The sequence below is a fragment of the Oenanthe melanoleuca genome, chromosome 1 (assembly GCF_029582105.1).
Source record: "Oenanthe melanoleuca isolate GR-GAL-2019-014 chromosome 1, OMel1.0, whole genome shotgun sequence".
Lineage (NCBI taxonomy): Eukaryota > Metazoa > Chordata > Aves > Passeriformes > Muscicapidae > Oenanthe > Oenanthe melanoleuca.
In genome coordinates, this window is record NC_079333.1 from 40,897,252 (window position 1) to 40,969,340 (window position 72,089).

Consider the following 72,089-nt stretch of genomic DNA (forward strand, 5'->3'; position numbering starts at 1 on the left):
TGCTGCATGTGTGGGCCACCACGGCGCTGATGTGGGTGAATATACACACACACACAAAACGCTTTTCTGGAGGCTTGGGGCTCCTGGACCCCCCGCCACACAAGATGTGTCTGGTTCTTGCCTTCTGTGTTACGTCCTGGCGCCTTGGTCATGTAACCCGACTTTTCCAAAATTTGATACCTCTATTCTGCCCAACCTGATGTATTTATTACTCTGCATATTCCTTAACAGTCGCTTGCTCAGTCTTTCCAAATTATTTCACTGGACCGGTAGTTATTTGATTAATACAGTTTTAGTTGATCATAACTGATGAAGCTAGAAATCTCCCTGAAATGGTATTTTCCATTTTAAGCCAACTATTAATTTACCAGTTTGCTAACAGGTAGTGATAGTTTTCCTGCCATACTTGCCCACTGTGTACTGAAAATCTAGCTAGAAAGGAAAATGGTGAGTAGTGTAGTAAGACATTGCTGACATACATAATGCAAGGATATTTCTTAGTGAGACCCACACATGAACTTGGCTTCTCTTTACATTATTACCAGTATTCTAACAGTGCTCAGAAATAAGATTCAAGCGCACCGTAAATGTCTTGCAAGCTAGTTCAAACTATATTCAGGTGCAAGTAGGTGGACAAACGGTGGAGAGGTCATTAACAGTCTGAACCTCTGCTAGTCTGCAAAAATAATCATACCTCATTGAATATCCTTCTTTTGTTGTGAAGGAAAAGCCCACTAAATATTATTAGTGTCCATTAGAATAATTTTAACTAGGAATCGTATGATTTCCTAGCGCAGCCATGCACATAAACCTAAATAGCTCTACTTCCTCCCAGAATTGTTATTCTACTTTTATGGAGGCTGTTGATCACTGATGAAAAATTCTGGTGTATACCAGCTTCCTCCAACAAAAATCCTTGGACCTCCTTCATTTATACAAACTGTCTTGAATTTATGTGTAATTTATGTGTATTTTAATCATTAAATCCAGATTCTTTCTTCCTTGCTTTTGATGACAGTAAGAAAATCCCTACCATATGGTCTACTTCACATGCAAACTGTTCAAATCCATGGTGAATTACTGGATCTGTAGAACATACATATACAATTTCCTTCTGTTTGTGCACAGGGTTTCGCAACTTAAGCTCTCAGATTTGGTCTGTGAATCCCTTCATTGCTCAATATAAGCTTTTAATACTGTGAATGCTGTTGAAATGCTTTGTACATGCCTCCAAAAGGCTTTTGCTAACTGAAAGGCTTTTGGGACAAAGGCCTTGGAGTGTTGGAAGGTTAATTTGTATTGCTGTAACTCTAATTTATCTACAGAGGAGTCTCAGAGGTACAAAATCTTAAGTTTTGGAAGAATACAAGACAACACCAGGGTCCGTAACTTTGTAATGACGCCAATTCTGCAAGCCTTGGCATGCAAATATCAGACTAAATAGCTTTTATCTCCTTTTATTTAAAGCCACTTTACTGGTATGGAAGGTCCATTTCAGTAAAAATAAACACCAAATCATTTGCAATCCTTAAACTGTTAAAAAAACGCTGTATTATCAATCTGATCTAATTTTTTAAAATGATAACATTTTCAATGACTACCTTACAATGGTAAACTTTAGAACTTTTCAGCAGACAATTAAAATTAGCATGGGAACAGTAATTCAATATGCAAAGGATATACAAGCATAATTATAAACTCCCCTCACAGCAGTTTCATTCATGCTAAGTGAATTCTTGGTTATAGCGTTCAAAATGTTCTCCAGTTGAAAACAAAAACAAACCCCCAAAGAGATTACCTGCATTAGAAACACTGTACATTCTCTGCAGTTTGAAACTCACTGGAAAAAGGAAAAAAAAATACTCAAGAAGGATTCAGTTGCTCAGTGCTTTATTTCACAAAAGAATTAACATCTCAGCAAACGTGTAGTATTGTACTTTCCACATATCAGCAGAGCCCAGGCAGCAGCAAAATGTTACTGTTCTCTATGCTTTACTGGGTGTTAGAAGGAAAAAAGTAAATTGAGCATAATGTTCAGCTATAAATATTGTCAAATACATCCCTGTTTTCAGCCTGTTTTAATTAAAATAGATCTTATGCTGCCTCCTGTTGGTCACCTACAAACAGAAACATCTAAAATTAACCTCCACATTAGGAACTGCAGTTAGCACATTCTATAGCCTATACCTTAACTACTACCCTATATTAACCAGAGGAGGTAAACTTTTCTTCACAGAGTAATACCCTTAAATACATGGGACCCAGAAAATCTATTCCATTTTGTAAATATAACAAATTTTTAACAGCAGTAAACTGACTTGCTACAAATGTATTAAGAATATAGAAAACAAATTAATTAGTCCTTAAATGATAATCATCAGGTCTGTGCAAACAAAATCAATAAAACACCTGAATAAGTGATCTTTATTATAACAACTAAACCAGTATGATAACATTACCAAAGTGCCATAATGTTTTGATAGCATTCTTTAAAGATTAAGATTAGCCAATATAATCATCACTGGATATTAAAATCCCACATACAATATATATTATCTTCATGTATATTATACTGGTCATGCTTATAATGTATTCTGTGACATAAAATAGAATACTATTAGAAATATTTTGGTTACATCATTTAAGTGCAAATAGTAGATTATAATTTTACATGCATTTTGTGTGTTTAAACATCACTGTTTCAGTGAGAACATACATAATCATTAATCTAGTTACTGACTATTTTTAGAGGAAGGTACTTTTTGATAAAGCTTTGATTCAAAGATCTTTGAAAAGTCATAAGATACTAAAAAAACTCACTTTACATTAATTTTGTGACTTTTTAGTTCCATAAATGCTGGGTAGACTGAAAAATGTTTGATCCAGACTACAAGTTATTCATGCAAGTAATTCATATTCTTTCATGTAGTTCACTGAGATTTCTTACATCTTTAGCAGTTAATCACAGGGATTTAAACATAGGTCCTTACTTCTATCATAAAACCTTGTTTTTAACCATGACTTCCTAACGTTTCTGCTTCTTCTGTTTTCAGTTCTGCTAACAGATTTAATACTTTGTATGTGGAAATGTGGCAAATGATCCTTTTTCCTTCTGTGAGAGCTGTAGTACAGGTTTACCAGCTTAACTGCAGAAATGTGGCAAATGATCCTTTTTCCTTCTGTGAGAGCTGTAGTACAGGTTTACCAGCTTAACTGCAGAAAATCAGTACCATTTCACAGTAACTCTTCTGTAAGCAATGCTAGAAAGTAACTGACATTACTACATTATTTCCTGATCACTGAGTAAGAGCTCAACTCCCTGTGAAACCCATGAGTGATTTGTCAAACTGGGAACTGACATTAGTTCCTGCACAAGTGTAGTGTAAAATATTAAAGCAGCATGTCTATTTTCCCAATTCAGCTTCAGTCAGTTTTCACTGTCTATACTGAGGAATTTTTCACATACGTCATTCTCTGTCTGATGTCAGATACCAGTCTTACAGCAAGTAGCTGGGTGGAAGAGAGCCAAAAAGATCTGCTGTAGGGAAAAGCTTAGGGGAAAGAGCATCACCTGAATGACTCACTCGCTTGCTGTTTATGTGATCCAGCGACTTGGTCATGACATTGGCAGTTAAAACACTCTTGCAATTCTCTATCTCTTCCATTTTGCATAGCTATTTATGTCCATGTACTATGGGCATAATATGTTACTTTTCTCAATGCATAAATTGCATACTTGTATTACTCAGGATTGAATACAACACAAATGCACAAGCAAAGGTGAATTGGGCCTTGTATTCCAATGATGTGACAAGTTGCAATAAGTAATGATTAATAAAATCTCTATGCTGCCCTGAGTAGCTTCATTAAAACTAAAACTACCATTTTCCTATGTGTTTGGTCTTATTGTTTCAGTAAGTAGGAATAGTATTCTTCCTCTCTCTACTCAATACATTTGCTTTGCACTAACAAAAAGTAGTTGTGTCCCAATATAAAAATACTTGCATTTCAGTAAGGTGATTGTAAAGGTTACCAAGCTATGTTAAAATATGATTCGGAGACCTATTATGAAAAAAACCCAAAATAAATGTGGAAGTTGCCTGAAATATTGTAGCTAGCTACTTACTTCTACAGAACTGACACACATATTAATATACAGAAATTACTGAGTGGAAGGGTCCTGCTCTATTAACGTGTTCTCCAAATGTACATGATTTTATTTTACATACTTAAGAAAATAGTTATGATGAATGTTACCTAAATTTGTAAAGGTATCTGATAACAAATTACAGAGTCAATCACAGAATAAGAACCTTCCATTGTTTACTGTTCAAAACAGAAGCATGTTCTAGGCAATATTAAGCTTTAAGCATTAATATTCAGCTTGGGTTTTGCAAAAAGTACATGCAGTAGTGATGTGATAATGAACTTACCACAGTTGTCTCAAGACATGAAAGATGTCTCTGATGCCTCACTAAATTTTATCATGATTTAAACTGCTTGAAAAGATGTGATTAAATGTTTCGAACCATTATTCTGTCTGGCAGAAGACAACCTTACTGCTTTCACAATACTTACACGGAACATAACAGCTCTCATTGTCTTATCTGGATACCTGGTAAGAAGGGTGTGGAAGATTACAAACTAATTTATGAAACAGCTAATTTCAATGTTCTCCTGTAAGAAAGAGGACTGACTTTGTAAGCATGAGATCAAATTTACTTCACAACATATGGCTAGACTAATATTAGCACTAAAAGTCCATTACAATTTTAACATTATCATAGCTGACTACTTAAAGCTTATCAAGCAATATATTGTGTAGTGTTTACTGTGTAATACTTTAATATCTAAAATTACCATGAAGTTCAAGATAAAGTGTTTTAATTAATTTAAACCATAAGAGATGATTTCTCACCTCAGAAATACTATTTACTATTGACTTTTAAGATGGGGGTGCAGTTTCATAATTTTGTATTTGCTGTATGACAAGATACAAACTTTTCCCATAGTTAACCGAAGGAACAGCTACGATTCTTTTTACAGCTTGCTGCTATAAGCAGCCTAGTGACTGCTTAGTAGGTAGCACTGAAGACTTCAGAGGTGGAAGACTTCTGTTAGAAAATATCCTGAAGTGTTTTTTCTTTAGTTAGCAACATGACAGAGGCAAAGATACCGCGTGAACCGTCTATCATGTAGAAATCTTACCTATCCTGCAGTATGTTATGGAAGTTTAGTTTGCCAGAGTTAATGGGATGGGAACAGAAAGTAAAGCTACTACTAAGGCACAAGGATGGAGAAAAACTGGTAAAACTGAAGAGCCTGAAGTAAGATGACAGGAATTATCAGCCTCTTCAAGTTAGATACCTGGTTTTAATACTGTGAAGGTCACTTTGGCTCTTGTCCTTGCTAAGGTCATTGAGATAAGATAAAGCTGACAAGGAATTCCTCTTGCAGGTTTATGAACATAGAAAATCTAACACTAATGAAAATGTCTTTTAAACTTCAGTTACATAGGGAAAACAGTATCACAGTCAGTTTCCTCATTTAGCAATTTGTCTATTGGGACAACTGTGAATATTACAGAAATAATGGCACATATTACACAACTAATTCCTCATGAATATTCTTTTTGGAAAATTGATATAATTTTGAAAAATAATCTGATAATTACAGAGAAGAGTTGTATATAAAAATTAAGTAATACTGTCTGCATAACAACTAGCATGAATGACATTTTAATGGACTCTTCCAAAAGCAATCCTACAGCATTTAATTTAAACTGAAAATTTAAACAAACAAGTACATACTTCTTCATCTGTAAACTAATACTTAGAAACTGTTCTACAGCTTGTGCATTTAAATAGACTCTTTTGACTTGGGAGTTTCAAAATTCTCCAGAGCAAATCGTCAGTATGGGTGACCAGGGGTCCCTGTATTTATTAAACTGAATGACCTGACAGTAAAACTCAGTTAAGGCTCTTGGCATTGGTGAAACTTCTTCCCACTCAGATCTACTACTGTGGTAGACTTGAACTTCATCTGTGATTTCTTCTGGAGCATAATCACCACCTAGTATATAAATTTTGTCTTCCGTCCCAACTGCCCCTGCATTAAAGCCAGCACATTCAAAAGATCCTTCCCCTTTCCAAACACAGGTTTCTGGGCAAAAACTGTAGACCTTGTAGGTGGAGAGATCACATATGTACAATGTACAGTTCACTGGAACAGCTTTGATTAGAGTTGCGTGGAAAAACTGCCCAAATTCTGCTACAAGCTCAGACCACTGATCAGTCATAGCATTGTACTTAAAGAAACAGTCAAGAGATGGATTAAAGGCATCAGTAATCTCTACTTCTGAGCCAAGGACATAAATTATATTCTGGCATGCACTTGCTTCTGGATAGTAAATACCTCTTGGTAACTGGCTTACAGATTTCCAGTCTTTGGAAAGAGGGTTATAAGATTCTACATCCAAAAGACTCCGAGTTTCTTGTGCTCCTCTGGTCTTTCCACCTATTACAAAGAGCTGATTTAAGGTTACAACAGATGTGTGCATTGTCCTCGGTTTTTTCATAGCTGACACTATGGAGAATTCATTGCTGACTGGACAGTAGCACCAGGTTTGGTCAGTGGCATCATGAAACGGTTCAGCAATATGGAGCCTGACAGTCCTATAACAATTCCCCTTGCATCCTCCAGTTATAAATATTTTTTCTCCATAGCTAGACAAACTTGATCCTGGTAGATCAATCATATGCGTATGTGGTAGCTCTTTCCATTTATCTGTTTTGATGTTGTAGCAGAATGTGTGTCTGTTTTCTCCATCTTCATCAGTTTTATGAACAAATATATATTTTTCTGTTGTTGAAGGACGTGCATCTGGAAACAATCCACTGAAGTTCTGCACACTTTTAACTGCATCATTGATTATTACTGAGCAATTAGCACTCTTAAGTAAGTGTTCTTCAGAATGCAAAAAGTCCTGCAAAGTCTTTTCAGGTAACTGGTGCAATCTCACTTTTTTAATCAAATTAGGCAGATATTTCTGCCGTGTTTCTAAGTTGTGTTTGGTCCATTGGAGGACAGCTTTCAACACTGATTCTTCCTCAGGGACATTTAGTTCATCAGCCTCAAGACATTTTTGTAATATCTCAAAATTCATCTCCAAGAAATCACTCGATCTGAGTAGCAACGAAAAGTGGTGTTGTACAAAATCTAGAGCATGATCAAACAAGCGGACAGACCCATAACTTTCTGATAGAGAAAGCAACTGTAAGCAATTCACAAGATCAATACTTTTTATTAGGAAGTCACTGCAAGCTTTGGAAAGGAGTGAAACTTGAAGAAATGATGATAGTTGGAAGAGCATTTCCACATTATCATTGGTTATCTCCGTTTTTCCTGTGTAAGCATAATCAAGAAAAGCTTTCACTGCTTTGGGTGATAGGTTACTAATAGTAACATTGCCATCATCTCGTTCTTTCATATTAACTTCAAACATGGCTCTGTGAATAGAATACAGAAGATATACACACACATTAAAGATTTTGCAAACAGACAAGAACACTGATGTGAAAGGAGACAATCAGGGGCATGTAATAATGTGGGCTGGTCTAAAATAGGTCTAAAATATGGAAGTTCTTATGTGAACAGTGAATTTACTTGGTGTGTTTGAAGAAAAAAATGATTGGTGATAAGAACATATTCAAAGTGATGGCTTAACAAAATCATAGCAGCACCTGTGTTTTGTATGGATTTTCACAAACAGTGATGAAGTCTGCAGCTCTCAATGTGAGAGAAAATGTGAAAGCGTCAGGACAGCCTCGGTTTCAACTTTGGGAAAGGAAGGCTGATTTAAAAAACACACAGTAAAAAAAGCTCCATGAGTTAAGTCATGCAATGTGGATGAGTACATAAAATTATGTGGAAAAAAAAAAATTGCAGGCTGAGCAAATAGCCAGACAGGTGATGGGTGTAGTCCCCAGAAATAAAAGTAGGTGAGGGTAAATGAGGAGAAAAACCACAAGGAAACTTAATTCTTGATTTAGAGTTGACAGAGAGATGTATGCGTACAGGCCAGTGTCAGAGAAAAAAGGGAGGTTTTGACATATGATTGCCTGACACAATGAAGCTGTGCAGAAAGTAGATTGTGACTGAATACAAAGATGACTGTGGAATAACTATTGATCAGGAGATTTGTGGAAATTTTATTACAACTTTAACTGCTTTATTCTAAGTTTGTAATAACATTTAACTCTTTCGAACAATCTAACATGGCAACATAAAATAATTAAAGTTTTACAAGCAGGTGAGTGCTGGCAAGAAAACAGTGTTGCAAAATCCCTTGCCCTGCCCTCTCAGAGCCTAAACCTCAGCAATGGCTTCTGAATACAATACAAGATAATAGTGAAGGAAGAGTCATATAAATCATCAAATACAAAGTAGTGAGTTTGGATATTAATATATCATAGTCAATTCATATTTAGAAAAAGTGTTTGTTTATATCACAGTTCCGTTATACACTAAGTATCTCTGTTGTATGGGATTTTTTTAGAATCCCATCCTTTTCTGAAGCCAAAGAGAAAAAAAAAATCACTGTGTATAGCACATACTCTTTAGGACATGAACATCGTGTAAAGCAGAAACTTGCCTGACTTCCTGAACAAGAACATAATATTTCAATAAAACACCTGTGTCTCAAAGACCTCATTGCATGCTAAGTGGTGACCCTTATAATCCTTTCTGCATTAACCCATGAGCTATGAAATCTCTAATTAGGGAGTAAAATAGCAACTGAACAATACCAGTAGAAGAAGAGCAATGTAGGAAAAGGCTTTGACTCTGAAAGCTAACAAGGAAGGATCAAAATGTCATGGTTTACACAATGAAGCCAAAACTAAGAGAAGTCCAAAGGCCAAGGAAGACAAAAGATGTTCCATTTTAAAATGTATGTAGTGAACTTAGGTACATTTTATTCCTTGGAAGTGAAAAAATGGGCCTTGCATTCCAAGAAAACTTATGAACTTATGAGCTGGGAGAGATCTTTCCTTGCAGATTTTAACTCAGTCTATAGCTAATGAAAAGGACACATGGCTTTCCATGTGCTTAACTTCCGTTCTAAAAGTTACCACTGGAAGCTATTTCATCCTAGTATTTCTTTCTACCAGATCATCTCGGTGCTGTCAAGCAGTTAAAGACAAATTAAAGTAGTCCTGTGTGTCAGAGAAGAAACCAAATCTGCTCCTAAAGTGGATAAAGTGCTCATTTCATCCACATCTCTTCTTTTTTTCAGTAATTCTTAGAACACATCTAGCTATTTTCTGTCATATATGGCAGACTCACTTAGACCATGGGATGTTCCAGGACCTTTGAAACTAACACTCACCTATGTATGGGCAACTGAATCAAGGCTATTAACTCATTCCCAGGAGTCCATTTCTTCATTGTTAGTTTTAGCTTTGTTTTTAGTAAACTGTATTCAGAAACACTTTTTGTGTGGAACTGCAATTTTGAATCTTTCTAACAAAAAGGTTAACAAGGCTTCTTTATAAATAATATACTGTGTGTGTGTGAAGGCTGTCCCTTAAGAATACATAGCTTTAAGCACAAGAAGGAAGATGCATTCCATGCTCAAAGGCTGAAATCTCTAGGTTAAGAAAAGTATGCATATCTGTTTAAGTACCTCTGAAGACAATCTCTACTATACTGATCACTCTTCTTGGACAAACAAAAATCAGTTCCATTCCAAAGTTATGTAAAATTTATCCACAATTGCTCAGTACAAGATGTATTTGCAATCAATCTGTTATACTTCACAATATAAATATGTCAAAGTACATAAACTATCATGCAAAAAAGTCAAACAATATCCTTGCAGACTTTCAAGTACTGGTATGGGCAACAGGTAACTCTTAAACATACATAACTTTTGTCAGTTCAACCTAAAAGCAGAACCACACATTTGTGATTTGAAATTTGTATTTCAGAGTTTTGACTGCTATCATAATCTGATTCAAAGAGTCCTCATGGCTTTTTGAAAATACAAAGAGCTGTATCTGGAATACCCTTAAAATGATGTTTGAATGCTTTGCTCAAAACTCTGCAGATATATGTAAATTGTGATAAACTTTTAACTTTTTTTTTTAATTCTATTCCTTCCCTCCCTCCCAGAGAACTTAGAATATATTTCCTGCAAACTCATGCCAAAATTAGGTTTACCTGAAAAAATCACTGCATGCTGCCAGTACACAACGATGACAGGGAATTATTTCATCTTTCACAAGAATTTTAAAATCAAAAAATGTATTTTGTTCTCTGAACTTTTGTAGTACTTTTAGAATTTGTTGTCCATGACCTTCAGCCACTAAGGAATTGATTTTATTTTCAGGAACAGAAATTCCATTGCAAATAGGTCTGCTAATGTAATCCCGTTGATTTGCCATGTTTTCTTCAATCTATTCCTGAAATAGAAAAATAAATAAATGATTCTACAGTCTTATTATTTAAAAAAATCAAATAAAATCAATACGCCATAAAACAAACAAAGAAGTTCCCAGCATTGAATTTAATTTGTAAATCATATGCACAGTCAGAAATTTGTTACAAGTGACTTTTATATTGAATTTGATAATACTATTACTTTGTAAAATATATTCACACTGTGAATTTTGAAAAGTAAATTATCTGCCATACATCAGAGAACAATTCTACAGAAAATACTCACCTGTAGGTAATTTTTCAGTAAAGTCCACAGGAAGCACATCAAGGAGTGTCATTTAAGAGAAAGACTAGTCCTAGGTTTACCCTCAAAAAACCTCAAATTCTTACAATTTTATGGAAAATTAAGATGGAAAAAGCAAACTTTGTTACATATTTTACATTCCAAAAGGCTGATGACTCTACACCTTGTAGTGGGAGACACAGGCTATTATACTGCATCCTAAGTGGATTCCCCTGAGGCGCTCTGGACTGCAATAATGGAATACGAACAACACCAACAGCCTGGCTGAATAACAAGATTGCTGGGGCTTACCAAATAGGGTCACTTAGAAACAGTTTGGTGACAGTACACCTTTGAGTGTTTAGTTAATTTAAACTGATTTAGTCATGTCCCTCTAGTCTTGTTAGGAACCTTTATGCTTGTCCACTCTGAGTTTCACTTACAGTGGTGTAAATTAACTGGCTTTAGAACACATTTAAATTTAAGACCACCTCCCTTTCAGCAGCAAAGTTTGGTTTTTTTCCGGTGAAAATCCCTACACTGAAGTGTGTTTTTGTCTATGGTAAATTGGTTTTAACTGTTTTTTACAATGAAAGTATTTTATTCCACTTTGTCAACATAAAGAAATTTTAAACATGAGTATATTTTATTTCCACATACTTAAAGAGCTATTTATATATTGCAGATGCATAAACTGCCCTTACTCCAAATCTGAGTCAACATTGCCTATTTCAAACCTTAAAGAAACATTCCAATTTTTTTTTCCCAGAATTTTGTTTCCACAATTCCAATTAAAATCTGCAACAGGTAATGGCCCAGCTGAATTGACAGGGGACAAAAAAATCCAACCAAAACCCAGAAACAAGAAAATGCTGATTTTGGTTTTTCATTTTGTGAAAAGGCTCATCGACAGATTCAGAGCAAACTAAACCATCAAGCAGTCTTCTTCATGTGAGGTACTTTCAGAGCAGACTGATCTATACTTTATCTAGTCAGGTAGCTCCAACCACAAATAGACCTCCATGTCTCCTGGAAGAGAAGAGATCCAGTGATCTTGCTGCCAGCACTGGCACCCTTGGAGCAGGCATCTTCTCCTTCCCATGGCCAGACAATCTCAACGCATTCACTCTTTCCATTCTAAGCCTGAGGAACTAGGAAAATACAGAAGAACAAGACCACCATTTATTCTGATAATGTATGGCCTCATAAACCCCAGCTTCCATAAATCATAAAACTTTTTCATATGTCAGAATTCTCTAGAATACCCTTTTCTTATTAATTTAAAAGCCTGGTCCTCAAAAGGCTGAATCTTCAAAAGCAGTGTTGCTTCAGTAACATTAGTTTGCCACATTTGAAAAAAACTTTTTTAAAAAAGTATGTGAATTTTAAAGTTTATTTGTCATCACATAAAATAACACATTTTCTAAAAGAAATGTAAACCTTTCTGCAAAATTCTGGAACTGACAATAGATACTGGACATTTTTCTCCGCTTACATGTAATTTTTATATCAAGCTCCAACCTACAACGCGCTTTCTGTAGATAAAATTACCAATTTCAGTAATGTTCACATTTATATTGTGAACATGGAAACATCTACTGTAATCAAGTCCAACTATGCTGTTTTAGACAAGACATCATATGATCACTTTCATACAAGCAATGTTTCAGAAAGTTTTCTTTTACCACACTATTAGCACAAAAATTCTATTCCATTGGTGTACATTGGTGTAGAGACTGTAAACCTCTTACTTACACAATCAATTTATTAATGCTTAGATATATTTGTTCTTCTGTTAAAATTGTTATTTGACTTTATTTTCCTTTATATATTTATTCACTCTTACAATTATCAACACTGTTGATACCCTCTCTCTACTTTTATTAGAATGAATAATTGTCAAAATTTCCAAGGTCATTATAAGGCTGAGTTTCTGGTTTTCCATATTATTTATTGCAGTTTTCTCTTTACTCCAGTTTGATCCTGAATTTCTTTCACTGATACAAGATTTCTTGTACATTATGGTTCAGATCTCAACACTGTCTCACTAGTCCAATTTGCATCTAGTGCATCCTAATTTTAATCTCTAATAGCAGTATGTCATTATTTTCTTAAAAGCAAAATTCAGCAGTGTATCTTTACTGTTTTTGTCCATGAGTAAGGAATGTAGTAATGAATACTGTGCAATGACAGCCTAATTCACCCTTCTCTCCATTAAAAAAAATGCATATTAAAAAAATTCAATTTCCAGGTGTCTTGTAGCCAATTCCTGACTCATTTTATAATTTTGAATCTGTTGATGATTTTAGAACCCTCCAAACTCTCTTAACAGCTCAGCTAAAACTAGGTATGTTGAATAAGGCATTTATAATTATTTCATGCATTCTTCCACAAAGCCATATTAATTAATCAGTATGGTTTTTATAAATATTTGATCATCTCTGGCAAAAGAGTAAGAAACATAGGGTTGCAGTTATATGCTGAAGAGGTCTGCAGCTCAGGAATGCTGGGGAACACCTCTCCTTTTATTACCTCCATGAACTCCCACAGGATTCCAATTACAAAGCCTATCATCATGAGGATTACCAAGAACCAAGCTCCAGTAAATGGGCCATTAGAGTTGGGATCTCTTACTCTTGCTTTTTAAGACATGTCTGTGCTGTTCAGCAACCGGCCTTGCAGCCTCTCCAGGAACATGACACAAGTACTGCTGTATGTGATCCAACCTCTCATCACTTGACAAAGCTTTCCTGCTCAAACACTGGACCTTTACAATTTTACACTGACAAATGCCCCATTAGCTATTAGCCTGCTTTTCTGAAAAAAAAACCCAAGAAATTACAAAGTGACAGTTGATAAAGACAGATGAAAACTATTCCAAAACTAAACTCCCCTAAAGTTAAAAATTAAACAATTGCCCTGGCTTATTTTAACTGTAAGACACCTCAAACACAAAGCCAGTTGGCTGATACAGTGAAAACTGATACAAACTTCACAGTTACTAAGGTCAACCTCATATAACTGAGTGGGGGACACGTATGTACCTCTCAAAACTATCTGTACAGGTCTCCAGTTGAGGAGCCAGGCGTTCTGCATGCCTGTCAGTCAAGTGGCAAGCAGTGGCCAGCCTGTGAAGGGCCACAGAGCAGCCAGCAGTTGAACAGAAGGCTGGGGATAGTAAGCTACCTTTGGTCATTATAGTGGATGAAATAAGGGAGCGCCTGGGAGCTCTGAGAGTAAGAGCACTCTTATGATCTGTCACAAAATCTGGGTAATAAGCACCCAGACCTCATTAGTTGTGCTGTTTATGAGACCCCTCTGTTGTAGGAGCATACTGGTTTGGGTTGGAAAGGCTGTAAGGGATCACCTAGTTACAACTCTTTGCCAGTTTTAGCACTGTCCTTTTTTCAAGAGACAGAGCAGTCTAGAAAATAATGAGCTCACTGACCCAGATGCCAGGAAACCACACTGAGAACTCTAATAAGACCAGAATCAAAATATTAGATATACACACATTCCTCTTAGTATCTAAGCATTGTTTAGAAGCTACAAGAAAGTGTTTAAATGACCTTAATTCCATGCAAACAGCTGCCAAAACCTCACTGAATTTCTAGTGGAACATTTCACTTCACCAGTACTAATGCTCCCTTCTCTAAGATGAATGGAGAATGTAACATATTTATGACTGTGGTTTAGTTAACAATCCTTCTTAAGTGTTCTTATAATTCAATTCCTGGAAAACACTGAAATATGTAATTTATTTTCTTATACTTTTCCTTTGGAAAGTACAAATGACCTTTAGACAAGTAATTTAATAACCTGGATATATGCTGAATCCTAGATATTATACTTGGAGACCATAAACACAGCATATTATTAAACTCATAAAGGAGACCAAAAACATCCAGGACAGACATTTCCAGAACATACAGGCATACACTAAATTCATAACCACTGCAGTACACCTCCTAGAAATGATTTTCACTTCCATTCCACCAGATCTGAAAGAGCAAAGCAAACAGAACTGTGAAGTGACCTTTGAGCAGAGATGAACTTTTGTTTGTGAAGAATCTGTTGTAGTTCCTGCCAAAGCACTGATCAGAACATACTCACATAATGTACGTAGATTAATAAACACTTCTGTTGAAAAGATTTTGCTAAAACAACAGTCCAAATACCCTTAGCTGCTACAACTGATAAATAAAATGGTTACAGAAGTTGAAATATGGTAATGAAGTTGAGAATGGTGGAAGATGTGCAATTATTTCTTACCGAATAACCAAGGAAACTATATCAAACTAGGGAGAGGACATGTAATAACAGTGAAGGCATGAACACCCAGATGAGGGTCCAGAAAAAAAGTGGCAAAGACTGACACCAAACTGCTTTATCCCTTTATAATAGTGAGATAAAAATATACATACAAACATATGTGACTTTGAGATAGCCTAGGGAAATCTGTTTTGTGGAAGTACTAAACACACATAAGTATCACAAATAGCTCAGCTTGTGCTGTGCCTGCCTGACAATAAACAGGACCAAACCCTTGGAATGGGGACTGAGGCTCGAGACTGTTCCCAGCACAAGGGAATGGCCATTCAGAAATTACAAATAACATTGTGCAGGAAGACGTTCTCTCCTCTTCCAACACAGCTGGCAAAACCAGTCCAAACTCAGCCCTGATTTGGCACTTTATTATTTACAAACAATTGAAAAACCAGCTATTCTGCTTTTACCAGAAAGCACAATACAGCTGTGCTAAAGCACTCATCAATTAAAAAAAATAAATCTTTGTACTTCATAGCAGGTATCTTATGAGAAATAAATTGTTCTTCAATGGAACATTACGTTTATTACGTGGCGTTATCCCAGCTTGGATAGTATTTCTTGCTAGGGAGCAGGATTTTAAAAAAGGGAAATCTAAGAGCTGGTATTTAACAGAACACTTAGTGTACCTAGGATGAAAGAATTAAGCACAGTGAAGATGAAGAAATTGTATCGATTTTCCTAAGAACTTTCAGGGGTTTTTTTCATAAAAATTTAACTGTGCATTAATACACGTTTTGAAAAGGTCAAGATCAGCGTTCTAAGATCTAATATTAGAAGTATTATATTATTGAGTCTACTGTATATCCATCAAGATGATTTGCTATTTTCATTCTTTGTCCATTCAAAAGGACAGAAATTAATGACTTGTTAGTAAGTTTTAAAAACACCACTCTACATATCTAATTAATGTTCACTAAGATGAGTACGAGGAACATGTAGGATTTGGTGACACTTCTAATTGCTGACTGAAAAGACAAGAGTGGTTTAAAATGTAATTGGACTATAAATACTGAGTACAAGTTCTGTGCTTTTATGTTCCATTAATGTGTTGATTGTCACTGATTGCCTAAGACTGAAAATACTAAGAGAATTACAAGTTCCTGCCTCGAAATTTCAATGCAACTGAGTCTCATAGGTTTTTGATAAATAACTGAACTTCAAAGAAAAATAATATTCAGTCAATCATTTTAGGACAAGCAAAAAAAGCACCGGACATTTTGAGACATTTAATCCACAAAAAATGACATTTATCAATAATAAATGTTGAGATAGTATTCTCAGATTGAAAGGTGACACAGAGACTTCAAAGCTTTGTGTTCTTTAGAAGCAATAAAAAAAGATGATAAAAACATGATAAAAAAACCCAGTTGGAAGTAAGGAAATTGCACTAATTCCTGGAAGCATTCCAAAAGTAGAAGATTCCCACTCTGCAAGCCAGGATCATTAAATGCATGTTCCCTGACAAACACATGAACCCATTAAGATTAAGCAGTAATCACTTAAAAGAAGTAAAACTGGCGGGATTTTTTACTAAAATTAAATTTCACCAATTCATCAAGTTACTTCGCAAATTATTTTCTTAGCCAAAAAAAAATGAAGAACTGCAATTTTAATTTTCAGAAAAAAATGGAACTAAAATGACATACTGTACTTCCAATTCTGGTGAAAATAACTGCAAATTTAGTAAAAGAAAATGACAACTTTTAATGGCTTCTGTAGTCTGTCACTTTTGCATGTGATTAAAATGTGGGTTTTTTTCAAAACATGCATGCAATATTTAGCATCTTCAGAGAATAACTTAGCATACCTTATTATAATAAGATGTTTAAAAGAAAGATATGGGTTTATATTGCATACATCCATAATTATATTACATATTATTCAATGCATCTTGAGCTTCAGTTTGCATTTCTCCAGGAAGCTCATTTAAAAAAAAAAATCCACTAGTGAAAAAAGTGCTACATGTTTAAATCTCTTAAGTAGAGAGCATGGACAACCAAAACCTATCAAAGGCCAAACAAGCCAAATCAGAAGGGGTTTTTTGGAACTAGGTAAGATCCACAATTCATTAGTATTTAGTACCTATCAGTAGTACCTATCAGTAACTAAATATACAAAAGGCCACAAGTTCTTCTTCAAAGTACACATAATACAAAGTTTGAAATGTAAGCCTCAGCTACAGTTTGATATTGGTGAAGAGAATTTTCTGGGATTTTTTCTTGACTCTGTTAAATCCTCCTCTGCTGTCAGTTAACTTTGTCTATGGGTTTGGACAATGCATAAGATTATGCCATTCCTTGCTTTGCTAAATCATGAACAAAAATAGGAATAATATTTTGAAATTAGTCAAATGCTTAACCGATTCTTTGATTAAACTTTTTTTTAAACTTCCGTGTTTAAAATATTTTGTCAAGACCAATCTATACTCAGCTATAACTGAGACTTATTCTAGACAGAAGGGCCTTCTGCCCGTGTAGAAACAGCAGTTTTCCATATTAACAGTGACCTGGCAAGGCTGAACAACAGCAAAATAGAAGGATTGTAACAAATACCTGCAAGAAGATGGATGTAGTGTAAGTATTTCTAAAGGCAAGCAACAGAAAGATGGGTTATAAATTTTTAAATAATTTTTCAGCTATGGCTCAGCTCCAGAGCCAAAGGGCAAGCAAATTTATTACCTTCTGAGGATTTACAGATGGCCTATAATTGAGGGCATATGGGAATCCGGTTTTGACAACCATAGGAATTCTTAAAGAACAATGAGCACGGGATACAAGAGGCTTTTGTTCGGCCACGTCCCTAGGAGCCAGAACGCCGCTAGGGTTATGCTGCTCTCGGGACAACCAGCTCCCCTGTATAGTCAACAGAAGGCGGACGGAGCCCAGCCCGCAGCGACAGCTGTGCCAGGGCCCGGGCGGCTCTGCAGCAGGATGGACGCGCTGACGGCCACACCTCAGCGGGACGCGCCAATGGCACAGAGGGGCCGCGCATCCCCTGTCCTCAACGGGGCGCGCTGCCACCAAGAACCACCTCGAGGGCACAACCACCTCCCTGTGCCGCACAGGGCCGCGGGAGGCAGAATTTAGCAGACAACCTTTGTACCATGACCGGGCTTTCGGCCGCCCCAGCCTCACCAGCCCCGCAGCAGCAGCGGCCGCCATCGCCCCCGCCCCGCCCGCCGGGGGAGGGCAGCGCCGCCAGCGCCCCGACTGCGCATGCTCAGCCCGCCCGCGCATGCGCCCCGCGGCGGCCCCGTTCATTCTAAGGGAGGATAATTCTGACAGGACGGGCGGGATGGGGCAAAGGGATCCCCTTCCCTCGCAGCGCGGCTTGGCCGCGGCATGCGGCGCTCTTCGCCACTGCCGCCTCTCCGCAGGCGGCCAAGCGCCAGTCCCCCCTGAGCGCTCCCTCCGAGCAGCGCGCACCCACCTGCAGCCAACACCCGCAGCTCACCGACCGGTCTGGCCCTCCCTCCGCAGCAGCCACGCCAGCAGATTGGCTCCTTCCGGCGTCATTCTCCTGCTCCTTGCGCTCGGAATGGCTCCGCCGGCCGCCACTCCAGGTCAGAGCCCGCCCATGGCCCTGTGAGGGTTCCTCTCTGACGACACCGCGGGTGCAGCTCCGCCGCAGGCACCGCCCTTTCTGATAGGTCGCTACCTGGCGCATTCCGCTGTCACTCACAGGGCGCTCTGACATCGGATTGGTTATCGCCCTCGGGGGCGGGGCCTTCCGTGCTTCCCGCACGGCGATAGGCTCCCGCCGGCCCCAGGGGGCGGGCCCGCGGAGGGTGCGGAGCGCGGGCGGGCCGCGCCATGGGCAGCGTGCGCTGGGCCTTCCCGTGCGGCGCATGGCGGCCCCGCCGCCGCGAGTGGCTGCTGGCCGCGCAGCTGGTGCAGCCCGAGGAGAAGGAGCGCATCGGCCAGTTTGTCTTTGCCCGCGATGCCAAAGCCGCCTTGGTACATGGGGAGCGGGGACGCGGTTGTCTCTCTGCGCTGTCAGCGAATTCCTGATTTGTCGTAGAAAACATGCCCTGCGAGGGCGGTTCAGGGATGTGAAGCTAAAGGATAAGGCCCTGTGTAAAAGTATGAAGCTGAGGAGCAAAAAGGGATGGCAGGCTGCTGTCAGTAGTTACTCTGAAAGACCTCACAAGTTCTAAGTCGTGACACAAAGTCAGGAGACAATCTTCGTACCCTGGGAGACTCTGCATAGCACATCGGTGTAACGAGTAGGGGAATAAAGCTGGTTTACGTGATCTTGCCTAATGGCACAGTAATACACACCTGCTCTTTAGTCTGGAAGGAGTTACTCATCACTTTTAGCTCTTGAGTATTTCATTTAGCACCTAATAGTGAATGGATGTACTGAAAGGAAGGCTGTTGAGATAATTTTACTGTTCCGAGTGGTGTAAAAAGCATTTATATGTGTCAAAAAGCATCATAAATAAAGAACTACTGTGATTTGTCTAGACTGGGACTACTTTTCATCTTGTGTTGACTGTGCTAATAGTGACAATGTATTTGATACTCACATGAATTCTTGCTTAAACTTACTTGACTCAGCTTTTATAGAAGGGAGATATTTAATTTATTTGGCTGAAATACACGACTTGATATCAACAGTAATAAACCAACATTTTTTAGGTGGGTGGTTTTCTAGCAGCCACATAGCACAATACTGTGTGTGAATTACTTCTATTTTATTTCATAGGCTGGTCGCCTGCTGATGCGGAAATTAATTGCAGAAGAGCTGTGCATACCTTGGAATGAAGTACACTTGCAAAGGACACCAAAAGGAAAACCTTTCCTGGCCAATAACTTACTTGGTATCCATTCAAATTACAGCTTCAATGTCTCTCATCAGGGAGACTATGCAGTCCTTGCAGCTGAGCCTGAGCTTCAAGTTGGCATTGATATTATGAAGACTGATTTACCAGGTAATGCATTATGGTGACTAAAGCAGATGCTGCAGTGTTTGAGTACTGAATGTCTTCTCATTTCAAAAAGAACCAATCTGTGTCCTAGAAATGTAATTAGAAGAGAATGTTTTCATGCATTGTGGATTTGGGATTTCTAGATGTTAAATGCACTCCTCATTGTTTATTTTTGGGTGAGTTGTAGGACAGATACAGATATATTTCTCATTTAGAGAAGCAGAACCCTGGAAAAATAAGGTCATGGATCTTTCTATCATATGGGCAGTACCAGCATCTGCAGATACTTTAATTATGGATTTGATGTCTGTGAGGCAGAAGCAGGAACATCTTTCCAAATAGAGACAATGGGATCCATCCCCACGAGAGCTTCATAGACTGTGTTACTCAATTGTCCCACAAGTATGGACATTTTATGTGTCAACCAACTAGCAATGCAGATTCTATGTGAATGTGCAGTAATCCTCAGTGAGAGGGGGGAACATGAGGAGGGAACATGTGAGGTGCTCTTGGGAAAAGACTAAACTTAAAAAAAATATTTTATTGGGGTATTTATTTGTATGACTGTATATTTTAGTGAACTTCAGGATCAAAATTAGGATTTTAGGAAAGAATATTTTTAAATACAGTTTTATGGAGATCATTTAATTTGCAAATGTTCATTGTTGCCTGACTAGGTTAAAGGAGAAGCATACGGGGATTCATGATTCACTGGAATTCTATGTTTTTTAGAATCTTCCTTGAACATTTAGCCAGATATGACAGTAGTAGTTGTGTTCTTAGAGAATCTTTCTTAACAGGTTTTGGAGTTGTCTGGCATTTTATACTGCAAAATACTTTGTGTTGTAAGGTAGAGATTCAAGTAAACCCTGACTAGATACCTTTCTGATCACTTTGCACCTTTTTCATGATATCTTCAAGTGTACAGTTTTGGATTGTCACGTTTAGCTGGGGTGCACAGAAACTTTGCTGCAGTCTGTAGTTCTTTCCTGTGATTCACACCTGCCGTAGACCCTCACTCTGAACATGGTGGCCAGGGTGTGAGGCCACAGGGCAGCCTTTGGAGGATCCTCCACCAGAGCTGTTTTGTGTCTCCTGACAGGAATTGTGTCCAGTGGGTAAGGCTGCTTTGGTACAGGGGCACACCTGACAGGACTGCAGTGGCACAGGGCCCAAATAGCCAGGTTAAGCTTGAAGCTGGTGCTTTTATCATAGCCCTCTTGGGCAAGCAAGGTGATGTCCCAGCTATATCTCCTCACAGCATCTTGCACTCCCTCAGCCTGTTTGCTGGGGGAGCAGAGTTGCAGAGAAGGCTTTGATGCTGTGCAAACACTGCTGGAACTGGTGTGGTATCAACAGTGAATTAGGCATAGACCTAAAACACAGCACTCTGCAGGCTGCCATGGAAAAGGTACCACCTGGCCCCTGCACCCTTGGAAACACTCTGGTGGAGCTGCCACTGGCCTTACCACAGGACTCACTAGTTTTAATTCCTAGTTCCAAAAGTTTCTAGTTTCAGTGGGCAAATACCAAAAATCAAAACGTTCGAACATTTGTATTTGAAGTTTTCTTGGGAAGTGCAAAATTCAAATTTATACAGAAAAATCAAAACATTTATATAGGGAAGTAGGAATTTCTTACATCCTCTTCTGGTATTTTATGCAGCTGTAAATGCAGCTGGCATTTTAAAGGCATGTTGTCAGTGTCCATCTGACAATTTTTATGGAGCATGTTAAACTTTATTTCTGAGGTCTGAGTAATGCTTTGAGATCTGATACAGACAGGCTTCAGTGTTTTTACCCAGGGAGGGAAAAGTGGTGGTTCTTTTGGAGATGCTGGTGATTCTGAAAACTAAACAGCAAAAGATGACTCATATGTCTTCCTTTTTGTAATTATAATTTATATTTTTGAAAAAGAAATAAGATACTAATGGAAATGTAATAATTGTATGTGGGAAAGAGAGCTAGTAAATAAGTAATATTATGGCTAGAACTTCATATTACAAAGACTATAATTTAAAGCTGGCCATCTTTTCACCTAAAATTTTTCTGAGGAAGATTTTTGTCTTAGTAGAATCACCTGCAACTTTTTTTTGTTGCTGGGCTATGGATAGGTGTCACTGACTTTACCAATATCATTTTCTCTGATAGCTCCACTGAGTGGTGCTCTTGTTCTGCACTTGCTGAGTACATCATATTTCTGAAGGTGGCTCCACTATGAATCTCTTTCTTTGGAAAAGCTACAAGAACAAAGAGTTCCCCATGAACAAAGTATATTTCAGTAGGTTTGTTTGTTTTCCTCAAACACTTGTTTAAATACGAAGTACCTCATCTTGTAATGTTATCCAACATTGAGGTCGCTAGTATTGTAGCACTTCTATTCCTTTATTGTTCAACCAGCAAGCATGCAAAATCTGCAGTGCAGATATACAAGAGTATCATGGAGCTGAAAGTTTTGAGAAGTCTGCTGTTTGTGTGCTACTATGTAACAAGGAGTCCTGCGGCACCTAAACATTTTGTCACTTCTTAATCCATACTACCTATTTTTGTTTTACTTATTGTTTCTTAGAATCTGCTTCTCTCCGTATTACTTATGCTTCATTATTAAAATCTGAGAAATGAAACTATGACAAGACATAGCCTTCTTCAAAGGTGAAGGCAGGCCACACTAGAAGCTATTCTTACCACTGCAAACAGTATTTCTAAAAATGTTTCACAGGTGTGCAGCAGTTCATCACCTTTTTTTCTCTGTTCAGATATTGAAATAAATACAGTAGGGATGGTAGAAAAGGAAAATATCCACTTTAGGTATTGTTACCTCCAGATACATAATCTATATATATATATATATCTATATATACATATATATATATGGAGAGAGATATTGTATATCCTCTTCAGTGTTGTTATCTTTTGGTTGTCTGGCAGGTTATTGTAGATTTAAATTAGTCTTTCTGTTTGTTTGAAGAATTACTGAGATCAATGATTATTTTTCTTCTCATTGTATCAGTTTAAGACAGAGTCTTGAGTCATTTGGAAAAATGCTGTTCTGTAAATTTGTTAGTAGAAGTATCTGTGGACGTTATTTGACCAGAGAGGTAATGCATGTGAATTTATTTTAAGCCTTTCAGTAAAGAAATGAGAATGATTCTCCCAGTACTGTTAACTTGTGTGGAAAAAACTGAACTTCTGTTTGATTTTTTGTCTTATGGAAAAGAAATTCTGCGACAAGTGTCGACTTGGTTTAAGTGATGTGTGAGATGTTGATTGACCAGTCACTTAAACTCTGTAAAGTAGAACATTTTCAGAGACTTAGGAAATAATTACAGTTTAATAAAGATTGCCTTGAGCAATTGAAAAAAGTTTAGATCTTAGGCTCAAGAGCTTTCCTGCTGTGCAAGTGAATTTCTTTTCACTAATGCAATTTTTTAGCTTTGATGAATTTGCAAAGATAAATAAATTAATAGTTCATTTCATATCTTTGAAAATCAGCCTGCAGTCTTTCTTACCTATCCCACTACATTTACTTTGATCCAGATGTCTCCAATCTCAATTTTATTTTAGAATTAAATATTTGACTTGCAGTAGAATTAGCTTTTCTTATTAGTATTTTGGTTTTATGCTAGGCTTTCTTGTTAAAAGACAGAAAAGGGTAAATTTTCTGCATGTGAATTTCGCAGAAAAATTAATTTGATCTAAAAATACTCCAGTAAATGCTTTTTTAAGAAAGTAGGCTATTATGTACAAACACTGTTTTTCTCTGAGGCAAGGAAATATAAAAAGAACTTGACTCATTTTCTCTTTTTATTCTCATTATTACATTACTGAGGTGAGGTAATGCAAGAGATGATAGAGACAGGTCAAATCAGAGACAGGTCACACATGTATATAAGTCCCAGATGAAGAAGCTGAATACTGTACTTCAGTCTAGCTAGTGGAGGAAAGCTCTCTCTCCAGACAGTTTTAGACTTAGTGCTGTTAATTTTGGTGTGTTCATAAGCCTAATTGAGTTAGGCACATCTACATCATAGTAAAGATATTTGGCATGTGTATTAGCTAGCAGCCACGTTCAATTTTTTGAGCTTGCAATGCTTATTTAATTGCTGCATTTCAGCTTTTCAATAAGAGTTTTGTGATCTAGAAACAAATTCCAAATCAGGTTGTTCTTTAGAGTGCTTTTGTCCTTAAGGTGATTTACCTTTACTTGAACAAAGTTTGAACTGTTTCTGGTTTTATTGTTGTATTTCAGTAAATCTCATAGCAGCAATCAGCATCTGATCTTTTACTGCTAGAGACAATCACCAAATTGTTAGCTAATGCTGCAGCTTTAGGTGCAGATTGCACTGCTTGGAATGAAGAATTAACCAATGGTTTGGTTTAAATGTTGCTTCTTACAGATCAAAGAAATCATCAATTACAAATATGTCTGTAAGCACATCATTTTTAGGTGTGAAGGATGTTAAAACAGGTGATATCCTTGTTGAGCTAAAGAATCACAGTGATGCTATGCACCTACACTGAGTAAACAGGCAGGCATTTCTTTGTTCTTGTTCTATTTGCAACTGGGAAGAAATAGCCATCTTAAATGTACTCTTAAAGAATACATAATATATAGCAATTTAATTGGTGTGCTTTATTCATGTTTCTAACACAGTTTTAACCTGGAACTACACAATTCTGTAATTGATAAGCACCAGTGCTTTATAAACTGTGAAAGAAAGTTGGTACTGTGATTAAATCTCCTCTTTAAAGGAAAATTTCTTTATTTTCCAGAGAAACCTTTGTGACTATTTCTTTAATAGAAAAATGTTAAACCGTTTGGATTAAAATATAAACTGATAGCAAAATGGAGAACTATAAAATTAGGATGTGGAGAGTATATGTTTAAAATGAGGGTTAAAATAGCAATAAAGAAAAGAAAAATCTTAAACTAGGAGCTTTTATTAAAAATAAGAGGTGGAATGAAGAGTAGCTATAAGACTGCTTGTCAGATTGTTTTGGTGTTGTGACTGCTTTTTTTTTGTCCATTCTGCACACTGAATTTACAATAATCACGATTTATTACTTAATTGGTGTTTTGGGAAATTAGGTCATACAGTCACAATGAGCAGCTAAATAGAACTGATTTATTTTTTCCTTAACAAAAATAAAAGTGCTTTTCAACCTGCAGAAATGACCATTACCTTTGGCTTTCCAAATTAAGAAAATGTAGCAAAAAAATCTGATCCAAGGACTAAGGTTATGTAATTACTATGCAGGTGTTAAAAAAATTGCCTTTTGAGTAGTTTCTTGCTAACATTGCCCATTTCCAGTAGCTTCAGCTCTACAGATATATTTGTTGCAAGAGCTGGAACATAGAAGGTAACTTTATTTTGCATTGTCAGAAGCTTATTTGGATAATGACTGTGCAGGTATTACAGTTTGGAGCCCTTACTGGTTTCAAGGTTGTGAGACAGTCTTTGAGAAACAGGCTTGCAGATTTTTTTTATATTGGCTTATGAAATGGTGGGAACTTACCTTGAATATTTCACAACTCTCTTCAATAAATGCAAAAAAAAATAGCCTCTGCTGTATTTCCCTTAAGTGTTTCCTTTCTTCAACATGGCAAATATTTTTATATTTCCTCAGTAAAGATGACAGGTTGCTTATGTTATGTCAGAATTTCAGTAATGTTTAGGATTGGAAGACATTTGCTACTTCCATAGATAGCTGTTTCCTTGCCATTTATTGGGTTGGTGCTTGGAATTCTAAGCATTCATAGCTATTATGTACTGTGTTGTATTTTGATAGGAAATTTTGTGGTATATTGAAAAGTTATTACTTGCTCTGCATAGTTTCCTGTTTATTCATCAGACTTGCTGGGTTCTGTATCAAGCATGTATATCTTCCTTTTTCTTTCCTAGTAAAAACAATTTCAATAAGAGCAAAGCAACACTTGGAGATGATATCTACAAGAGTAGATACAGCTGATATAGGTGAATAGACCATTGAAATTCATCAGTGTTTCATCTGTAGGCCTCTGCTTTTTCATCTGCTGTTGGCATATTGCAGCATTTATCTTCCACTTGCATCTTTCCTTGTATATTTTGGCTGGATAAAAGACACCTCCTGCAGTGGCAAGATTTGATTTGTGTGATGTTAAGGGGAAGGATATGGGGGGAACAACATGCCAATAACTAGCTGACTGCTGTCTCTTCTCTGTGGGAAGACCAAACAAAGCAAAACATGCTGGATTTTAGCTGTCAAATGGGACAAACAGTCTTTCAGCTGCTAGCAAGCCAAACAAATGGCTTTATAAGGTTTTATTTTTTTTTCTATTTTTGTTCTTTTGTTTTTAAAGAATGTCCTTATTTAGGAGAGATTGATTTGCAAATTTAAAACACCAATACTACTGTCATCATGTGGGGTTTTGTGGACTTCATTATGAAGAGGGGACAGAGGGAAGCATGGTGTACAGACAGAGGTGGGAAAGTTTTAAGTATGAAAATAAGGGATATTTTTACTGCATTTGGCTGTACAATTCATGTTCTGGGACAGGCTTCTGTGCAGTGTCCTGACTTCTGCCATTAAAAAGCAACTCTCTCTGTTGTTTATTGGTTTCATTACTGCATAGGATATCATGAGGTTGAAGGACAGAGTCCCAGAGTGTGTGTCTCAGTATTCCATTTCCACACCAAGTTTAGAGGAGACATCTCTCATCAGACTCAGGGAAACCAGCTCACTTTGAATCAGCTTATGCTTTTTAAGGTCACAGAGCTTCACAGAGCTTCCCATGACAAAATTGCATTAGTCAGATCAAGGAGGTGTTAGAAAGTGTGAATCATGTAGTGAAATTCATGTGGAAGATGATGATGACTTAGGTACTGAGAACTGGCTACCCATCAAACCCTTTTATCCAATATAGTATTTTGTATGCCAAGTACCAACAGGATTCCAATGCAACCCCAGTGGTTGTTAGCTTCTTAAAGATGGGCCTATATTCCCTGTAATTACACTATCAATAAATGCCCAACCTTTCCTGCTTCATAAACTATGAAAGATCTGCTATTGTGATTAAATCTCCTTGTTTTTTTTTTTTGCTTGTCTGTTTTCTTGGACTAGTAAGTGTGGGATTTTGCTTCTTTGTTTTCTTGGAGAAGTAAATGATACTAAGTTATAGGTTTTCTTTAAAATGTTAATTTTAAAGCAAATGATTATTTGCCAAATATTTTAGTCAATATCTCTGAATGTGTAGAAAGATCTTCTAGTATATTACTTCATAAAATGTAATAAAACTTCATAGATCTGGTAGCTTGGTAGTACTATGTAGTGTATGACTATGAACGGTCAGACACCATCTGGACTGTTTTTTTTACATCTGTACTTGTGTTCTCATGACTTGCTTTATAAAGTGTATTTTTATGTTTATTTTGATTTGGAGGGGTGTGTTTTAGTGTGATGTAGCATAACTTCCTAGTGTTGAAAAGAAGTAGAGTTCCTGCTGTCCTGGCAATGCAATGGTTGCTGCAACTGAGATTTGTTCTGTCATGAAAAACTGATTAAAATGTCCTTTTTGTGGGGCTATTTTTGTTTTTGCTGAAATATTATGGCTACCTAGAGCTCTGCTACCTGTGGCCATATGACTTTTTGGAAAGAGCTTAAGCAAGTGAAAGGTATGAGTTGACAAACACAAGTTAAGAAACTTCTTATTTTATTACTGCTCGTTTTCTTATTTGCTATCACTATTTCATTGCAAGTACATTTTTCTCAAAGACTTTGAGGTCCCTGGGTCATATTAGTGATTAAGACCTTTTCTATTTTAAATGCTTTTATTTTCTCCCCTCAGAAGCAAGCTAAAACCATGAGCTTGCACCCAGATGTGTTTGACTGCAAGCTCTTCAATAGCAACTATATGTTCCAACAGAATGTTTGACATGGAATGAACATGTAGAAATATTCTGGAGTCTGAACGAAATTTAAGAGGATCTAGAATATTTTTTAAATTTCCAGAATGCATGACAAAAAGCATGAACCTGCTGCAGATAGATTGTCTTTAAATAGATCAGATATGAGATATTTTGTTAACAGCATTTCATTTTATTTCATTTTTTAAAATCAGCTCATAGCTGTGTCAAAGCTGCTGTTTTTCCAGTCAAGTTTTAGAGGCAGAGATATCTAAGCCATTATGATTCTTTGCTTCCTTTTGTTTTACATTGACTATCAAGGCAGCTGGCTTAAATGTTCATCACTGCTGTTAGACCCAACCACACTAATGCAATTGAAACTTAGCAGTTTCTCTAATATTGCAGAGACTTAATGGTGCTATCTGCAGAGAAAATATCAAACATTATCAAATTATTTCAGTCTTGTTATGACTTTTCCATTTTTACAATCTGGAAAATGTTGAGTAATTTGTAGACTGCAGTGTCAAATTTTCAGGCATTTTAGAGTTAGTGCTTCTCTGGGGTGCACCAAGATAGAACACATCAATGTTAACATGAGAATGGATGTTTCACATACATATAATTGGGAGAATTGCGGGATACTGGCAGGAAGTGTGGAGGTCAGAGAATGTAAATCCAATTTCCAATTCACATGAAAGCTGTGTGAGCTAGTAGACTGAAAAACATGCATTGTTAATGTTCTGTCTGGTTCTTGTAAGTTAGTCATTTGTCTCACTAATTATTTGCCTTGTGTTGTTTCTAAACATCTGTACAAGGGTTAGTTGGTATTAATAAACAATTAGGGCTTGGGCATCTGTTGCAGAAGAAATGTTTTGTCTGTGTCAGGTTACTTTGGTTTCCTTTAGAGACAGTAAAATGTGATCAAATATGGTTCTGCAACAAAAGGATTGTTAGACAATCCAGTCCAGGATTTGAAACATTCATCAAATAGTTTATAAGCTTCACAGCTATCTTGTGTTTCACATTATTAGGTAGATTGAGCTGTTGATGCTTCAGTTGTTCATGTTGCTGTGTCTGATGTGTCACATTGCCACTTTGCCTGTTTTCCATCTGAAAGTGAACTGATTGTATTGATTAGGTATTAGTTCTTGATCACTGGCCTGTTTATTTTATGCAGTTGGCAAGGAGGCGGTTTGCATTCTGGGGTTTGTTTTGTATTTTTGTTTTGAGGGTTTGGTTTGTTGTGGTTTTTTTCTAATTAGTTGATCAATGAGCTGGCAGTAGTAGCTTTATAAGCTAGTTTGTTTGTATCTGACCAAACCAAGTAGAAAAGTGTAAACTCATAAAACCTGAAGATGGTCAGTCATCTACTCTTCTCACTGATTTTGAGAATGCATGGCATGGTTTTAATATCTTTTGGTGCAAGTTTTTACCCTGCCTTTGTGAAGTATGTGCTGTGTTACCAAAGCTGACTTTTGATTAACCCGATATTTGTAAAAGTGTAAAAAATATGAAGATTTCTGGATTAGCCTTATGGGTTGCTATTTTCATTGTTAATAGCATCATAGTTTACATGGGTCTTAATTCTGATTGCCTTTATCTTCCTGTGAATGCAGCCTGTTTGGATTCTTCAGCAGGTAGAAAAATGGGGGGAAATTACTTGAATTTATGTACTATTTCTACAGTGCATTTGCAAACAGGACTAGAGAATATAGTCTGTTTTCTTATTCTTCTCTCCTACCTCTTTGTAAAATCAATCTTTTATATCTGGTCTGTGGCATTACTGTTCTTCAGGGAAAATGCAAAGCAGATTTTTTGCCTAGTCTTTAAAAAAATATAACAAATACCCCATTGTCATTGCAGTGGAAAACATGGCATTATGTATTAATGTAAATAAGTCGTGCAAAAAAATCCAAAATGCAGACACATATGCACACATACACACTTACCTGCATATAGCATGTTTGCTTTCCAGGCTTGATATTGGCATCTTTTTTCCAGTATCTCTCACTATTTCCTCTCCTCACTCTCCCTGAAATTTCCAGGGTGCTGTGTGCTTTTAATTTAATGAAGAAACTTAACTGTGGGTTTAGATTTTATTTTTAATTACTAGAATGTAATTTTTGAAATACTACTCAGTTTATATTCTTCAGGAGCTAATGTACTTTAAAGTTTATTAACAAGAAATACATTTTAAAATCAGAGACAGCAATATAATTAATGCTCAGCATTTAAGGGAGTTAGTTTCTTATTTTGAAGAGCTCTATTTCCTGACATAGGCTAATAAGAAGCACTTACTTAAGAAGTAAGTTTATTTCTGAAATAAGTTGATGAGGGGGAGCTACTTTAGAAATGCAAATCCAAAACTAGATAATTAATTGATGTATGGACTTGTTCCTGTTCTTTCAAATGAAGTTTTTTATAAATTGTGGTAAGTACACTTGAGGCTTTATTTAAAAAAAACAAACTAAAATCAAAAAACATAGAATTTAGACAGAAGCATTCTGCTGCTTGTAGTTTTGTCCCCTTCATATCTCCTATGTCATGAGAGACATGGGAAAATTGAAGGGGATTTAGCAAAGGGCCAGCAAGGTGATTAGAGGGTTGGGGAGCTTGACTTACAAATGCTGATGGAGATGGATTTGTGTAACCTGAAGATGTGAAAGTTCTGAAAAGGGGAATCTAATCACAGCCTCCCAGAAATGCAGCTGCAGAGAGGATGTACGTAGTTGTCTTCATGAGGGTGCACAGGAACAGGGCAAAAGGCAGCAGGCTCAGGTTGCTTCAGGGGGAGTTCTGTCTCTATAGAACAAGGCTTCACCATGAGAACAGCAGAATACTGGACTAGGTTCCCCAGAGAAAGGATGAAGTACTCTGCTTGACAGGGCCCTGGGTAACCCAACATAAGGCTCTGTTTCTCAACAGAAGGTTAGGCCAGGTGGTCTCCTAGGGTCCTTTTCAGCCTACATTTTCCCCATGGTTCTGTGAATCTGTCTGATTCTGAAATAAATCTCTGATACTGAAATAAATGTGGGGAAATGGACTAGGCAGGCTGTGATACTGCAAGTAGCTGGTGAAGAATTGTAGTCCTAAGTCCTCTGATCTGTTCCCCAGGGCAAAGCAGCTCTACTTTATTAAGGAAACAGGGAGTGAGTGCACTTAAGGACAGAGTGGTGCCTGAATTTTTCAGAAGAGGAATGTGACAGACAGTGGGAGTGGAGGGGAAAGTACTGTGTGAATTTGAACATGAGTGTTGAGAAGGGTAGCTGAACAGTGGAAGAAACCTCTAGGACAAGAAAAGGGGTGAGCAGTGAGGAAGAAAGCAGTAGCATTTGATATGCACTTGGTGTACTAAATGATTTAACCATCGGGTGTATTCACCACATGTGATAAAGTTGAGATGGCAGGGCTGACAGTGCAGGAGTCTTTATATGCCTCTGCATGCTGAAGGTACCATAGTGTGATTAGTCATGGGTGGTTTTCTCTGGTAGTCCAGGATTTTGAAAGGAGAACTCCCTGAAAGTAATATAGGAGGAAGGATACACCAGGACATTCTGGAATGTTTTGTAGTTTGAATTACAGGAACAAGCTGGAGCCTCACCACTGTTGTCTTAAATATTTGAGAAAAGAGAGAAAGAGGAAAAAAAAGTGGATTGTTTTGAGCAGGTGCTAATGTAGTTACTTGATTGTAAAATGGGCCATACAAACAGAGATGAAAGAAAATAGCTCTGCAAGTTCAACAATGTTTTTTCTTATTTCGGGGAAGGTGGATTCTGTAAGTAGATGGGTATGGAATTTAATGTTGTGGTTGCTTTCTTCTTCTACTGTTATTTTCTCCAGAGGAAAGTTAATCCTGTCCTTAGATTGTTCTGGATCGTTCCATTAGCTTAGTGCTGTAACTGTCAACAAAATTGTCTTAAGATGTTAGCTTTAAAATGCAGTTGAGAGCATCTCTGAAATGTCACTGCCATGTCTTTTGGGATGTGTATGTCAGATAAAACTTTGTAGAATGGTTTGGAAATTGTGAGAAAACCTGAATGTGTGCTTTAGTGTAACATTAGTTTGTTCAGATCAGTTACTGCTGTTACAAATACCTGCTTTTATTTAGTACTTAGATATCTGTAGAAGACAACCAGTTTATAGAGAAGGCTATATGCCTAGTTTAGGATGGGGAACATGAGCATAGGAAACTCAAAGAATCACTGGCACAGCTACAGTTAGAATCTACATCTTAAGCAGTTATTTAGTGAATGGGTTCTTTGAAGTTGCATGGGATTGAAAAGAGGAAAATGTTTGAGAAACCTATCAAAGAAATTGTCTCTATGTGGAATTGTCTCTCTCCAGATTTTTATTATCCCTGCTAGAGAAAATAGGTTATCTTCTGCTATTGTCTCTTTATCCACCTGTAAGCCCATTTGGACTGGGATGCTTGCATGGGACACTGATTAACATAGGCTGTAGGTAGCCAAACTTGTAACAAGGTGCATAGATTTCAATGTACTATAGAAATGCCATTGATCAATATAACCACACACTGTAGTATCTTCTACAAGGTAAATTTAGACTAGTGGGGAAAAGTGGTGTAGCCCCCAAGGAACTGCTGTGCAGTGCTATACAGCTGTGATTATTTTTAGAGGAAGCTTATATTTAATCTAAGTGTTTGAAGGTTTGGTAGTTTGAGGGTTTTTTGGAGGATTTTTTTTTCCATTGGTATATTTCTTAGCGTTATAATGGGCACCTCTCTATTTCCATTTTTCTTCCAGAGTAAATGCAATCAAATTAGCTTAATATGTGTATATGCTATGTTTGAAATTGAGTATATTTTTTTCATGTTTCTATAAAACCAGCATTGGTTAAATACTTGCCTTTTAGAGAATGCTGGAAATACTGCATCCTGAACAGTCATCAGCTCACTGCTTTGAGACAGTATAAATTCAAATGGTGGAGCACAGTTGGTTCATAAATTTCTTTTCTTAAGAGTTTTTTTCTAGAGCAATAATGTGAGGTAATTCATTTGCTTATTCTTACTACTGTAAATTTCTGTAAATATCTCTGTCTGATTTATAGGTAGTAGCTCAATTCCAAATTTCTTTCACATAATGAAGCGACAGTTTACTGAAACGGAGTGGGATGTAATCAAGTCAATGAGTAATGAATGGAGGCAGCTGGATATGTTTTATCGGCACTGGGTAATACTTCTTTTCCTGTTTAAAGTCTGCAAATGTTCACATTCTTTCCTGTTACAATTTATTATTTTCAGTATAGTAAAAATACAATTTTTTGTAGTTGCACAGAATCATAGAATGGTTAAGGTTGGAAAAGACATCTAAGATCATCAAATCCACCACTAAACTGTGTCCATAAGCACCACCTCTACCCATATTTTAAAGAATTTCAGGATGACTCAACCACTTCCTTGGGCAGCTTGTTCCAGAGCTTGAAAAGCCATTTGATGAAGTTTCTCCTCTTACCCAATCTAAACTCCCCTGGTGCTGATACCATTTCACATGAAGATATTCTTGGACTTTATATTTCAGTGGTTATTTGAATATCAGAATAACTTTGAGAACCATGATACAGCAGACATTTCCAATAGGATTTATTAGTGGTTTTAAACACATAGCCAGAACAAGGTAAAGCGTTCATATCTGTATGTGCCATGGAGTTATTTCAGTTGCATGTTTATTTTAATGCAGCAGGTTAGGCTGGGTATAAACTATGCTGATAACTTTTTTCTCTTGGTAATGTCATCAGTCTACCCTCATATTTATAGTAGTATGTCTTAAATTTGTCAGCAATGTGTGCTCAGAAGTAATGTTTATAGAACAGTAAATAGGAGTTTAAAAAACAGTTTATAGCCAATATAAATAAAATGCATTTTTTGTGTCTCTTAGGCCTTAAAAGAAAGCTTCTTAAAAGCCATTGGAGTTGGAATTGGCTTTAACTTGCAAAGAATTGAATTTAATGTGTCTCCATTGCAACTGGAAATAGGGAAGGTGTATAAGGAGACAAAAATGCTTCTGGATGGAGAAAAAGAAGAGGAGTGGACATTTGAGGTAAAGAACATGTTTTCACTAGTGATAAGCAGTCTCAACTACTTATGGTTGCATTCCATGTTTGATTTTTTTTTTTTTTAATTGCAACTTCATGTCTTTATTCTGTATAACCCCATTGAGCTTATATTAATCAAAATTTAGGATACAAATCTGCAGCATTTTAAATGGTTTTTTTTTATGATTGCAAGGACTCCCCGTAGGTGGATTTGTTATTATGTCTTTTTATTTTTCCTGTGCCTGGAATATATTTCCTGCACTCTGGGAAGGTCATCCTAAGGTATGCAGGAAATTCACAGAAATATATTCAGACCTGATTTCTTGAAAAGGTCTAAGATTTTAAAATTCTTCTTCAGTTGGTCTAGAACTGTGCGTATCAATAGTCTAACTGAGTCTTGGGGTTTGGGGTTTTGTTTTCCTTCTTTAAGGTTACTGGGGATTATCACTCAAACATCTATTCTTTCAGATTTGGTAATAAATTACCAGTATCATCTCATGTAGCTTAAAAGATACGTAGGGGAAGAATTGATAGGGTCATAGTTTACTGGTGGACCTGGCAGTGCCAGGTTAGCAGTTGGACTTTAACACAGTTAAAGGTGTTTTTCAGCCTAAATGATTCTGATTCATAATGATCTCAAGTTATTTAATTGCCAGAAAAAACAAGCTTTAAAAAAAAATCACAATCCCATTTCTCTACACAGAGGCATGTTTACTCAACCACTTTAAACAAAGCAAAAAATGGAACAAGCTTTCAAGTGCACTTTTCAGTAAGGTTATTCAGTTTTGAATACATATTTGCATTTTGAAAATGCCTATATTGTAGGAAACAGCTGTTCCAACAGAGGTGTCTAAACGACAAATTTCTGCTGTATGCTTATTTTCTTTAGTATACAAACATGTACACTGTGCATGTAGTGTGAAAGAATGAATGTTCCAGTAATGTTTGAGTTCAGAGTATAAGCTTCTTTCTTCATAGTTCATTCCTTCATTCAGCCTTCCTATCCACTTTTGGTTTTGTGTCACAAGTTTATGCATATTAAATCAGTCCTCTAACTCAATTCCTATATAGTATAGCAATATCAGTATGTCATGAAATTCACTAGTTGTAATTACACTGGCAAAGGAAGTTATTGGGAAGGCCTGTGACACACCTTGTACCAGAATGCTTTCTGTATTGCTGCAGTGTACCATGGCCAAGGGAACATCTGCCTGTCCTCATTGAATTCTGGAACTCCTCATTTTGGTCTTTGATGTGCCTGTGGTTGATTGACAGAAATAGCCTGAAGATGATGATGTAGATAGCACCCTGTAATACTTAAATGCTTTTAATTGTTTGGATTTTCCTTATTACTTAGTAATTACTGCTAGAACATTTGTGCAGCTTTTGTCTGAGGAATGTCTCCACTTCCACACTTTCCCTCCTGCTTCCCAAGACTGCAGCATTATAATGAGGCAGGTTCTTCTATTTCAAAGGAAGGGCTTAATGCCAAGTTTCCTTTAAATACAAGCTCAACTGGGATTTCATTTAAATATCAGCATTCATTAAAATTAAATAATAAAATGTTTTTCAGTTACCAATATCCAAAGAGCCTAAAATTAAGCATTGCTTTACTTTTTTGTCTCTTATCAAGTTTCTTTTAATTTTGTGTCCATTTTCTTACTTAGAAAAGTCTTTTTTTGTCTCATCATATTTTTAAATAACTTTTTAATTGAAAACACTAATTTTGAGAAATCTGAGTCACCCAAGAGCAGACATTAAATCACCTTATGTAAGACTGCATATTACTGATATAGTCTTTTCCTTAGGGTCCCTGTTGTTCCAAGTTTACTTGAGGGAGCTTTTTCTATCAAATAAAAAAATATAATGACCTCACTTCTATATTTCAGAACTGCCTGTATCTTAGTGAAAGGCAATGATCAAAAAGAGCAAGACTGTTTAAAATTCAATTATCACATATTTTTGATTAATTAATTTCAGTTTTAAATAGAACCTAATTTACTAAAAATGGAAGGGAGAAATAAAGGGGATTTTATCTATTAAATTTACACAAAATATTCTGAAATCACCTTCAGAAAGTACCATGTAATATGAAAAAGATAACTTTAAATTCATAAAGACCAGTAAAAGATCCACCACTTTATACTTGTCATGACTAAAAGGTCAAGAGAAATACTAATGAATCAGAACAAATCAAAGTTGACACTATTTAGACACCCTGTAACTGTTCAGAGTCAGAGCAAAGTCAATTCAAATTGCAGAAAGAATTTTTTTCTGTGAACAGTGCAAAAATGTTTCTCTTATTTCATTATAAATACCAAATTAGCTACTTTGTTATGTAGTTGACAGTGGTTCTCTTACCAAGGGTTTAGTTTTGCTTGAAGTATTTTTGCCCTCATTCACTCCCCACACTTTTTGGCTTAGCTGGAGGCAGTTCATAGAAACAGTCTCTTGTTTGATCTTGATGGAAGGATTTAGCTTTAGGGTCTTGTTTTTGTATATTACTCTAGGGTTTGCTATGCCGATTCCCTTCAGCTGTTTTGGAAGGAGTTGGAGGGAAAACAGCTCAGTTTAAAAGCATCAATTTAATTTTAAGATATGCCTGCTATATGTGTTGAATATGCTTCATTCATACAGACAGTACACGCTTTCCTCATTTTAAAAAGGTGGCTTTTTTAGTAATAACTAAAAGACAGCTAGCTCAGTGAAGAGTGATAGCAGTATTTTGTCAGGGTGTTGATTTAGAATGGAGTCATTATGGTGATGGTGGTGATGATTATTATTATGGGTAATTCTACATGCTCCATTTACTTCCTTTGAAGAAAATAAACTTGGACAATTGTCCTAGTTTCATCTCTGGTACAGTTAATTTTCTTCTTAATAGCTGGCATAGTGTTATGTTTTGAATTCAGGATGAGAATAGCACTGATAACACACTGAAACAAAGTCAGGGACTCCAGCTTCTCATAGTGCCCTGCCAGTGAGGAGGCTGTGTAGTATGAGCTGCCTACTATATGACAAGAATGAAGTAGTAGTTCGTTCTAGTAAAAATGAAAGAAGTTGAGAACAGTTGTGACAAGTTCTATCATTTAAGGAGATCAATGTAAGTTTATAAGATAGATTTGTAGCAGATCTTATACATGGAAAAATGTATTGGTACTGGAACTATGTTGTCAAAGGAACAGGTTTCCCAGAGAACTTGTGGATGTCCTATCCCTGGAAGTGTGTAAAGCTTGATTGAATGGGGTCCTGAGCAACCTGGTCTAGTGGAAGGTGTCCCTGTCCAAGGCAGGGGGGTTGGAATAAGATGATCTTTGAGGTCCCTTCCATTGTAAGCCATTCTAGGAAATAGTGAAATATAAATTCATAGTTAGTCATTTGCAAAATGTTAAATGTATTTGTGACCCTTTCCTTATTGGTCCCAGTTGTATACAGTTGATCAGGAAGAATGCCTGGACAGCACGTACTGGAATTGATATTAAAGAAGAATCTTAATGAGACATAAGACATTTCTGTTTTTCTATCTACCTCAACTTTGGATACAGTTACTTTATATAGGAAGCACACGATTTATCCTGAACTTCACTCTGGGATTAAGAATCACCTGGAATAACTGCTGTTGCACAAATAACTTTTTGCATTTTTTCCACAACAAGTATTTGCTTGATTTGTTTATACACAAATAGATTACTTCCAGAACCTGAATTTCATTGAGAGATTACCTGGATCAATTTAAAACATATTTAGTAATTGATGGTGTGCAACTGTAGTTGGCATCTTTCACCCTCAGTAGGAGAAGTTAATCCTGTTGCCATGTCAGGAATGAGTAAGACTAGAAACTTTTATTTCTAAGACTAGCTAATCTAACTGGATTCACTCATCAATCAGTTCTGCTGGCTGGGAAGATACGGATTCATCATAAGATGTCTGTTGTTGAGTGAATTCATAATGATTTGAATTCCAGACACATCATTCTGCCGAGTCTTTGAAGTGAGATCATTGTAAATCTCTGTGTGCTCTAGTAACACTTTTGTTCTGTGCAGACAAAAACAGATTTTGGTCCATTATATGTTTTCTGCTTCATAGAGAGGAATCTTAACAAAACAACCTCTCTACCCTGAAGGAATTCTATATGATTGTCCTCTTTTTGTTTAATCATTTATTTCCATTTAAGATACTAATTTTATAAGCTGGTGTAGCATATCTCCAGGGAAGCAATCTGATCCACTGTTTTTTCTATTTTCAGTATGTTTCATTAATTCCATTACTTAAGGTTTTTGCTGACCACTAGTAAAGGTCAGAGAAGATATTCCTTTCTGTATTTAATTTAGATTTACATTTCTCTGAAACAGCAAAGATAGATGAAGGGCGTAGTTTGTTTTATTGTAAGATGCTGAAAGCTCTCTTTTGACCACAGAGCATACATGAAATAAATTAGATGGAACCTTTTTCATTCACTGTTCATTGGGCAGGGTCTCTGCAGGGAAGGTCTGTCTAAACAGTCACTGCCTGTTAAATGCAGTTTTGAACTGAAAAAAATATTATTTTATATATAGCAATATGTAAAATACTATCTATAATATGTTTTTAGTTGAACAAACAAGAAGTAATATAAGTTGACTTCACAAAAAGAAAATTCTGTGCTTAGAACTGTTTGCACACTTCTGTTTACAGGTGTAAGCCAGAACTGATTGTTCTGTACTGTGCCCTCTGTTCTGATGTGTCTTTGGTCTCTTGGACATGCAAAAAAAATGAAAGAAGGGTGGAAAATGAAGCGATTAAAAAGGGGATATAGTAATTTTTCCATTTGGAAAAGTACAGAACTATAGAAATGGTTTAGCAACACCTGATCAAGCATCTAATACTCGTAGTCTTTCTTGTTTTTGAGGAAGTTACAGAAATGTGCACACTGAGTACAAGTGGTTGCCTCTGAGATAGCATTCTTTATGCTTGACTTACTTTCAGTTTTATATCCTAGTAAAGGAGTGGAAAACCCAGAAAAATACTCCATAGGAAGTACATTTATAGCTCTTGCAGTCATGTAAACTACTGCTTATGCTGTAGGTTTATTAGTGTTTCTTATATTAAATATTTTTCTTAAGCTAGACAGAATTGAAATGTTCATTTTCTTACTAGCACTTTGCAGAAAGGTATGACAACATGAGCTTGATGGGGTTTATTTTAAGTAGTTGAGGGTTCTAAAGTTCACTGCTAAAGCTGGCAAATGGGCACAGTTTTGGAGCTGAAGAGATCAAAGTAAAAGCACAGCTCTATTTCCACACTAGCACCTCTCAGCCAAGCACCCAGGTTTGCCAGAAGCATCTCCCAGCTTTACAGTTGTACTGGTGCTGAACATCACTGGAGAAACTGCTGCCTTGGCTGAGCTGGGCTGAGTAGATTGGAGCTGAGCATCTTGGCACCTTTTTATATATGTGTGTATATATATATATATATATATATATATATATACACACACAGGGCTGTTTTGGAATCACAGAAATGGTATCCTGGCAACTGAAGCCTTTGAAAATTCTGTATAGGAGATGAGCTGTAGAAAAGCCTGATGCACACTGTCACCATTGTTCTAAAAGACATTTTGCTTAGATTAAAAAGGGAAAAAAATGAGGCAATCAACAACTTGTCAGAGGAAATAGGAGGAAATCATGGTGCTTTCTTTATATTATAATATAGTGCAGTTCGAATATTTCCCAAGGAAGCCAAAACTGGAGATTTCAGTCTTATGAATAGGAGGAGAGAGTTTAAGAGATATCCTGAGCTATTCTCAAGAGAATATTCCAATGACTTTCTAATTTTCAGATTAATGGCAATATTGAAATTGATCACTTTCCTAGAAAAAATTATTGTTAATCTTGATTTCTGCTTTAGAAAGTGTGCATGAAAACTTTTGAATAAAGAAGCAGGGAAAATTTTATTTCTTCCCTTCAGAAATGTTTCTAAAAAGTCAATGGAATTATGGATTGGCTGTAGAATAAGCATTATTCAGGAAACAGTAAAAGCCTTTGGCTTCTTTTTCCTGAAATTGTTTAGAATAAATTTTTAGTCTTTCTAGAAGAAAACACTTTCAAACCAAACTATTGCATAGGTAAAAAATATTACTAAATATAGAGTTATTACTAAATATAGTTATACATCTAGAAGCATTGATTTGTATTTATACATAGTAGTACTCAGACTATGTCAGGAATTTAAAGTTACATGTTGTCTGAAGGCAAGAGAGAAAGAGTCATTGGTTTAAGTTTACATTGACATCATTGTTTTTCAGAATACCTTCTAGAGGTTCACAGTTCATTCTCATATAAAGGTGGGTTATATGATTTGGGACTTAGAAGAGACTGGTTACAAACTTGAATACAAATATCTACAAATGCATAAAGTGATGGTAACCTATAGTAATCTGTTGTCAGCCCTGTGAACATTTTAATCTGTCTGCATCATTGAGCTCTCCAATAAAACTGCTAAAAAGTACTATTGCTTTCTGAATGTCATGATTTTCAAGTATTTAAAATGATCTTGTGCTGTGGTTCTGAACCATACTCTAAACACGTATATAGTCTATACTCTGGAAATGGAGTAAAGAAAATGCATTTACATTGCCATTTTTCATCTTTACTAGGAAACCCGCTTGGATGACCATCATCATGTTGCAGTGGCACTTGGGAAGCAGGAGGGATCTGTACAGAAGGATTCTGATGTAAGGAATTGTGAAGTAGTTTCACGACTTGGTGGTCACTTGAGTATAAATTCATGCTGTAGCAAAAGTGTGTGATCTCATATATAGGGCCAAGAAAAAGGCTTATCTTAGGCATGGTATTAACCAGAACCAAGCAGTATTGCTGAAGTGTTTCCTCTAGTTCTGTTGTGCCTATTTCAGGAAAAGTCTGTGCAGGAGAAATAGTTTTAGAAGACAGCAATAGATAATGTCAAGTCTGTAAAGTATGCATTCAATGTGTTCATTCAAGAGAAGATTAAGTGATTTTTGTCACAGCCTGCTAGTACTTATGTGGGAAAGATGGTTTTCACAGAGGGAAATGGAAACAGTGAACCCATCTGGACTGCTAAACTTGTATGACACCTCACAAAGTTGATTGGAGTGGGGGACTGTCAGTGAGTGCATCCCAGAGCCAGATACACACTCAAACACCATCATGACAAGACAACCCTTGAGACAAGCAAAAACAACCAACAGATGGAAAGAACAGCAGTGTTAGTCTTCATTCCATGTGGTGTCTCTATTGAGAGAAAGACAAAAAGTACTTAAAAGCTTTTCATGATATTCTGTGTAATTTAAAAAAGACCTCAGTCATGGAAATAGCAATAAAAGTCAGATTTAAGGGACAGGCAGACTGGCAAGTTGTAGCCAAAACAGCCAGACAGTCAGCAAATTAGTGTGACAAATTGCCAGATTTTTCTCTGCTGTTCTAGTTGCTCACAAGAAAACTGGTTAATTATTTTCTGTTACTTAGATACAAAGATTCTACCAGGAACTAGAAAAAAAAGAAAATTAGTATAGGAATGGATAAAAGCATGAAAGTGGTAATGCATTCTATCTATTGTGGTAACAAAGTCTATGTTCATGGGTAACAAAGGGAAGCAGACCTTTTAACTAGTAATGGTTAGGGTGAGAAAAAGAGATATTAAACTCCCTTTGAGGATTTGCTGTGTTAAATCAGTGGACAAATGACTTTTACAAAATTATGTGCATTTTTTTTGGCAGGACATATTTAAGTTCCTGGTGGGGTTGCACATCATCCTTCTGACAGACATACTGATAACTTTAAGTCTGAGGTGAAAAGAAGGTGGCCATTATTTTGAAAGACAATTACCTAAGTATTCTATAGGAATCCAGGATTTTTAAGTATTGACCTTCACCACCATGGTCACTTATCTTAAATGTATCACAGAAAAAATAGCCATGATATCAAAGGTTGTGATGAAAAGTCTTTGAATCAAGAGGAGTCTCAAAGGCTTACTTGTCCATTGACTAAATTTATGATGACCTAAATTTCATTATCTCAGTTCAATGAAGAAAGGTCATTTTAAGCAGAACAAGAGAGCATTCTGAGACTCCCCAGTAAAAAAATTAGGTGAAAATTTATGTACTATTGCATTGTGCGTTTTTATGCCTTCTTCTAACAGGAGCATGTAGGAAATGAAAGTTGCCTTCTCTCTTTGTAAAAGAATCATATAAATGATTTTATTTATTGCTAGATGTGTTGAAAGAAAGAATTACTCATTCTAGCTTAACATGTGTGTAAATGTTACCCAATTGTTTCAGTATTTCAGTGCTTGTGTCTGTTCCCTCTCTGCAAAAAAATCAGGAGTAATTCGATATGGCCTGCTTGCAGAACATCTATTTTCAGCTTTCTTCACAAAATGATAGCATGTACCTACAATTCCCAGGAAAAACCAATTGTTAGGTCAATGAACTGTAATTAAAAATCTCTAGTGTCAAGAGTTTTATCGAAATGCTAGTGACTGCTATATGCTTGAGGAAACAGAACACTTATTTGTGCTCTTAACCTGGATCTATACATTTATCTGAGGCTAGTCTCAATAAAAGATGGCTGAGTTTAAAATTCTTTATAAATCCTGTGTAAGATATAAAGTGTCTTCTATCACTTGCTATACTTCACAAGAGCTGTGATGCATTCAGTCAGGACACACTTCCTTCAGACAAACATGTGCTGAAATTCAAACTGCATCTGCTAACAACTGCTTAGCTTGGAGGCTTGGTTCATATTTGGTACACATCTGTAATGTCACTTGCATGGCTCTAGGCACCATTCCTGCAGCTTTACCTCCTCTCCAAAATGTCAGATTAACAGAAATATCTCAACACCATGTCACTTTTGTAAGGACATAAAGTGAGAGGCATCTCAATCTTTTTTGCTCTCAGTCTGCATTGACAGCTGAGAGTTCTTTTGTGTTGTTACAACAAGCACAAACCATTTTATTGTTTCTGTATTTATTCCTAATAGTAACCTACTGCTCAAATACTGAAATGGAGAATTTTTGCTTTTGCCCTATTTGCTGACCTGCCTTCATCAGTGTGACAGAAAGGGATAACAAAATCACCAAAACTGACCTTGGACTGAGTCACCTTCAGCACTTGGATGTCAGCAAGGAAAGTTCTACAGGGCATAGTTACGAACAAATTCCCCAAATCTTCTCCTGGAACTGGATGTGCATTAGTGCCTCTGAAGTGCCTGTACACTGTGCACTCAGGATGAGGAATAAACATGATGAGTCAGAGATCTGTGGCTGCAGGGTTCCAAGAGCATGAGATGGTGGAGTTCAGGATCCTGGGGCAGTGAGGGGCACTCACAACCCTTAACATGAGGAAAGCAAACTTTCTCCTCAGACTACAGAGAGGGGTCCTGTGGGGTAAGGCTTCAGAGGAAGGCTGAGTCAAATAAAGCTGCTTAACATTCAAGGGTCATCTCCTCCACTCTCAAGAGAGTTCTATCTCACTGCATGAGAAGTCAGGCAAAAAGGCCAGAAGGTCTGCATGGATGAGCAGGGAGCTCCTAGCCAAACTTGGACATGGAAAGGGAAGCATACAGAAGCTGGGAACAAGAATGGGTAAATGAGAAGAATACAGAAATGCTTTCTGAGCATCCAGGGATGAAGTTAGAAAAGCTAAAGCCCAAATAGAATTTAATCTTACCAGGGATGTTCAAAGCAACAAGAAGCATTTCTGTAAGTGCCAAGAAACCAAAGGGAAGGGTTTTGCTCATCAAGACAAATGTTGAAAGAGGCTGAGGTGCTGAATGCCACCTTTATGTCAGTATTTAGTAGCAAGGCTGGCCATCAGGAATCCCAGGTTACAGGGATGAAAGAGGAAGGAGCAAGGAAGATGTGCCCTTGGAGGAAGAGGATTAGGTCAGGGAATGCTTGAGCAAATTGAATGGGTGTCAGTGAATATTTATGGGATACAGCTGGCATTGCAAGGCCCCTCTCAATAATCTTTGGTTGAAAGACTGGAAGAAAACATGGAAGGAGACCCAGGCAGTTACAAGAGTGAGAGCTTCACCAGGGTTGCTGGAAAAGTGGCAGAACAGCTTATTCTGAACACCATTTCCAGGCACAGCAAGGACAAAGAAATCATCAGGACTAGTCAGCATAGCTTTGCTAAGAGAAAGTCACACTCAGCCAACTTGGTAAATTCCTGCAATGAAATGACTGGCCTGGTAGATGAGGTTAGAGCAGTGGGTAATTGTCTACCTGTGTTTCAGTGCCTTATATCTCTGGCACTGTCTCTTATAAGATCCTCCTAGAAAAATGCTGAATACTGGGTCAGCAGAGAGTGAGGTGTGTTGGAAACTGGCTTAATGTTTGGGCCCAGAGTATGGTGATAGTGCTGCCAAGTCTGGCTGGAGGCCAGTTAGCAGTGCTGTGCCCAGGGGTCAGTGCTGGTCCAGTGCTGTGTAACAGCCTCATTAATGAACTGGGTGATGGTGCAGTGCACCCTCAGCAGGTCTGCTGGTGACACCAAACTGGGAGAAGTTGCTGATACACCAGAGGGATGTAGTGCCACGCAGAGAGACCCTGACAGGCTCATCAAAAATGAGTCAGTTTGTCTGATGTACCAAGTAGCAGCACTGCAGAGGACCCCTAACAAATTTTATGAAATATTAAACATAAACTCAAGCAAATGTCCATTTGGAAGAATCAGCTATGTTTGTATTTGATTCATTCAAGCTGTACTGTCTGCCCTGCTGTCTGGAAACAATTACATTTGGAGAGGTATACAGCAGGCTGCATAGAAGTGTGCTCAAAAAAAAACACAAACCCTAATATTTTTCTTCTTTGAAATGTGACTTATTTTTCTTGGAGTGATGAAAGTAACATGGAGACAGTGACACTGTCACCTCTAATATCTCAGTCCACATTTTGTTGGATTTAACGTGGGGAATTGCAGGTTGATTGTGACCACTTTAGTTTTTAGTAACATTTGTGTCTGAGAGAGGCATGCAAAACATCAGTGACTACTGGTATCAAAAAAAGTGTGAATAGTGCCTAGTGGATTTATTATTTCCACCTAGTGGAATAAATCCTCACACAATTGTCTCAAATAATCATATCTGCTGACGAATAAAGTACAGTTCATTTGATAGTGGTCTTTTTCTTTTTTACTGGAATTAAACAGTCATTCTGCCAGACTTGCAGCATTCTATAGCCCTTGATCCATCATTTTGTGAGCTGTGTTTCAACAAATCACTCGATTTTTCTGTGGTCTGTTACATGCTTCTAATAGTTGCTGCATAACCTAAATGAGGGGAAGTGACATTAGTCTCAAATGTAGAATGTTTCTTTCTTCTTCAGTAAGCAATGTGTAGTTTAAACATGGAAGAGAATTTTACAGGAATAAAATTGATATTTGTTTTCTTTAGGTCCGTTCCATGGAGCCTAACCAACCGCAATTTGCATTATTGACTTTTGAAGACTTAGTTGCATCTGGTATTCCAATCGCACCTGAGGATTCTGCATATTGGGACAATTTCTGTTCAAAGCAGGAGGGTCCAGTGAAACAGAGTTCACATTCAAGATAAGACTGTGTATAAGAAAAAGAAACTTACCAAAGTTCTTACACTGTTATTCTGTTTAATTTGAAATATGGGAATAAGTGCACATATGTAAATGAAACAGATCTTTCCCTGTTTAAGCTGACAACCTGATTTTCACGACACTTCATTGGAATTGTAAGGAAGACATGATTCCTTACTGAAGGAATTCTGAATGAAAGGCCTAAACCAACATGCCTTTTTGCATCTTCTTGCCTGTGGTTCTTACACTTCAGTAATTATCCAGGCTAGGAACAGAAAGCAGTTGTATAATAATGTTGTTCATTAGTGAACAAGTGTTTAGTATATAAAAATATGTTTCCATACTTATTTATGTTGAAACTTAAATTATGATACTGCTTATTCTCTTACAAAAATTATTCATTTATTCTCCGATGGACAAAGTCAGGAAAATTGGTATAAATTCATATGCTGTTACTGTGTGGTGCAAGTGTTTGTGCAACACTTGGTGATGTACACCAAGGCTGAAAAGGTCTGAGCCTTAGTAGTCTTGGAGCTACAGGTGTGCAAAAATAGTTTGAGACAGGGAATTAACTTACAAATATTTCAGTCTTTCCACTTTTTTCTTTGTTAATTATAGCTTCCTGTGTGCAACTTAGTATTTTTCTTTTAACAGTTCTTTGTTATATTTTGTCCCTCAGCAATACATGCGAGATGAGCAGCAGTTCAGTTTTCCTAGGCTTGAGTTTGCATCAGTCATGGGGGGAAATCCAAAGAAAAAAAAGCTATTTACTTTTTTCCAAATGTCTTGTAACCCCTGATAACAGAACGTTTTACCGTCCTAACAGCAAATGAAGGTTTCTGGAGATCTGTATATTTTGAGTGCACATCTAGAATATTTTGTCTTATTTTTCAAAACTGTCCTGGTTTGAAGGACAGGTATCTGCCAATAAAGGCAGAAGCTTCTCTTTGAAATGGAGAATGTAAACCCCCTTCCTTCAAATTATTATAATTTTGAAATTAAGGGGCTTTCAGGCAATAATATGGGAATTAGGAATAACAGTTCTTTACTAGGAAAATTAAAATAGAAATACAGTATTACAAAGAACAATCCCAAAAACACTGACAGAGTCAGAATACAACCTGACGCCCTGTCAATTGGTAGCAATCTAATTAAAGGGTGGTGTCCTGGGTTGGTGTTTTGACTGACTCCTCACCCTGCCCCCCTTGGCCATGAAGCTGTCTGCTCCCGGGGGAGGGGCCGCCTGGGCTCGGCTCTGTGGACTGGCCTTGGTTTTTTTTTTTTTTTTTCTCTTCTTGCGGTGGCTCGCTTGGCTCTGGCTGCTGCTGCTGCTGCTGCTGCTGGCTTTTCGCTGCTGTGGTAGTAGTTCGTTGCCTGGTTTGTTAGTTTGCTGTTTTTTTTTCTTGATTTTTTTTGGCTATATATTGCTTGAATTATTTATTTTAGCTCGCTGTTGTTTAAGGCTTGCTGGCTGTTTTTTTCTTTCCTTTTCCTCTCTCCCTCTCTCTCTCTCCCCCTCTCCCTTCCCCCCCCCCCTCACCTCCCGAGGATCAGCACCAGCTCGCTCCGGAGGAACCCTGCGGCTGCCTCTGGACACCGGCCAGAGAAGCATCTCGTCCTTCTGGTGAAGATCGAATCGTCCACGTCTTTTTTTTTCTCCCTCGGTGAAATTTTTTTTTTGCATCTGGATCTGTGCTGGGAAGTGTTTCCCTTGTATGTGTTAATAAATAGGTTTTTTCCACTTTTCCCCCCTGAGTGAAGTATTTTTTTCTTAAGTCTAGTGGGATAAAGAATTGGGGGTTTATTCCCTGGGGAGCTCTTCTGGGGGTTTTTTCCCCTAAGTTTGTCCAAACTAGGACATTTCTTATTTGGTGGCCCGTAAGGGAAGGAGAAAGTGGAAAAAACTTTAATAACATCTTGTTTTTAATTTGCTTGTATTGATATCAGTATGTTTTTTGAAGCCATGATGTCTTTTGGATTGGAAGCCTGTCTGTATGTTTGCTCTTTAGAGTTTTTTGAAATCTTAATACCCCTGTGGTCTTTGGGCCTGTTCTCTTACTCAGAGATAGCCCCAGTGTTGTCTCTAGCACGTAGTTTTTTCATGAAAGGGGTATTAACCAAAATACTCATTGGGCTAGGCTTGGTTGTTATGATCTGCCAGAAGTTTATGAAGGTGTTAGAATCCACTTCAGGGATGTACAAGTCGTGGTTTGTGTTGTGCACTCAATTCATTAGAGGAGAAGCAAGCAAAGAGGATTTCTTGCCTTTATTTTCCTTCTTCTCCCCTGAATTATTTACATCTCTGTTAGAAAATGTTCAGCTCTCCCTGAGTGTAAAGGAAACCATCTTTCTGGTATTTAATTTAGTAAGTTTTTTCTATACTGTCTGCAGTTTATACAGAATGAAAGCTGAGATTTCTAGGGATGCAGGTGTTACAACCCCTGATTTGGTAGCAAAGCAGAGTGGGAAGAATTCTGAGTGGTGTGGCAAATGGGAGGAACTGGGCCAAATTCTAAAAGAGTTTTCTGAACCTATAATCTGGGATTTTTCATCTGAACAAATTCAAGACCCAGTCAAGATTGCAAAGTACTTAAAAGAAAAGTGTCAGGACAATTCTAAGGAAAAGAAAATCACTGCAGTGAGCTGGGCTCTGGCGTACGCTTATCGAACCCTGTTAGATAGTGCAAGACAGAAGGATGGAAAGAGACGAACTGGCAGCGCAGAGGAAGACCAATCTGGGCTGCAGAAGAGTGGAAAGACATAGCTACTCGGTTAGACAAGCTACCCGTGAAGGTTCGCCATGTGGACGCCCATGTCCCCAGAAGTAGAGCTAACGAAGAACAGCAAAATAACCATCAAGTAGATCAAGCAGCAAAAATAGGGGGGTTGGAAATAGATTTAGATTGGAAACATAAGGGAGAGTTGTTCCTGGCTCGATGGGCCCATGATGCCTCAGGCCATCAGGGGAGGGATGCTACCTACAAGTGGGCACGAGACCGAGGGGTGGATCTAACCATGGACAGCATTACTCAAGTTATTCATGATTGTGACACTTGCGCTGCCATCAAGCAGGCCAAGCGGGTGAAGCCCCTCTGGTATGGAGGACGGTGGTCCAAGTACAGGTATGGGGAGGTTTGGCAGATTGATTACATCGCACTGCCTCAGACCCGCCAGGGTAAACGTTATGTGCTGACCATGGTGGAAGCCACCACCGGATGGTTGGAGACTTACCCTGTATCTCACGCCACTGCCCGCAACACCATCCTGGGCCTGGAAAAACAGGTCCTTTGGAGGCATGGTACTCCTGAGAGGATCGAATCAGACAATGGGACTCATTTTAAGAATAACCTTGTCAACACCTGGGCTAGGGAACACGGTATTGAGTGGGTGTACCACATCCCTTACCATGCACCAGCTGCAGGTAAAGTGGAGAGGTACAATGGATTGTTAAAGACCACCTTAAAGGCATTGGGTGGGGGATCCTTTAAGAATTGGGAGCAGCATTTGGCAAAGGCCACTTGGTTAGTCAACACTCGAGGTTCCACCAACCGAGCAGATCCTGCCCAATCTGAGTGCCTTAATACAGTAGATGGAGACAAAGTCCCAGCGGCCCATGTCAGAGGATTGCTAGGGAAGACAGTATGGATTAATCCTACCTCGAGTACAGGCAAACCCATTCGGGGGATTGCCTTTGCTCAAGGACCTGGATGTACTTGGTGGATAATGCAGAAAGATGGAACAACCCGCTGTGTACCTCAGGGAGATCTGACTGTGGGATGAGACAGAAGGAATATGTAAATGTTGAAGGTTTGAGCAAGTCAGAGGAAGTGTTCATATTGTGTTTAATGAGTGTATATCCCAATCGTGTGTCAATGATCACGATATGGGATAAGGGGTGGAATGTCCTGGGTTGGTGTTTTGACTGACTCCTCACCCTGCCCCCCTTGGCCATGAAGCTGTCTGCTCCCGGGGGAGGGGCCGCCTGGGCTCGGCTCTGTGGACTGGCCTTGGTTTTTTTTTTTTTTTTTTCTCTTCTTGCGGTGGCTCGCTTGGCTCTGGCTGCTGCTGCTGCTGCTGCTGCTGGCTTTTCGCTGCTGTGGTAGTAGTTCGTTGCCTGGTTTGTTAGTTTGCTGGTTTTTTTTCTTGATTTTTTTTGGCTATATATTGCTTGAATTATTTATTTTAGCTCGCTGTTGTTTAAGGCTTGCTGGCTGTTTTTTTCTTTCCTTTTCCTCTCTCCCTTTCTCTCTCTCCCCCTCTCCCTTCCCCCCCCCCCCTCACCTCCCGAGGATCAGCACCAGCTCGCTCCGGAGGAACCCTGCGGCTGCCTCTGGACACCGGCCAGAGAAGCATCTCGTCCTTCTGGTGAAGATCGAATCGTCCACGTCTTTTTTTTTCTCCCTCGGTGAAATTTTTTTTTTGCATCTGGATCTGTGCTGGGAAGTGTTTCCCTTGTATGTGTTAATAAATAGGTTTTTTCCACTTTTCCCCCCTGAGTGAAGTATTTTTTTCTTAAGTCTAGTGGGATAAAGAATTGGGGGTTTATTCCCTGGGGAGCTCTTCTGGGGGTTTTTTCCCCTAAGTTTGTCCAAACTAGGACAGGTGGCTACAGTCCCCCTGCAGTGGCAGATGTGATTCAGCTGGAGCAGTGCTCCTGTAGAAGGTGCAGTTTCCCTCTGAAGGTCCAGGGATGATGTGGAAATGTCCAGCTTTCCTCTGGAATCCAGTAGAAAGACGGATAATCTTGGTGTTCAAAATCTCAGTTTTTTATCTAGGTAGGAAAGGCTTGGCTCCTCCCCTGGCTGGAGCATCTCCCAGTGGGATGATGTAATTTTATCAGTCATACAGTGGGACTCAATGGCCCATTAGCAGATATCTTCCTGCAGGGAGGATGGGTTGTGGAAAAGATAAAGATGATTGCCTCACCTTATCTTAAAGATGGCCCATTAGCAGATAGTATGTGCCACAGAGATAAGGAATCACTGCCCCACCCGGCTGCAACAAATGATGATAGAAGACACATTCCTGCCACATCAACCCAACAAAAAAACAAATCCTTTTTTGTGCCATTACCTCTCATTCTTCTTTCCAGAAATTATAGATACCATGTGGTCCATCTAAATTTAAGAAACAACATACTGAACAGAATGATCTTTGCACAAAAACAATTACTTCTGTCCCACAGTTAAATATAGATCTTCATTGAATTTGGGATTGTGTACAACTAGGCTGCACCCTGTATTCTGGTGTACCCCATAAAAAGGAGAACGTACTTTTAGTTTAACCACTGAATCTGATTCCTAGAGGAGCTGGAACAGAGACTACAGAGAGTTAAGGGGAATAAAATGAGTATTTATTGAGAGGCCTTCAAAGGCCACACCCTGGCAGTATCAGTGCCACAGTTTGGCCCCTGCCCTGCCTGGATGGCTCCAAGATGGAAACAGAAGAGGGCTTGGTTACATGATCTCACATCTTTATAGACTTTAGTCTATTTGCATACAGGAGTCAACCATCCCATTAATAGTCTCAAATTGTAAGGTTTCATCCTCCTTGATTGATTGCTGGTCTGCCCTCCTCTTTTCACATTGTTTATGCTTATGACCTGGAGTTTGAAGAGACTGTCCTTGAGTCAATAGCTGAAATCGGTCTATTTTGTCTTCATCACCCTAAGCATAACAGAAAAGCATATCCAAGCAGAACAGAAAACTCAGAACTTAAGGCATCAATTCCTCTCTTTAGAGGCTCGACAAGGCCTTTACCTTGTCAAATCTCTATTCTAGATTTTACTAACAACAAGTACTTAATGACAGATAAGTGTCTAATAATAATAACTATTCAACATTAGATAAGTAATAGTAAATGCATACTAATAAACATAAACCTAATAACAATAGGCATCTAATAAGAATAATATCTACACAATCAAATATTATATACCTAATAGCAATAAGCATCTAATAAGAATAATATCTTACACAGTCAAATATTATATAAAGAAGAGTAGTAATTAAATACAGAAGAGGAATCACTTGAAATGTGTTATCATTTACATCAGTCTTTGTTACAATTTTTCAGGAGCAGAGGCTTTCTTAATTTTGGGACCAGTGAATCCAGGGTCTTCTGCCAGCAGCTTTGACCGCAGTGAAGGTTGTCATCAGGACTTTAAATGGTCCTTTCCACTTGGCTTGCAGCGGATCACTGTCCCGCCACTTCACATAGACCCAGTCTCCAGGCTGGAATGGATGTTCAGGTGTGTCCAGTCTTATGGGTCTGGATAGCATGATGTAACTCTGGAGCATCTGTAAAGTGGAACCTAAAGCCATTAAATAACGCTGAAAATCACATTTCCCCTTCAAATGAATTTCACCTGGAATGTGTGGACTTTGATATGGTCTGCCATACAGTATTTCATAGGGACTGATGTTACCCCTCCGCCTCGGTTGAATGCGAATTCTCAATAAAGCTATAGGTAGGGCCTGAACTCACGTCATGGGCGTCTCCTGACACATTTTACTAATTTGTCTTTTGAGGGTCCCATTCATATGTTCAACTTTACTACTCGCTTGGGGTCTATATGGTGTGTGCAGATCCCAAGTAATTCCCAAAATCCAGCTAACGTCTTTAACCACTGTAGCAACAAAGTGTGGTCCCCTATCCGATGATATTACCAAGGGAATCCCGAATCTTGGAATTATGTGGTTAAACAAAACTTTCACCACCTCCCTAGCTGTGTTAGTGCGACAGGGGTAAGCTTCTGGCCATCCACTGAAGGTGTCAACCAATACCAGTATGTACCGGTATCCCTCTTTGCGTGGTAACTCCGCAAAATCTATTTGCCAGTAATCCCCAGGAAGATCTCCTGCCTGTGTTACTCCTAATACAACTCTCTTCCTTGTGTCGGGGTTGTTTTTACAGCAAATCTCACATTTACTTACTACTGATTGTATAATATCAATCATTTCCTTTCCTATTACTACCTTTCTTAGGTGTCTCAAAAGGTTTTCAACCCCGAAATGTGTGGTTTCGTGTTCTCTTTGAACTAATTCCCAAAGAATCAGAGGTGGGACTACCGCCTGGTTTGTCGATGTAACAGCCCACCCACCTTCTGTAATTTCAGCTTTAAGAAATTTTATTAGTTTGTGGTCTGCCTGATCATATTTTGGGGCGTAGCCCAACAAATCAATCTCTTTTTGCTGAATTACTGCAAGAATACCTTTTTCTGCAATCCTTCTTGCTGTTTTATCAGCAAAACAATTTCCTAGTTCTGGAACAGTGTTCCCCTTTTGGTGACCTCTACTTCTGCAGGTCTTTTAATGCTCTCTAAGAGGGCAAGTATTTGCTCAGCGTGCTTGATTTGATTACCTTGAGCATTCAAGAGTCCTCTCTCCTTCCAGATGGCTTCATGGGCATGGACAACACTAACTGCATATTTAGAATCATCCATATATTTATCTTTTTCCCCTCACTCAGATCTAGAGCTCTTGTTAGTGCAATCAGTTCAGCTTTCTGTGATGCCACATTTGCTGGCAGGGCCTTTGCCAAGGTCACTTTGTCCTGTGTGGTCACTGCATAGCCTGTCATCCTTTTACCATTTTTCATGAAGCTGCTTCCATCAGTCAAAAGCTCCCAATCTGGATTCTCCATGGGCACATCTTTCAGATCTGGTCGGCTGGAATAGACCTCCTCAATTATCTGCAAGTGGTCACGCTCTGGCTTATTGTCAGTTAAGATGGAGGACAGAAACATGGCAGGGCTAACAACAGAAGTTAGGCCAAACTTAGGCCATGTTTCTCCATTATCTACTTCATATGCTGGCCACATTTTTTTCTGAGAGTCTAATAAGTTTAGGTTTTGAAAGCATAGACTCTTCCCCAATCAGATTCACCCAGCTTTTCAATATTAACCCCAAAGGGCTATCTCTTGGAATACTGCCATTGTCACATTCCACAGAGGATGTACAACCCATTCTGATAACCTAAAACAAAAAGCAAAGCACAAACAGTCGGGATTTGAACTCACAACCCTCAGAATCACAGCAGACACTAAACAGCTGTACCACCCCTTGGTTGAAAGCCAACAGCACTGCAATTTAAACCTGTTCTTTAAGAAGGTGTTCCTTCTTACCCACAGATAAAGATCTTTTATTCCATCACTCACGTGCCTCTGTTCCCAGGGTTCTTGGCTCTGACACCTCTGGACCTCTGCTGGGCCTCTCCAGGGCTGCAGGCAGGGCTTCAGTCTGGGGATTTTCCAGATATCTCACCTCTGCTGCCTGGCTCGCCAAATCCTGATGCCTAGAGGAGCTGGAACGGAGACTACACAGAGTTAAGGGGAATAAAATGAGTATTTATTGAGAGGCCTTCAAAAGCCACACCCTGGCAGTATCAGTGCCACAGTGCGGCCCCTGCCCTGCCTGGATGGCTCCAAGGTGGAAGCAAAAGAGAGCCTGGCTATGTGATTTCACATCTTTATAGACTTTAGTCTATTTGCATACAGGAGTCAACCATCCCATTAATAGTCTCAAATTGTAAGGTTTCATCCTCCTTGATTGATTGCTGGTCTGCCCTCCTCTTTTCACATTGTTTGTGCTTATGACCTGGAGTTTGAAGAGACTGTCCTTGAGTCAGTAGCTGAAATCAGACTATTTTGTCTTCATCACCCTAAGCATAACAGAAAAGCATATCCAAGCAGAACAGAAAACTCAGAACTTAAGGCATCAAATCTATGCCTTATTACAAAGATGAAGAAAAGTTTGCGAGAGAGGATAATTTTTACAACTATTTTACAAACACTTGGAGTTCTGCTGTAGATAATTCTGAATTCACACATGCTATTCAACTCTCCTGCTTCCAGTGCCGATTAATATTTTTGTTTCCATTTCTATGACTCTCTCATCCTGCATGATAATCATAGTTTTTAGTATTTTGATTTTTTCCCCTCCAGAACTACCAATCAGTATGCAATGACTCTTCCCTCCAGACTCCACAGGGGCTAAATTAGATGTTCAGTAACTTCAAATCTGAAGTTAAAAAAAATACAGAATATTTTATGTAAAAATTCTAAGCCATATATTCCAGATTGTTTGTCTTTTAGAAAAATGAAATTCAATTTGCAATAAATAATTTGCAATCCACAGAGGTCCAGTGTATGCCAGTCAGTCAGTGGACCCATCAATTGCAGCTTTGCTGGACAGTTTGAAATTGCCAGCTTTTTTGCTAGGGCAATGAATTGAACTGCAAATGTGGGATGAGCTGAATAGAGAAATTTCAGATTTATATTTCTGGGGATAAGCGAGTTAATTTCTTATTAGAAATTAGTTATTTTTGCATGTAAGCAGTGTCTCAGACCAGAAGTTTTCTTTCATTGGAAAGAGTTTTAAAAGTATTAATGAAGTATTTATAGTATTGTGCTTGCATGTAAGTAGAGGACAAGCCAATTTTCGTAGATTAGAAATTAGAAATTTTACTTGGTTTTCTTGCAAGGAATATTATTGTTTTCAAGACTGTATCTAATTAGAAAAACCTAAAAGAGTTTGTTTTGGTTAGTTTTCCATGAAATAAAATCTTTGTTTAGAGTGGTTCATAAAGAGTTGTCTAGAACACTGAAATTTCTCACGTTGTGATTTTTTCCCATGCCTTTTAATTCACATTGAACTGTTTGAAAAATAAAATTACTCTCCTTTTTAATCTTAATAGCAGTAAGGTTAGGTGATGGTAATGCCTTTTGAAGAGCCACTTGAGTCAGGTTGTTTCATATCAGTGCAAATGGACACAATTGTTATGCTTGCTTTTACCGCAGTGGGGAAGAGCAGCTGGATCATTGTGGAATTGTTGGCTAAAAGCATGCTGCTAAAAGGCCAGCAGGACATTCTGACTCCTTATGAATGTAAATGATCCTTCTTAAAGTCAGAAAAAAGTTTTTCTGGGTATCTGGGTATCTGCTGTGCTGTGCAGGCACATAAGCGTTTATAGTGTGTACAAATAAATTAATGTAATTTCTAAGTTCTAAGATTAATTAGCAGTTCTAAGATTAATTTCTTTTTTAATTAATCATCACACTTTTTGCTGATAAAAAGATAATTAAGCCCTTTTTCCACACAAGGCCATAACACTACTTTCTTGCATTTCCACAGAGTAGAGTCCTAATGGCCACAGAGTCCCTCTGCCATTTTAGGGCAGCTCCAGCTTCCCTCACTAGGTCAAGCAGTCAGCCCAGTCCAGGGTAGGTGAGCTGACCTTTGTACATCTTTCTACATACTGTCCTTGACATAGCTGTACCACATGCCTGAGAGGGTAAGAAGCTGCAGAAACACAAGTTCTGCTCCACATTAGCCTTTCCCAGCAAAGGCTGCAGCTGGAAAGAGTTTTTCCCTATGAAGCAGCATTGACCCATCCTCCTGTTTCTCAAATTCCCAGATTTAGTTGTTAGATTAGGTCTGCTGTCCTAGGTAGCATATCAACACAATGTTTCTGAGAAGTATTTATTAACAGTCTGTGACCAAAAAATAAATTTTAAGCTTTGGTCTTCTGTGGAAAGATTGTTAAAAGTGAATAGATGTGTTTTAGTTTGGACTTGTTCAAAACTTTTTGTATATTACATCAAAAATGGTCAAGTGGATTAGGAATTTTGGGGGTGAAACTGGGTTCAAGGCAGTTAACAACTATGTGGCAAGAGATGTGTGTCATTTGATGTGAAAATCTCTAACTTTGAAATGTGGATCATGTGAGTTCACTCAGCCTTTTACAGAGTCTGTAAACTTACACAAGATGTAGATTGTTACTGTTTTATGGGACCAAGTCCGCTGATGTTAATCAAGTACACTTGTCTTAGACAAGAAATCAGAGATGCAGCAATAGTAGCAGTGTATATATGGTTGCTATATGTGTGCTCTGGGAAACCAGGCAACAGCTCAACTTTAAACAACCATCTTTACTCAAGACAGAAGATGATTTGTGAAAAGGTTGAAAAGATGGTTATGCAGGTCAGCGTAGAGTACCCTTTTTTGGAGCTTTATAGTGCTACATTGTACAGAGAAGATAAGTGGTTCTTGGAAGAATTTATACAACCATATCTAAAACAGCAATTGAGATTGTCAGCCTTAACTGCTGCCAAATTCTGCAGGTGTACTTCATTATCCTCCAGAATACAGTTAGTTTTGATAACTTCATTCTTTGTAGAAAACATAAACGTGAAAATAGATGCTGAAATTTCAGGAGAAATTTGAAAAGTGGTTTTTTTTTTTTCAAAAAGTCATTTTTTGTAAAATGTTATTTTCTTGAGCTGCACATGTATTCTTTTATGGCCAGACACTGTATATGAATCTTGTTTCTTCTAAGATTGGATATAATTTCTTTACTGCAATAAAATGTGGACTATTTTGTGTTTGTGTTGTCTATTTGTGGTTATTATTTTATCTTGCTATTACTTAGATCCAGACATAGGTGAGATTTCTGAAACACTGGTCTAACACTCCTTTGCTATTTTGGAAACAATTTATGGGACCATGAAACTGTACATTCTTGGTGACATCCTTTGGATGAATCATGAAGCCACAGTCTGGACCAGTTTTCCACTACTTAGTTTCTTCCAATTTTAGTTTTGTAGCATAATGTTGGTGCATTCTGTGCTGGAGTGTGTCTCATGTTGTTGAAATCGACATGGTGTGAAGTTTAACTTTTAGGAAGATGAACATTTTCAAATACAAGACTACAGTGCTGCCCAGTGCTGCTTGTAAGGAAATTTCAGGAGATGTGTTTTTTAGTTAGGACATAGAACACAAAGGTTCTTTAGGTTGTATTAGTAGCTTCTTCACATAGAAAAAAGCTATTTTGCTTGCACAAGGCTTTTCTTTAAAACATTCGAATATCTCTTTTGTATTTATAAGTGATTTAAACAGTAAGAAAACAGGTATTTCAGTTGAAATGCATCTTCTGCTTTCCAACACCTAGAGTACTTCAAAGGTTTGCCAGGATGCTTGTTAGATACATCCTAGGGATTTAGTGATGCCTTTTGACCATTGGGGCAGGAACACCAAGGTTCCCAGCATAACCAAGAGGCAATGCCATACCAATAGGCAATGCCAGAACTTGGAAGAACTTAAGGAGCTTTGATAAATGGTAATGCTATACTTATGAGTGGCAAAGCTCTGAAGGGATTGCATAAGAGTTTTCTTCAGGTTTTAAAGTATGTCTCACTTTGAATTTGGTAATTACCTCATAAACTTAGGCATTAAATCTAGTCTGATACACCACAAGAGCACTGAGGTTTTCATTGGAAACTTACCCTTTTTTTGTTACAACACCTGAGTAGGCTGGTACATCATTTCTGTCCTGTTTCTGTGTGTTGGTGTGCCTCATGCTTAGTGCTACAGGACCTGTAACACATCCATCTGAGGTACTTCTGCTGCAACAATTTTCAGTGGGGCTAGTCCCAGCATGCCAACAATTCCTGCTGGCAGCACTGTCTTTGAGCTGAGAAGAAAATGTATCGGTATCATTACCAAACTAGTAAATTAATGGAAAATATGAGTAAAGAAATTGCATGTAAAGACTTTAATGCTGTAATGCAAATAATGAGAAGTAAATGTAAAAGAAAAGGTATACTAATGCTAGCTTTTACTCATACTTCTTATTTTTGCTTTGTCCTAAGATCTCAAAGCATATGAACTTACTTCAATCCTATTATTTGGGTTTCTGGGGTTTTTTCCTCTCAAGGTTAAATACTAGCATCTGTATTACAACTTCAAAGTCCCAGTTAAAATTTCCCAATTGTGAGTTTCTTTTGTCTCTTTAGCTTAATGTTTCTGGACTTGGTTCAGTGTTCTAAAAAACTGCTTTCCTTTAATCATGAAGTAGGCTGAAGTTCACCCAAGTAGCCGGTCACATCCGTGGGAATCTTTATCCAGGGACAGAAATCAGGAGTTTGGTGTGCCCTGCATCACCAGCCTGCTGCTGCTTGAGCAGGCAGTGGTTTCTCAGCTGTTGGGTGTGACACTGCCTTGCTCAGAGGAGGGGAGGACCTGCTCCTGCTGTGGTGGCTCTAAAGCTGCCTCCTGGTTTCTGGAATTGCCTCGCTCAGCTGAGTGATAATGCTGCCTGATGTCACTGAATATCAAACTCTCAGTGGCATGACTGTTTTGATTTTTTGTTGTACAGTGTTGGATAAACATTCTGCTCCATGAGTTTGCTACAGCTGTTTTCACAGTGTTTGCAGTTTTTGCCTTTATATCAACATACCGCTGGTTTTGGCTTTATGGTATCATAGACAGCAATCTTAATAACTAGTGCAGAAGGGAAATGCAATAAGACTGGCAAAAATATAAATAATCTTTATAAATATGATTACAGATTTTGTATCATTGCATGTTGTATGTAGTAAACTGTATATTTAATATTTTAACAATAATAATTTAATAAATGTATTATATATTTATAAATGGGGACTTCTGTATATATGCACACACTGCTTTACACTATCTTATCTTTCAATTAAGCACAGGTATGTATTTTCCTCTGCAATTAAGTACACAATTATCTATACATTGTTGAAATACTCATTTGTTATTTTTCAACATGGGGGTTTTGAGATATTTAAATGATTCCCTATTAAAATTACTTGGTGTTTTCGTTTAAAACGACACTCAGGCAAAAATAAAAAAATACTGTCTTGAAAGTATTTTCTCTTTAAAATCAATACCCTATTTTCTCAGCTTCAGCAGCAAAGTTTTCAGTAATTTATCAGAGCTGCCATCAGGTGAGTAGATTCTCAGTCCTTGTATCTCCTGATTATACAATGTGCTCTTCATCTTAATTGAGAGCTTTTGTGAAAACTACAGTGAACTGCTTATTCAGTGAGGTTGCTGGTCTCTTTGTAAGAAGAATGGAATTTTCCTGCAGTTATTAAGTTCAAACACTGTTTACTGAATAGAATAATATTCTCAGCAAGCAGTGTTTACTACCTGCATAAAAGCATTTTGTTAATCTTGTGACGGTTACATGGTCTACAGTTAATTAGCTGCATGTACAACATTAGGAAAATATGTTATGATTAATTTTGTAAAGTAAAACTCTGTTGGTAGATGTTGTACTCCAGTTTTGTATTTCCACATACCACAATTACTATTCTCATGTGAGTGAAAACGGTGTATTACAAAGAGACTGATCTTTCTGATATCATTGTTTCTGCCTAATTGCTTGTTAGGATCTTTCAATTAATTGCTTTGTTAATTTAGAATGATTTCCCTAGAGTGCAGCAGGATATTTATTTGCATTTCAACTCTAGCAGTCAGACAACTCCTGTTTGTAGAAATAATTTTTATCTCTTGGTCACCTTTTGGGATAAACCCAGAAAATAGAAAATTACTGATTGGTTTCAGTTGGATTGGATAAAGTCAGATGTGCTGGCCATAGGGCTATGTAGCACTGTTTGTGTAAATGCCTTAAAGAAATATGAAAATACTTTTATTCTCTGAGGCAAGCCTTCAGTTTAAAAAAGGAAGGAAGAAAGTAATGTCAGATTAAGGCAATAATTTCTCCTAAAGGACTGCTGAAAGAGTGAAGACCCCCTGAATGTGTTAGGAATTCTAAAACACTATTTATAGAAATCAGTTTGGGGACTTCAGAAGTCTTCTAGTAGAATGATTATGGTTTTGGTTTTGTTGGGGGTTTTTTGGAGTGACATCAGTTTGAGTGCAGCATTGATTGGATTGGGTTGTTCAGTTTGTATAAGCAGGCTTTTAAAAGGCAAATGAAAATTCAATTGCATTAAAATTTAAATGTGTTGATGCAAGTATCTATGCTATGTTGATACAGCTATGTAGAGTATACACATATACCTATGCATGTAGATATATATATACACATTCACACACACACACACACACACACACACGTATAATTAGCCAACCAACCCCATCTTTATTAACTCTGTAACCAGGGAGTGTCAGAGAAGTGCTTCAAGAGTGGGTAATACAAATGGTACAAATAACTTGGGCTGATGCAAGAGAAAATTTAAAATCCAGCAGCTGAGAAATAAAAAACAGGGCCTTGAACAAATAAGAGAAGGAACAGATTAAGATAATTTTTTTTTTATCTGTTGGAAGCTTTTATTAAAAATGCATGAGTTAAAATACTGTGGAAACAAGTGAATGTAGTAGGTAAATATCTATTTTCTTTATCACTTAATGATTGGTGCTTTGTATGAAGGAAGTCAACAGAAACTGAAGAAACTGCATTGAATTTACTTTGCTTTATCCCATTGGTCTTAAGGGCTTTCCTAGTTCAACATTCAATTCAACAAAGGAAAATCCATGGTATCTTTACAGTACATGCTTTAAATATTTTTGAAAAGAAGAGACCAGTTGCAACTGCTTCAGAAAAGAAACGCAACTGAGTATCAGAAATGCTGCCTACATCTTCTTTGAGCAGTACAGGTCCTGTAGGACTTAGACAAACCTGCTCTTGGTGGCTGTAAAATAACATTATTGGTAAAAGAATAATCAAGAGCATATGTGCCAATGGAAGTCTGAATCTCAACTCTTGTGAATTCTTCCATCTCAAGTTTCTGAGAATGGACACCTGTTATCTTTCATGCATGATGATTCCCCAGCTCTAAAGTAACCCATTTCTACCACAGGACACTGTGTCAGACATTTGTCCATTACAGCATGCAGGGCTTCCCTCCTGGACACAGGAGGGTCTCTGAGAACTGACATAAGTCAGGAAAATTCTTTGAGGAAAGTGAACCAGGCCAAGCACTGCAAACCAGTGTAGCACCTGAGCTACAAACTAGTCTTTGGAAGAAGAAGCTTTAATTCTTAAGGTAAGTAGAAGAGCAACTAAAACTGGAATCTCTAGTGTGCTATTTGTGGTGAAAAATACAGTTCTAGGATTTATAGAATCTAAGATAAGAGCCCCGGTCTGTCAGTTTTTCGTTTATGTACGTCAAAGCATGCACTTTCAATTACAAATAGTACAGGACAATGGCACAGTGGGGAGATAAGAATTAAGGAGTTTCCAATTCTGGTGATAAAATATTTTTAAGGAGCCTTCCAATTCTAATGGTAAAATATTTTTCTCCATTCTTTTAGCTTCTGAAGTGCAATATTTCTGCATGTCTAGCATATATTTTCTTGTTATTATTATATATGACTTTTTGTTTATTTTTTAGGTCTAAAATTGCCTTTCTTTTTTTTAACTATGGAAGGGCATGTGGTTATGTTTAACTGGATATCTGCTAATATAAAAGTGTCATTTTAAATTAGAGTCTGCCTGCTGGCTGTATTTCTGTGCAAACATAATAAAATCTCTTCTTGATGCCTCTGTTCCCCCCTGTCTGTGTACCATCAGCTGAAACTGCAAGTGCCTTTTGAGAAAGAAACTGTCTCCCAGTAAAACGGAGGCTTTGTCCCAGCTGGAGCCCCTTTGCATTATTCTTACATAAATACTGCAGGAATAATTGAATCCCACCAATGGCAAACCTAATAATCCTATAGATGCTCCTTCGAGCTCAAATGATGTTGTTGTGCACAGGGATCATCCTGAGCTGTGCTGATACAAGAATGACTTGGATGTTTGCTAATACTCTAAAGAGATGGGCAGAGACCTTGGCTGGCTCCTGTGAGTGAGGACATCGCTGCCACCCTGGCACATTGAATTTGTCTGTCTGAACAACAGGTGGGTTTCAGATGAAATTTCCAACTGGTTTCATGCCTGCCTGCTCCTCCATTTGAATTAGTAAGTCTGTAATGGAATTACAGAATATCTGTGCCAGTAATGTTTATACAGCAGGCAATATGCCAAAGGCTTGGCAATATCATAACTTAATTAAATGTGAGTGTATGTATGAACAAAAAGATAATGCACTTGTGCTTAGGGTATATGGCCTCTGCTTATCAGACTTTCCTGCTAAACCTGCAGCTTCTTGGACAGGATATTTTTATCTTCTGCTGGCCAAGGTCTCTTTTGTGATGTTGCTTACATCCTAAGCCAGTTCACAAACACATTGTAGTCACAGCACATGTCCATCACTCTCGTCCTCCTGTTCACATTCTTTTATCCATTTCAGTTTAATTTCCCTCTATGGGGGACTGAGCCCCTTGTGCAGTGGAGATTTTCCTTCCCTTGACTGCAAAGGCATTCTGAGCAATGGACTCCCATTTTGAACTAGTGTAATTGAATACCTGAAGTGTGAGTCTGGATATTTTATCTCCCACTTTCATAATTTCCCTTTTTTCTTTCTCAGTTCCTTTTTTTCTCTGGATATGTTTTCCTCTTCTTCAATCTAAAGCCTCTTGTATTTTTTCTCATAAAACAAATCCACATTTTACTTTTACTGAGGAGGGTTTTCTCCCTCTTCACAGCCTGAAGATCTCACAGTGCTGTGTGTTGGGTACCGAGGTGGGGAGGTCGGGTTAGATTGGCTCAAGCTGCCCTGTGACACTGTTTTCAGACAGGAGCAGAGTATTCCAGCTTCTGGCATGATGCAATGGCTGTTCCCTCTTTTTGAATGGCAGTCAGACTAGGGTTACCTTGCTTTAATAAATATTTTTAATTTTATCTTTTTAGGGCAGGACCTGGATTTCTAATGAGGCAAGGAAGGTGTATGGGTTTGTGCCACATGGGTCTTGCTGGCATTGTTTTCCCTTTTATGTGGGATCTGCATCAAGTTATCAATGTGTTTGCTTCCTCATGTAAAATGGGCTGATACATTTCTATTGTCCAGTGCTTTGATTTGTTTAGTGCCTCAGAGCCCTTGGATTCAAGCTTTTAAAGAGATGAAAATGTCCTGAAAAATTGTTATTCCAGTTGGGTCTGTGGTTTTTGGAAAGAGATCAAAGGGTTTTAGAGGCTTTGGTAGCTGTGTTGAGTCAGAAATCAGCATAATCCACTGTGAAGGTTCCTGAGTGCATCCACACACACTAGCAGCAGAACAGAGCTAAGCTATAGACTATGCCTGAATGGTTTTAGGTGGCAGCCTACCTTCTTTACCTCTAGCAGTGCAGGTAGAGCCAAAAAGCCAATTACACAGCCACTGTGAGCCCTCTGGGATGCACTGGGCCTCTGCTGCTTCCTTGGATGTTCCAGGTTGGGCCAGTCTAGCATCGAGTCAATGAAAACAAAAATGTTCAAATTACCAGTTTGCTGGAAAGGATGAAATCACACACAAGATAGTTAAGCCTCCTCACTGAGGAGGTTGGTGCTAGCCAAAAGATTGCAAAAAGCAGATAACCCCACCAAAAGACTTCAAGGAAGAGGTACCCCAACAATGCAGCAAGTCAAAACAGAGCACTGGTTTCCCAAGGTTTGTGTGAGCAGTCTGAGTGCAACTGGAATTTTTGATGAGATCATTTGCATAAGCGGCATTTTAAGTCTTAAGGTATTTAGAAGTTTATAAGGATAACATTTTTTCTCAGAGGTACCAAAATGTAGTAGATAGCTGGAGGTCACACTGCTAAGCTGTAGGAATTGGATAAATGTTCGTTTAATGTGACAAGTGAATAATTTTGTGTTAGCTTAATGATTCCAAAAGCTTGTTTTATATTTTAATTGCTTATCAATGATTTATGTTGCACACCACAGGAACAGAAACAGTGACTAGCTTAATTATGCATTAAAAGTAAAATGCTTATGATTTTATTATTTTCTGCAGTACATAATAAATTTTTTATTATTTCCCCATGAGAGAAATATAAATATAAATATTATAAATATAGTATATTTGAATATATTATCCAATAAGTATAAACTGAGCCATTGCTTCTCTTCAATCTTTGTCCAACAGAATTATGAGGTCCAAATCACTCATTATGTCATCTGTGATGGAGAATCCTGTGTCTGGCCATTTACCCTCTGGCTTCTGACTTGTATTGGACAGTGAACAAAGCTGTAATCAAAGCAGCATTTAAACTTGACACATAACTAGTTTGCTGCTTCTCTTCTATTGGATGTGTAAGCCATAAGAAACGAAGAAGATTGTCATGGTGGAAGTAGCATGAAGCAATTTAGAAAAAATCCCTTTGAAGTTTTAAAGTACCAGCCATTTTGATAGGTTATAAACATCCTGGGCCACCTTCAAAAAGATCTCAGGAGCAGCCATGTCCAGAAAGTGGGTATGAGCTGGTGAAGGGAATCTAAGCCAGAAACCTTTAAATAGCATTCTCAATAGAAGATATTTTGGGCCCAGATATATTTAAACTGTAAAAGAAGAAGCAATATCTCCTAATTCCTGGAGGATGGACAACAGGACAATGTATGAGATGGAATTCCATCACTGTAGATGACAAAGCCAAGAGGTAAAGACCCCAATCCTTTTATGCCCACAACCATTTGAAAAGTAAGAGAAGCAGAGGCAAGACAGAACATCCCATCTCTGGGCACCCACTGAATCTCACAAACTGTTACAGGTTACAGGATGGTGAGTTTGAAATTCTGTTTTATGTTAATTGTTTAATTCTTAATATTATTTCTGACTAGGGAAGGAAGATGTAATAAGCTCTGCCTTGAACTCTGCCTTACTGAACTCTGGTAAGGGCTGAGGGATATGCTATGCCCAGATCATGCCATACAGTGGTAGCTCATGAGAAACAGACCTCAGGCTCCTTGCAAGGTACAGCAGTGGGGGCAAAATCGAATTTTGCCACAGAGGATGAAAAAAATAATGAGAATGCACTGGCTGGGCTAGAAAATATATCATTGTCATGCAGAAAAGGTGAGGTGAAGGGAATGTGGTTGCCCTGTGCTTCCCTTCCCTCATTCTGCTCTATGTCTAATGTAAAGACATCCTGTATTCAGACCTTCTCCTTCTGTTTCAGGGGTGGCACATGCACAGTCACAGGGCAAGGACTGAGCTGGATGTGCAGCAGGGTGGCCAGGCTGTCAGTGGGGCTGGGGAGGTCCTTAGATGGAGTCTAAGGACACAAAAGTGGTGCCTACCCCTGCCTCTGTGCTGGAACAGCAGCTGAATTTCCTGCCTGTGCCTGAAGGCAGCTGGGATCTGTGTGCTGCAGCCAGGAAGGCTTGATATGCACATGGGATCAAAAGCTTGTGCTGGCTATTGAAACTGGATCCTTTCTGCAAGTGCCTTACTGCCCCACGTTTACAGGATCAGCATCCAGCTTAGCCTATGGTTAGTCCTACCTGGATGCAGCAAAGGAGAGTCTTAGAGCCAGCAGAGTGATGTGAAACAATAGGAGTGTTTGCAACTGGTGCCTGTGGGTAATTGTCCTGTAGGCACTGGCTGACAGATGGGCCAAGAGAGGGTCAGACCCTTGTGTGTGAGTTGCTGCGCTGTATGGGAGCAAATGAGACTTTCTCCTCCTTGATTCCAGGCACAGGAAACCTCCAGAAAGAATCAGAAAGCAAAGTTCATTCATCAGCTTCTTTCTGAAGCTCTCTGTGATTTGTCTGAGTAGTTACAAAAAAGAAGATATCATTTTAAAAAAAAAAACATTTTAAAATTGTGCTTAGGCTTCTGCTCTACTTTTTGGTTTGGACTCACAAGCTTATCCTCTCCCTCAAGTCAGATGCAATTGTAAAAATGTATATAAGTTCAAATAGTGTTTGGGAATGCTTTCTGGAGAAAAGCCTTTCCCAGTTTCCCTCTCCTCTCCTCTCCTCTCCTCTCCTCTCCTCTCCTCTCCTCTCCTCTCCTCTCCTCTCCTCTCCTCTCCTCTCCTCTCCTCTCCTCTCCTCTCCTCTCCTCTCCTCTCCTCTCCTCTCCTCTCCTCTCCTCTCCTCTCCTCTCCTCTCCTCTCCTCTCCTCTCCTCTCCTCTCCTCTCCTCTCCTCTCCTCTCCTCTCCTCTCCTCTCCTCTCCTCTCCTCCATATACAAGGCTTCTGATTACTTTTAAATTTAGTTTTTATCCATGATTTTTGGTTACAGAAATTGTGTCCTTTAAGTTTGACCAGACCAAGCCTCTTCTCTAACTTTTCTTACTTTAACACCACATATTTTATTCTTGAATTTGAAGCAACTTACAGAATATGATGAAGGAATAAGAAGAATTACTTATATAAATCAGCCTTGGCTGAATGGCCAATATAAATTTACCTTTAAATTATTTCTATAGCGTAGTTATTATTTAAATTCTTGCAGGAGAACATATTTCTGGTGTCATTTTCAGACAGCTTGCAGATTTTGATGGATATAGTTGAGGAAGGATTTACCCTGGATCAGCAAAGACAGATGTATGGGCATACCTCTCCACTACTGAGGTGTGTCAGTCTGGGAGGCTTCCAGTGGGAATACAGAATTTGAATTTCCAAGGGATCTGGACCTCTTCCTAGGAAAAGCAGGAGCTGTATCTACTCACTCTTGGGACCTCTAGTTAGGTGTATGCTGTATGTAAATTTTTGTTTCAAATTTGTTTTCAAGTCGCATCTTTTTTACAATTATTTCAAAATCCTCCAGCCTATTTCCACCAGTTTGGTCCAGCATTCTGGAAATAATGATCCCATTCAAAATCCACACCCTGCCTGATGTTTTCAAGGCTGGCCTTGATGGGAGTGTAGAAGTGGAGGGTGTCTAATGCAAACCTAATGATGCATAGAAAGTAACTGTTTAAGCTAAGCGGAGCATAGAATTTAGAACTAGAAGCCATTTAAGTATTCTCAGAACCTCTACTACTTAAGCCTTGGTTATAATGTTTATCTAAATGCAAATGAGAACATTGCTGTTCATATCTATGTTTGTCATTTTGTTTCACTTAGTTTGTCAGGAAAAGAGCTTTGATAAACTCTCTGGAAAGAATACCTACAACTTTCTGAAATAAAACTTTGATCCGTGCAAGAAACAGGCGTGAAGGTTTTTTAAATTAAAACTCTTTGCTTAAAAAAACTGCTGAAGTTTTCAGTAAATGTTTTCTGTATTAGGTATTTAGAACAGGTCATGTATCTTGGTATATAGCAAAATAATAAATAAAGCTAAATCAATAGATGTTCATCCAGTTTGCCTCTCTTTGCTGTAAAAGACCTCCTTCATCCTATTCATGATTCACATGCTTAGGCTACTGTCCCCTTGTCACTGCTGCAATCCATCAAGCCAAAGGTTGTGTTTGTCACAGTGCTGAGGAACAGAGGTGCAATGAGATGCTATCTCTAAAAGGTGCTGCTTGGCAACACAAGTCAAAAACAAAGCATATATTTTGTAGGTGTCCTCTAGAGAAGCCTGCGGGCTTCTGAGGGCTCAGTTTTCAGCTAGCTCAGCTCCCTTCCCTGGCCTGCCCCCATGGGCAAAGGCTCCTCTCATTTCTTGCAGGCACTTAGCTGCTTTTCAGTTTTACTCTGAGTGAAAGGTGAATGTTGATCTTCTTGGGTTCAGGAGTCTTCATCCACACTCCTGGTTGAAAAATTTAATAGTGACTTACCTAAACAAGGTGGTGTCTTCTGAGCAATTAATGATTAAGAGCTTGCACAAGATATGAAACCTGTAAAAGCCTTAACATCAGCAACAAACTGGGAAAACAGTAATTTCAAAATTAATTTTGAATATAAGTATTTAAGTGACTTGCAGCACATTAAAATCTATTATGTCATATTATACATGACCAAAAACCCCCTTAAGGAACAGCAACAGATGTAAGGTTATTGTATCATCCCTTTATTTTAAGAAGCATTATTATGCTTTGTGCTTTGCACCATACTTCATTGGTGACAGCTCAGAGAATTACTTCAAGAATGCAATTTCATTTGTGTCAATGACAATTGCATTGGAGAGTGAGCACTGACTTCAGTGAGAATGGCAACTCAAATCCAGCCCAACATGGAGTCAGTGCCAGTGCTGGTGTGGGGAGCAGTGTTTATTTTGCAGTCTGTCCCCAGTGCAGATGCCTGCAGGAGCAAGGATGCCTCCTGCACTGCTGGTCTGAGGTGCCTGAAACTGAGGAGTCTTCCTCAGAGAATATATAGTATTTTTTGTCTTTATTTTTGTAATCTAAGAGCATTTCAGAAGTCTATTTAAAAATGACCAAAAGCAGAACATTAACTTGACTTGTCTTAGACTGGCACTCTCCAGGAGGAGTATGAGACTAATAATTACTAACCTTTCCTGGAAAACTGCTTGACTAAAGAGCCCAGGCCATTGCCAGTCACTATTAAGCCCCGTGACCAAGTGTTGCTGAGGACAAAGCATTTCTTAAAAATCTTGCATAGCTGTTTTCCATTCATGTTTAAACAATTATCTGTGATTACTTCCATTTTCAAGATGCAATGTACAGAGAGAGTTCTGAAACTCATTGCATTTCAAACCTTATACAGCTAAACCTGTTAGAATAAAACCATTTAAGAATGTACAAAGTAGATAAGGGGTGATTTTTTTCTTTCTGATAGAAGTGGAGGAATTTTTAGAAAACCACTTCAATTCAGCATTTTTTGGTGAAATTGCAGAGGTTAATATGTGCTGTTAAGATAGAGCTTCGGAAAAAATTGTTTCTTGATAGTTATTTGGAAGCTATTAGCTACAGCCTGAACCATCAAAAACGTAACAGTTACTGTTTGCAGCATGAGTTTTCCATTTCTTGAACATTATTGACAACTTCCAAGAAGTGGTCAAAAAAAAAAAAATTAAAAAAATTGTGAGTGTCAGCAGCAAGAGAAGCCAAAAAAGAGGGATGAAGACAGTCCAGAGATTTACATGTTTCTCAGAAGTAATTGCTCTCCCCTTTGCAAAGGTCACTTCCAAAGTTATGAGATATTGCAAAAAAAAAAAATTTTAAAAATAGATTAAAATCAGGTGTTAAATCTTTCAGAAAATAGCATAAGATGGAAAACAACTGAATTTGCTGAATTATAAGCAACTTCTCCAACTGGCTGTATGACAAATGAATGGCTGTGCCACTTGAATCAGCATGGAAATTCTGCAGCACTTCATGCCAGATCTGAAATGGGACAGACTGCCGTCTCTGCACCATTTCAAAACTGCAGAACAGAAGTGAAATTACCTATCCAAAATTAATCCCCCAATATAAAAAAGTTGTGCACTCGGATGTGAATTTCCCCATCTGGAGAAGAATGACTGTCAACAGCGGGATGGTGCTAAAAGACAAGCCAGAGGATGCAATCTGTCTGCTGCTTTGAGTTCAGGGGCTCTCAAAGTGAGCAAGTGACCCAAGGGCAGCAGCCAGATTACAAAGGTTTTGCAACTTTTCATGAAAAAGGCTGTTTATACTAATTAATGTAAATATTAAAATTAATGTCATAAACATACAGAAGAAAAAGACCACCTCTCTGCAGAAACACTCATGATCCAAGCATCGAGCCAAACACAAAGTGGAAAAGGGCAAAGGGATGGAAATTAAGATATTTTTCCTAATTCATTAATCAGTTTCTGGTAGGAACAACAGCAGAGTGAATGCATGGTCTCACCATGAAGTTTCCAAGGGGAGAACTAAGGAGAGATGAACCCTTTGTGTATTGATGGCTCTTCACCCAGGACTAGTGTGCAGGCTCCTGCTCCACAGTACTCACCAGATCATCCCTTGGCTGCTGAGAGGGGCCCCAGCCACTGCCTGGGAAAAGTGCTGCAAAGGGAAATAAGTGTAGGAGGTTGAGTAAGTTGTAACTCTTTGGGTGGGAAAGCAGGGACAAAGGAATATGTGATTTTCCCCATGGAGCTGCCTACTTAAACAGGATAGTGTTGCAGCCACTGACATGCTTCTCTTTGTTTGAATGAGCACCACAAGCAGATTATTTTGATGGCAACACTATGCTCAGAGACCCAGATTATGAATTCTTTTTCACTTCATGAAGCTCCCTTTCACTTTCACTGTCAATGAAACCTGATACAAATCTCACTTCACTTTTTTCACTCTCCAGAGAACCCCAGTGCAGTTACAGAGAGGTGAGAATGGGGACAGGGTTTCTTTGTAGCTTTCACTGTTTTAAGAGTGACTTTCCTCTTCATTTTTTTTAGCTGCTCCTTTGCCAACATCATCCTCCTAACAGTATTTGATTCCAGGTATCACCATGGCACAGAATGAGATAGTATTTGGTAGTGAGAATGAAATTTACATTTGCTATCAGGTAATCACCTATAGGAGGATGCAATTGTTAAATACTCTTTTTTCAGCGTTTGAAAAAGCACCATTCTCCCCACAACCACCAAGCCTGTCTTTTCCCTGCAGATGGTTGTCAGGTTGGTTAGGCAGGATTTCACCCTGATAAATCCATGCTGGTGTGTGCAGGCACAACCCAAGTGCACTCAGTCACCTCCTGCAGCTTCTGACAAAGTTGTTGGGCAGTGGAGAACCCAGTGTGGAGCTCCCCTTGAACCACTCTGTGCTGCTCTCCTCTGGAAAAATCTGGTCATGTTATTACCAAAGGCCATCAAGCTGGTCAGGCAGAGTTTATCCTGAGCAAATCTGTACCAACTGTTCCCAGCCAGCTGCTTCTTGTCCTCAGAAATGCTCTATAGGAAACCTCACTGGGGAGGAAGTTTTCAAGTGAGAGTGAGTGACCTGCAAATCTCCCCATTGTTCTTTTGGCCTCTTTTGAGGGGTGTGCATGCTTTGCCTCTTTTTTGGCTGATTTGCTCTCTTGACTGAAGGGACAGGTGGCAGATGCATATCTGCAGTGCTGATGTCTGCACAGACTGAACTTGGAGCATCCCCTTTATCTGCAGGAACACAAAGGCTCTTCTAGGGCACAGCTCTCACCAGCTCAATCAAGGTGTTTGGACATAATGAGATGGACTGCTGGCTCAAAGTGCCACTTGTCTCCACTAACAGTGGGATTCCAGGGAACAAGCTCCACAGGGGATGTGTGTGTGAGGAATCTCAGCACTTCAGGAGAGGTTTATCAAATATACTGTGCCTAAGACATTCAGGTAGAGTTTGTATACTGGCATTACTGACATTAGGAAAAATCTAAACTTTTTTTTCTCCTAAGACACTGAGGAAATAATTGCATATCTTAGAATAACAGTAAATAGCATAGTTGGCATGACCCCTGCTTGTTGTTGTAGATATTTTGTGAATTACCTTTAATTCAACTGTCTGTAAATTCTCTTATGTGTTTTTCTCACAACTAACATTCCTAAGGAAATCCATTTGGTTAAAGCAGAAAATTAAACCTTCCAGAAACTATATACAAGCAAACAATTCCCTTTAGCCACAGTTTGCAGGTGAAAGTTTTAAAAGCAGTTGCAGGTGTAGAGACCATACATGGAGTTTCCCCTTTTTTGGAATGTCTCTAATTTGTACTAAAGTCACCCTAGGGACAGTCACCCAGATGTGTGATCAACCTTCCACTCATGAATCTTTTGGGAAAAGCAATATTTGTCTGCTGGAGTCCTGAGGAGATCTGTATCTGCAGAATTGGCTTTTCAGTCCACTTTGTTGGATTTGATGTGTTGTCTCATCACCTTATCCTTAATTACTGTTTTCTGAAGATCAAAATCTGAACAAATAGTGACTATTTATATTAAAGATTTTTAAACCTACTCTTTCATTCTAATTTCCATTTACTCTCCAGGATGCTGTGAACATTAATCAAACAGTGTTTGAAATGTCACTACAAAATATAATTACAGAAATAGCTGATTTTCATGCAAAATTAGCAGAATGGATAAAACCCTGAATTTGAAGAAATCCACTTTAGCCAATCTAGTTTAAA

At 38.2% G+C, this 72,089-nt stretch overlaps 2 protein-coding genes across 6 annotated transcripts; one reads left to right on the forward strand and one right to left on the reverse strand.

Moving 5' to 3' along the window:
* Positions 1 to 1,881: 1,881 nt before the first annotated feature.
* KBTBD3 (kelch repeat and BTB domain containing 3) lies at positions 1,882 to 18,696 on the reverse strand. 4 transcript variants are annotated; one of them, XM_056487779.1, is made up of 4 exons: positions 18,482 to 18,684; positions 10,727 to 11,874; positions 10,222 to 10,463; positions 1,882 to 7,508 (listed from the first exon to the last, which is right to left on the reverse strand). In XM_056487779.1, the coding sequence occupies exons 3-4, from the start codon at positions 10,443 to 10,445 to the stop codon at positions 5,888 to 5,890; spliced, it is 1,845 nt and encodes a 614-aa protein (XP_056343754.1). In that variant the 5' UTR covers positions 10,446 to 10,463; positions 10,727 to 11,874; positions 18,482 to 18,684; the 3' UTR covers positions 1,882 to 5,887. The 4 variants fall into 4 exon arrangements, with proteins under 4 accessions (XP_056343754.1, XP_056343744.1, XP_056343737.1 ...); XM_056487769.1 differs by lacking the exon at positions 10,727 to 11,874 and having other exon boundaries at positions 18,482 to 18,696; XM_056487762.1 differs by lacking the exons at positions 10,727 to 11,874; positions 18,482 to 18,684 and adding an exon at positions 17,731 to 17,817.
* Positions 18,697 to 18,832: 136 nt separating this feature from the next.
* Positions 18,833 to 56,867, forward strand: AASDHPPT (aminoadipate-semialdehyde dehydrogenase-phosphopantetheinyl transferase). 2 transcript variants are annotated; one of them, XM_056487800.1, is made up of 7 exons: positions 18,833 to 19,008; positions 19,760 to 19,985; positions 32,932 to 33,053; positions 33,759 to 33,920; positions 40,550 to 40,627; positions 45,330 to 46,641; positions 50,086 to 56,867. In XM_056487800.1, the coding sequence occupies exons 1-6, from the start codon at positions 18,865 to 18,867 to the stop codon at positions 45,486 to 45,488; spliced, it is 891 nt and encodes a 296-aa protein (XP_056343775.1). In that variant the 5' UTR covers positions 18,833 to 18,864; the 3' UTR covers positions 45,489 to 46,641; positions 50,086 to 56,867. The 2 variants fall into 2 exon arrangements, with proteins under 2 accessions (XP_056343775.1, XP_056343782.1); XM_056487807.1 differs by lacking the exons at positions 45,330 to 46,641; positions 50,086 to 56,867 and adding an exon at positions 41,651 to 42,523 and having other exon boundaries at positions 18,846 to 19,008.
* Positions 56,868 to 72,089: the final 15,222 nt, after the last annotated feature.

What these genes read in the sequence shown, in the direction of transcription:
- AASDHPPT (XM_056487800.1), top strand. Translation starts at nt 18,865, where the DNA reads ATGGGCAGCGTGCGCTGGGCCTTCCCGTGCGGCGCATGGCGGCCCCGC. An exon ending in AAGAGGAGTGGACATTTGAG is followed by an intron (nt 33,921 to 40,549) that starts GTAAAGAACATG and finishes CATCTTTACTAG; the next exon opens with GAAACCCGCTTGGATGACCA. An exon ending in CTGTACAGAAGGATTCTGAT is followed by an intron (nt 40,628 to 45,329) that starts GTAAGGAATTGT and finishes TGTTTTCTTTAG; the next exon opens with GTCCGTTCCATGGAGCCTAA.
- KBTBD3 (XM_056487769.1), bottom strand. Translation starts at nt 10,445, where the DNA reads ATGGCAAATCAACGGGATTACATTAGCAGACCTATTTGCAATGGAATT. An exon ending in GCATGCAGTGATTTTTTCAG is followed by an intron (nt 7,509 to 10,221) that starts GTAAACCTAATT and finishes TTCTATTCACAG; the next exon opens with AGCCATGTTTGAAGTTAATA.